At 37.2% G+C, this 71,378-nt stretch overlaps 5 protein-coding genes, 1 non-coding gene and 1 pseudogene across 13 annotated transcripts; 3 read left to right on the top strand and 4 right to left on the bottom strand.

Moving 5' to 3' along the window:
* The first annotated feature begins 6,617 nt into the window (after positions 1 to 6,617).
* LOC112772138 (prefoldin subunit 1) lies at positions 6,618 to 10,925 on the top strand. Its single transcript, XM_072224126.1, has 6 exons — positions 6,618 to 6,860; positions 7,865 to 7,924; positions 8,025 to 8,078; positions 9,904 to 10,013; positions 10,305 to 10,389; positions 10,554 to 10,925. The coding sequence occupies exons 2-6, from the start codon at positions 7,901 to 7,903 to the stop codon at positions 10,662 to 10,664; spliced, it is 384 nt and encodes a 127-aa protein (XP_072080227.1). The 5' UTR covers positions 6,618 to 6,860; positions 7,865 to 7,900; the 3' UTR covers positions 10,665 to 10,925.
* Positions 10,926 to 33,469: 22,544 nt separating this feature from the next.
* Positions 33,470 to 34,327, top strand: LOC140181450 (uncharacterized). The gene is made up of 2 exons (XM_072225027.1): positions 33,470 to 34,078; positions 34,193 to 34,327. The coding sequence occupies exons 1-2, from the start codon at positions 33,470 to 33,472 to the stop codon at positions 34,325 to 34,327; spliced, it is 744 nt and encodes a 247-aa protein (XP_072081128.1).
* A 3,151-nt stretch (positions 34,328 to 37,478) lies between these two features.
* Positions 37,479 to 44,543, bottom strand: LOC112772449 (actin-related protein 3). 4 transcript variants are annotated; one of them, XR_011875902.1, is made up of 12 exons: positions 43,844 to 44,331; positions 43,277 to 43,736; positions 42,738 to 42,884; positions 42,411 to 42,503; positions 42,128 to 42,247; positions 41,750 to 41,860; positions 41,082 to 41,207; positions 40,860 to 40,958; positions 39,264 to 39,796; positions 39,058 to 39,127; positions 38,742 to 38,953; positions 37,479 to 38,021 (listed from the first exon to the last, which is right to left on the bottom strand). XR_011875902.1 is itself a non-coding variant. In XM_025817391.3 (10 exons), exons 2-10 carry the CDS (start codon positions 43,891 to 43,893, stop codon positions 39,716 to 39,718), a joined length of 1,287 nt encoding a protein of 428 aa, XP_025673176.1. In that variant the 5' UTR covers positions 43,894 to 44,013; positions 44,111 to 44,543; the 3' UTR covers positions 39,169 to 39,715. The 4 variants fall into 4 exon arrangements, 3 of the variants coding, with proteins under 3 accessions (XP_025673176.1, XP_072080226.1, XP_025673177.1); XM_025817391.3 differs by lacking the exons at positions 37,479 to 38,021; positions 38,742 to 38,953; positions 39,058 to 39,127 and having other exon boundaries at positions 39,169 to 39,796; positions 43,844 to 44,013; positions 44,111 to 44,543; XM_072224125.1 differs by lacking the exons at positions 37,479 to 38,021; positions 38,742 to 38,953; positions 39,058 to 39,127 and adding an exon at positions 44,334 to 44,532 and having other exon boundaries at positions 39,169 to 39,796; positions 43,844 to 44,013.
* A 366-nt stretch (positions 44,544 to 44,909) lies between these two features.
* On the top strand, positions 44,910 to 46,049 carry LOC112770391 (uridine 5'-monophosphate synthase-like; annotated as a pseudogene).
* Positions 46,050 to 46,730: 681 nt separating this feature from the next.
* LOC112772450 (uncharacterized) lies at positions 46,731 to 47,995 on the bottom strand. Of its 5 annotated transcripts, none has more exons than XM_025817397.3 (3): positions 47,812 to 47,921; positions 47,622 to 47,681; positions 46,731 to 47,288 (listed from the first exon to the last, which is right to left on the bottom strand). In XM_025817397.3, exon 3 carries the CDS (start codon positions 47,252 to 47,254, stop codon positions 46,823 to 46,825), a length of 432 nt encoding a protein of 143 aa, XP_025673182.1. In that variant the 5' UTR covers positions 47,255 to 47,288; positions 47,622 to 47,681; positions 47,812 to 47,921; the 3' UTR covers positions 46,731 to 46,822. The 5 variants fall into 5 exon arrangements, with proteins under 5 accessions (XP_025673182.1, XP_025673179.1, XP_025673181.1 ...); XM_025817394.3 differs by having other exon boundaries at positions 47,378 to 47,681; positions 47,812 to 47,920; XM_025817396.3 differs by having other exon boundaries at positions 47,577 to 47,681; positions 47,812 to 47,920.
* On the bottom strand, positions 47,370 to 47,522 carry LOC112774566 (small nucleolar RNA snoR137). Its single transcript, XR_003189049.1, has one exon. It is a non-coding gene; the product is annotated as a small nucleolar RNA snoR137 (small nucleolar RNA).
* Positions 47,996 to 53,001: 5,006 nt separating the features above from the next.
* On the bottom strand, positions 53,002 to 53,319 carry LOC140181449 (uncharacterized). The gene has a single exon (XM_072225026.1). The coding sequence runs from the start codon at positions 53,317 to 53,319 to the stop codon at positions 53,002 to 53,004; it is 318 nt and encodes a 105-aa protein (XP_072081127.1).
* Between the last annotated feature and the right edge of the window lie 18,059 nt (positions 53,320 to 71,378).

Below are 71,378 nucleotides of genomic sequence, written 5' to 3'. Positions count from 1 at the left end.
CTCTTTGGCATCTTAAGTGGATTTAGCATTTATTAGTTTTTTTTTTTTTTGTAATTTTTATTTACAAACAATATCTTTTAGTTTTAGGACTTAATATTTTATTTTATTTTCGAATCAAATTAGGTTAGATATAAAAGGGAAAAGATTCTCCCTTTAGGGAGGGTCGAACATTATTCTCTTCCGCACTTTTCAGAACCCTAGTTTTTTTTTCTGTAAGTCATGAGCCACTAAACCTCTTCGGTTAAGGTTAGGAGCCCTATTTATTTCTATGATTAAAACTATTACTTTTCTATTTTAATTAATGTATTGATTCATTTTCAAGGATTATTTTCATTCTTAATCTTATGAATCTGGGTGGAACGAGAGTATGACCCTTATTTTACATGAGTTCTTGTAATTCTCGAGAGAGCTATCTCGCTTGAACAACAGCTTGAAAATAAATTCTTCCTAAATTGCTAATTACATGAACTAATTGGGATATGTGACATATAATCCTGTTAACTTAAGGTAATTAGGGTTTTTGTGGCCATAAAATAGTTTTTGAACTTAACCCTCTAATCGAAATTAAATGATCACGAGAGTGGTAGTTAATGAAGGTTAGAGGAGGCTAAATCACTAAGAGATTAGGGTTTAGACATTTACAGTTTGCCATGGAATGAATCATGCATTGTTAAAATAGTTAGTAAGAACTTTTAATCCGAAAAAGTAAACATCTCCGAAACCTTAACGGTTTTCTCTCACTATTTTCACACCAAACCCTTTATTTGCTTTCTTTATTTTATTGTTTATTGCTTTATGCGAATTTCAACCATCAAAACCATTTTTTTATTCGCCTAACTAAGCCAATCAGATAACCATTGTTGCTCAACCCTCTATTTCAACCTCTTGAATTTTCCTTTGCAAACAGAAGTAGCATTGCTGTCATTTTGGTTCTCTATAAAATACTTTTGCTATTAGTAGCAAGTTGGTAGAAACTTTGTGGCCTCTATTGTATATGATCTGCACATGTAACTATGATACTCTCTATTTCACCTTCATTTTCTTTCCCATCATGATGCCTTTCTCTTCTCCATGTTCCCCTTTCTTCCTTATTCCTCCGGGGCTTGTCATTAACATTCAAATTTGAAAAACGCTCTATTAGACCATTTGACTGTGGCTCTTTCTTATGAAGAGGCTGGCTGAATTGAGATGCTTTCTCTCTTTTTGATGCACATTGTTCTCCTTAGTCTTCACCCGCATCCCAATTCGGTTTGCCCAAATCCACTCTCCTATTTTGTCCTCCTTCATTTTGTTCTCCTTTGAGTCTTCCATGAAAGCAATACATGATTTATAATCATGCCCTATTTTTGCACAATATGTACACACCGTCCCTAGCCTTTCATATTGTACCCCTACATCAATTTTGAATTTGTCTAGCCCTGTAACCCTTTGTGAGTCTTTAACTTCTCGGTTTCCCTCCATATCTATTCTTGCTTTAATAATCCGAGTTTCTCTCTCTTTAACGTCAAACAATCCTACCTCCATTACCTTACCAATCCTTACCCCAATCTTTCTAGCCACCTCCAAAGTTTTAAACGATTCTAATTGGGATATTAGAGATCAGCTACTCCTCCATACGCACCCCCGTCCTCCAACGGTGAACATGCAACGCATAGTCCATGAAGAGCAAAGGAAAACCCTTCTCAATTTTCATAATATCCCATTCCCTGTCAAAGAAAAATTGGAATTGATTGTGGCCAACCTCCATGACTCGAAAACCTTCCGGCCTCCCTCAAGTAGCTCAAAGTACACCATCCATAGTTCATGTCGAAAAAAATTTGTTCGCAAACAGCTTTTTAACAAGACTATTGATGCATTTGTCAATCCCATTCTTTATGTCCTCCTCCTCCAATTGTATAAGATCATCCCTCTCCTCATCACTTTCATGCCTTCCACCATGTGAGATCCCGCTGTGACCCTCCATACCCTAAAAAAACAGTGAGCGTAACAATGTATCTTGACAATGGCATAACATCACGTGAAAAATTAGAATAAACGTTGACCTATATAATACAAATACTTTATTACGGCAGAAATTCTAGCAGAACAAGTTGATCAAGACGATACACTAAAAAAAAATATTTTTATTGAACATTAACTATTATCATGCATTGTTTGGACTTGTTTTCTAAAGCGTCAGGTTTAAAGGTAAATCTTCATAAGTCAAAGGCCCAGTGTTCCAAGAGGGTGTCGGAGAAGAGAAAAGGGGTTCTCTCAGGGGTCTCTAACATCCGGTTCCTGCAATGATTTGGGTAAATACCTGGGAATTAACATCGGTCATGCCAGAGCTTCCAGGAAGACGGCTCAAGAGATTATTGAAAAAATTTCGAGGAAGCTCTCCAGTTGGAAAGGATGCCTACTGAATAAGGCAGGAAGGCTTTGTCTTGTTAAATCGGTTATGGCCTCTATCCCAGTTTATGAAATGCAAATTTCTCTTCTCCCGAAGTATGCATGTAATAAAATTGATTCCTTGATGAGACAATTCTTGTGGAAAGGCTAAGCGACTGGAAAAGGGCTGCCTCTGGTCAGGTGGGAGGTCGCCATAACTCCTAAAAAGGCAAGAGGATTGGGTATTAGGGATACTTCCTGTGCTAACATGGCGCTTCTGGGAAAGTTGGTATGGGATTGTCTAAATAATAGTGAGAAGTTATGGGTGCAGGTTCTGAAGCATAAATATCTCAGGAATCAATCTGGTATGAACGGAAACAGTATAAATTCTTCATCGGCTACCTGGAAGAACATTGTTAGTGCCTATGAGCATCTCAAGGAAGGGCTTCATTGGAATATTGGAGATGTCCACAAATCAGTTTGGTATGATGAGTGGACTCCTTTTGGTAAGCTTTGCAACCTTGTTCCTTATGTACATATTTCTGAGTCAGATTTCATGGTGGCTGACTTGTGGAAAGGGGTGTCTTGGGAGGTTGATAGTCTTACCACGCCTATTCCGCATGAGATTAAGCAGTTTATTTGTGGTCTGAGATATCCTAGTTTGACTGAGTTGGAGCCTCAGTGGGAGTGGTGGCCTGCAGCAACAAAAAAGTATAGTGCAAGGGAGGGTTACAGATGGTTATTAAAGAAAACATTAAATTGGAATGCCAACAATAATTGGAACTGGTTGTAGAACACAAACATTCCAGAGAAGTTCAAATTTACTATGTGGCTTAGCTTACATGATGCTCTACCAACTGAGACCTTTCGATTCAAGCGGCATTTAGCTTCTTCAGATATGTGTAAGAGATGTAACAAGGCGCAGGAGACTATGGAGCATTGCCTTAGAGACTGTGAACGATCAAAGGCAATCTGGTATATGTTGGATCCTAGTATCCTGGACTCGACGGCTGGTACTGCTCTTGAAGAGTGGTTTCGGAAGGCCTTGGCTAACAATGAGGCATCCTTTGGTGCAGGGCTTTGGTCGGTATGGAGACATAGGTGCAATGACATATTCAACACTGACAACCCTTGGACAGACCATAAGGTTGTTGCCTTGGCCAGAATTACCGCCAAGGACTTACAGGTTTACAGGAATCGAAGCAATGCCTTTAGGTCTCTCCGAAATTGCCTGTGTTGGGAACCACCGGTAGGCAATAGTTTTAAAGTTAATTGTGATGCAAGCTTGCATATGGATTCAAATTTAGCGGGATTTGGGTGTATTATTAGAGATTCTAAGGGAGATTGGATCTCGGGCTGCTCTGGAAGCATTCCCCCTTGGTCTATAATCAGATGTGAATTATTTGCTGCTTGGAGGGGGCTGGTTTTAGCTTGGGATTGCGGTTTAAGGGATATTATATGTGAAACGGATTGCCTTGACATTCTGTCCATCATGCATGAGCTTACAAGTGGGTATTCATCTGAAATAACAGATTTGGTTCACAAGATTCAGGAGCTTTTATCTCGTCCTTGGCTTGTTCACGTTGAATGGGTGTCCCGAGAAGCAAATAGAGCTGCGGATTGGATGGCTAAATATGGTGCTAAGAGTAACTCTAATCATGTTATTTGGTCTGAGCCTGGTGTTGATCTCCAACGAATCATCCGCTCGGATTTAGGATAGTTTTTGCTTTGTTTCTTTCCTTGTTTAGACACAAAAAAAAAATTCATTCATTTCATAATTTTAAGGTTAGTTATTACTATCATTTATTTGTTATCTTTTATCTTTCAATTTTAATTAATTTATCCAAATAAAAATATCATTGTATATAAATATCAACGTTTATCCAATAGCAATTTTTTTAGAGTAAAACGAAATTTCTTTGTTTAATTGATATTCTTGCAATCTAATCCATTCACAATATTATTTTTAGTCGATGAAATAACTTATGAATTAAATATATATTTATAATAGCAATGCTATGTAATCAATAAATATTATTATTTTAGGTTAGTATTTAGTCAGTAATAATTTCCACTCATATTTATAAATATTTATACACAAAAAATATATAATTTACACATATATTTATCAAGAGTTTACACACATGAGTCAATACAATCTGTACCTATATTTTTTAAAATTTACATTCATGAATTAATAAAATTTATTTATTAAAAATAATTTAAAATTTATACTGGTCAAATAATGACTAAAATTACTAAAAACTACTAGTCTCCTAGTATTTTTATATTTATAATTTTATTGTTTTGTAAGAATATAACTTTTAATTTTGATAATGAAAATACAATTTGAAAATAGATCAACTAAATATATTTTGAATTATTTTATCTATTTAAAAATAAAATTCATTTTAACAAACCAATCACTCTTTTTAAAATATGATAATCTAAAGATAAAGAATTTAGACATCTAAAATAAAAAATAGGTAAAGTAATAAAGTGAGAAATTAATTATTATTAAATTTTATAACTTCCATCATATATGAATTCAATACTTTAATTTAAAGGGATAAGTATTGTTTTAGTTCCTAACGTTGAGAGCCAGAATCGAAACCATTCTGATGTAATTTTTTATTTAGAATCATCCTTAATATTACATTTCATTTTAAAATCGTCCTTTCTAATAAATTTTTTTATAAATGACAAAACTACCCTTTTTTATAAATAGTTCTTTTAAATAAAAAATATATAAAATTAAAAAAAAAAGAAAAGACAGGGGGGAGGGGAGACACAAGGGGGAAAGGGGAAAGGACGCGGGAGAGGGGGGAGGAAAAAGGGAAGGGGAAGGGGGAGGGGGACGGCGGCGCCGGCGAAGCTTGGAGCTGTCGTCGCCGTCGTCGTCGCGAGCCAGGGAGAGAGCCTCGGCTTCTGCACCGCTGTTCCTCACCGCCGCGTTCTCGCCACTGCTTCTCGCCGCCTCGCCGCTGCTCCTCGTCACTTCGCCGCTTTTGCTTCTTGCTTCGATCTCTGTTTTTGCTTCGTCTTCTGCTTCGTCTTCTACTTCTTCTAGGTCTGCTTGAGTGCTTCTGCTTTTGCATCTTCTGCTTCGTCTTCTACTTTCTGCTTCTGCATCTTCTGCTTGAGTGCTTCTGCTTCTGCATCGTTTGCTTCTGCATCTTCTGCTTCGTCTTCTACTTTCTGCTTCTATTTGAGTGCTTCTGCTTCTTCATCTTCTGGGTCTGCTTCTGCTTCTACTTCTAATCTGATTTTAATTTGTTACTTTCTGATTTTATCATTGTTGTATGTTGATTTTTTGAATCTAAATTTAATTTGTTGAATCTGATTTTGATTTGTTGAATCTGGATTTGAATAATAGATTTGTTCATTATAATCCCTAATTTCCTAATTTTTATTGTTGATTTTGTTCTTGTTTTGATTTCTGAATTACTGTTGCTTTTTTTGTTTTTGGATTTATTGTTGATTTGTTTTTGGATTTCTTGAATTTCTGATTTTGAGTTGTGTGTTCCTTTTTTTGTTGAATTTGTATTTTTAATTTGTTAATGGAAGAAGAATTTGTTCTTCTGGAAAAAGAAGAACAAGAAGAATGAAATGATGAAAAAATGGTATTTTTGTCATTTAAAAAAAATTATTAGAAAGGACAATTTTAAAATGAAATGCAACATTAAGGACGATTCTAAATAAAAAATTACATCGGGGACGGTTTCGATTCTGACCCTCAACGTTAGGGACCAAAACAATATTTAGCCCTAATTTAAAAGTGATTAACTTCTTATTTTATTATTTTAGGATAAAATATATTTTTTATCTTTAAAATTTATTAAAAATTTTAAAAATATTCCTAAGTTTAAGTTTATCTCAAAAATATTCAATTTACATCAAATATATATCACTAACAGTTAATTTTTTTAAAAAATTAAGACTAATTCAGTATCAATTTTAAAAAAAATAACCTTTAACACAAGTAAGCCAAATATAGTTCTCATGCATTATTAAAAATTGATTATAAATTTAAAAAAAATTCAATTGTCACGAATATATTTAATACAAATTAAAAATTTTTAAAATAAAATTAAAACAAAATAAAGTTTATAAATATTTTTAAAATTTTTAACAAATAAGAATAAAAATATACTTTATTTATTATTTTATTAATTCTCGAAGGATTTTAATCCAAAAATTAAAATGATTTTCAAAAAAAAATTTAAAAATAAAAGTTTTAAACCCATCTCAACCTCTCTTTCACAATCCCTTTTCTCTCCCTCTCAAACTTTTACATTACTGCAGCTGGACCATCAGAAGGAATCGCCGCGGTGAGCGTCCTGCATCCGCCTTCTAGACCATCAAGAAGGCCATCGACGTCACTCTCGTCAACGACACTCCCTCTTCTTCCTCCATCCTACCTACTCTCTCTCTCTCTCTCTCTCTCTCTCTCTCTCTCTCTCTCTGCAGACGTGCACCCCTCGTCATTTCAGGTATTCCTTTCTTCATTTCTGTTTTCCCGTTTCTAGGTTTTACTGTTTCCTCTTTATATTCTCTATTATTTTCTGTTGTTAGGGTGTTCCTGTTGACACGATTCTAATTAATGGGTTGGTTAAGGTTAGGGATCTTTGAACTTGGTTTTCGCTTGATTCCTGTTGTTCTTGTCGGGGTTCTTTATAAGTGTTTGTTGCAGATTGTGGAAGATTTTGCCTTGAATCGATTATGCTTTTATTTATTGTTTCAAGGTTTAGGGTTTTAGTTCTGTGGCTTATAAGAATGTATGGAACAGTTTTTTTTTCTGTTGGAGGTTCTCTGTTTTTTTAACAACAAAGCCTTCTTCTTCTAACAAGGTGTGATTGCTTAAATGGATTAAACTATGTGATAATGCCTCATAATAAATCAATTTTTTTAATTAAGAACACTGGTAGTGTTTGATCCATGCATCTGTCCCTAATATCTCTCTGAGGAATCCCTTTTGGCCAGAACCGAGATTAAGGCCTTAACTTTTTAGTTTTTGAAATGTCGAATGAATAATAATCTACGTGGCCTTTTTATGGTCAAAAGTGTCCTTATCTCTCATTATATGTTGATTAGCTTTTGTTGGATAAGAGCTAAGCAGTCCCAATAGGTCCATATAAAATTGGATTTGAGAATGAAATTGTTGAAATTTATAGTGAATGACAAATGCTCATGCTTTTGGATGTTTGTTGCAATTTGTTTTCTTTCATAAACTCAGCTAACAAACATTTATAATTTGTTACGTGTACCAAGAATTTGTACTTTGTGCTGTGTAAGTTTGTGTTAAAATCAAATCAGATGAACACTGTGCTTATTTGATACTATCAATGTAGGAACACCATGAGAATGTGATATATTTGCCATATAAAAGAAGAATTCATGCTTTGACTAGAGTTTAAATAAGTGTTTATAATTGAAGAAATGTGCATAGGGTATGGATCTAATATGTAATTGATTATGTTTCTCTGTGCTGAAAAAGGGAGAATAAAGGATTATCTTTTCAAGACTGATAGAGATGGCAGATGAAGCCAACAGAACTGTGAGTAAAATTAAATACACTTGAAATTTCATATATGACACTTTTTTTCTTTGATGTAACATGTTTCCAATTTTAACATTTTTTTAATCCATAAATGCAGGCATTCCTTGAAATTCAAGGTCGCATGATTGAGAGTACTGGAAAAATGAAACAGGTTTGTTGAAATCTGCATTCTTTTTTTCAAATTATTATTATCATCATTGGTTATTATTATTTTGAATTGGAGTTCTGTTATTATGATGATGAATAATTTGAATTTAATTGAGCCTATCAAGATCTGCATAACTGAATTTTGTATCCCGTTTTCTTGAAATATAAATTGCGGCACGTGATTGAAACCTAATCACTAGTTAGGATAACATTAAGGAATTTCTTTAGTAAGACATTGATAAAGGCAATGTGTTCATGATAGTAATGGAATCAGATCCTAGTAGTTTTGAAAAAATAATTGTTGGGCTTTTTTTAAGTAGGGATGGCAATGTGTATCTATGAGGGCAGGTACCCTCCCCCACCCTTCGTCCCCGTTTAGGAAAATGGCCCCATCCCGTCTCATCCCCGTCACGGGTCCCAATTTAGTTCTCCCTGGAGGGGAGTCTATGGATATTAATCTTTGAAAAATTAAAAAGAATTAACATAGCCATAATATGATCCAATACAATTCAACCAAATTTATCATATTAAAACATAATCTAAACCCAAATTTAACATATCCATACACTCATACACAAAATCTCCAATATACACACTAAAGGAAAATGAAATAGAAATAGTTTCCAAAAAAATAATATAACATAACTTTTATATATAAGTGAGGGTGTTCTAGTAATTTCACCCTTCGCGGGGATTTGGCAGGTCCCCATGGGGGTCTCCATTTATTCGCAGGGGCGGATCTTTGTTCCCATGGGGATTTTGTGGGTCCCCGTTAAACTCCCGTCGCGGTTTTTTTGCCATCAACTTTTGGCATGTCTTTTGATTTATTCTTGGTGTTCGGGAGGGTTCAGTTTCTTTGGAATAGAGTGGGATGGCAAAATTATTAAACCCATGGAAGCGGGTACCCGCGGAGATTACCCGCGACGGTGGGTTAAATGGGAATCCGCGAAATCCCCACGGGACTGTACTGGCCCCGCGAATAAGTGGAAACGGGGACTTGCGAAATCCCTTCAAAGGGGAAATTTACTAAAATATCTTCACTTATATATAAAAGTTATAAGTTGCATGTTGGATATTTAATGTTTGTATTGGATTATGTTAAAATGTGTTAGAAACTTTGGATTGTGTTACCTTATGTTAAACTATTGAATTTTGAAGGATTGTGTTTTGTTAAAATTTTTTTAAAAAAAATTTAAAAGCAATACCTATGGATATCCGTGGGTATCCACCATCGTGGGGACAATTAAATGGGGACCCGTGACGAGGATGAGGTTTGGACAGGGGGCATTTTCGTAAACGGGGATGGGGAACAGGGGAGGGGTACCCGCCCCCACGGATGCCCACTGCCATCTTGTGAAGAAGCTTTTGTATTGAGAAGGGTGATCCTCGTCCGAACGATTTCCATGTCCCACATATAACCAACTCTAGTTCATGCAATTGAGTTGAAAGCTAAACTATAGTTAAATAGGATGTGAATGCTTATGCATTGCTAACAAATCTGATATAAAAAATAAAGAATATTTGTATGACTCATTTCTGAAAAGAATGCGAAGCTTATTTTTATTTATTTTTTATTTAGAGGTGCTATTGAGTTGAAAGCAGAACTATTGGTAGGATGTGAATGCTTTTGCATAATGTCAAATCTTATATAAAGAACATTTATATCAAATCTTAGTTTTTAAAGAGAATGCAGTTTTGTTTTTGTTGAGAAGGCCATAAAAGGAAAAGGAAATGAAAACCTTGATTATTTAATTTTGCATCTGGGAGTTGTACGTATATTAGGGGGCTTTTTGAGAAACTTGAAGTTTATGTTAGTTACTGGGCTGTAGGTGCAAAACCAGATGCGTTCCAAAGAAGCAGAAAAGAAACGGGCTTATTTGACCTTGGAGGAGCTGAAGCAGTTACCTGATGATACTAATGTTTACAAATCCATTGGTATGTGATAAAACTTAGTTGAAATGTGTTACTGCCATTAATAAAGCAGTGTTTATCACTGTCTTGGATACAACCATACTAATTTGAAATACTGTGTTGCAGTTTGTGTTTATTAGATGCCCCAGTTTTCAAAAGACATTTGATGAATCTTTAATTTTTCCTTTTTTTTTTTTCTGCAGGGAGAACGTGAGTTGTTGATACCTGTTTGAGCTTGCGTCTAAAGAGTACATATAAGTTTGTTTCATGGGGTGTTATAATATGCATGACATACTATAATACTGTCATATTGTGACAGGTTTGTGCTAGAGTCGAAGGCAGCGTTAATGAATGAACAGGAGAACAAGTTCAAGGACAGTGAAGCTTCAATTATCTCATTACAGGTACATGTCCTTCCTTTGTTTGCACGAAAGCTTCTATTCATGCACTGGTTTCCTATTTGAAAGGCAGAAAATTAAATCTCACATTTGCGGCAATATAACTGGTTTTAGTTAGGTTTCCAAAACAGTATGAATGATTTCGGAAAACGTTCTATTGCTTTTGTCAGAGCTCGAAAGAATATTTGGAGAAGCAGATAGCAGAGGTTGAAAACAATTTGAGAGAGCTGTTACAACAAGATCCTGGTCTTGCACGTCAAATTATGTCGATGAATGTATGATGTAAACTTCCTATGATTGAGATTAACAACCATTGTCCCGTAAGTCCTTATTTAGGGCATTCGAGCAAATAGAAAATTCACGACATGAGAATGCAAAGGAATGAGTTGCCTGCTTTAGTGAATGATTTGCTACCCTCTTTGAAATGTTTAGTTTGACTTTGTAGGATTGTTGTATGTTATCTTAATTTGTAGATGATCATGTTACATGTTTGCAATTTCATATAAAATTGTGAGACTTAGGTGTGCTTATCCAAGCAGAAACGTTCCGAATTTTGTCTCTGCTCTCCCCTTTCTAGTGTGAGAAATGAGAAAGCCTTGCTTAACTTGGATAAGCAGTTTGGTGATTATCACTTACAGGTTATGGATATAATAAGTATTCTTGGTGTAGGTAGTGTTTAGATTGTGTATGGAGAGGAAGGTAGTTAGTTCAATAAAGACTTCTTCATGTGAATATGATATTGTGAATCAATAGATGGTTTAATATGTTTGACCGAACCATTTAGCAGTTTACAATATCATTTTCACATGAAGATATTTTTTTTGTCAGAATATTTAATTTGATTTGGATTCTAATGAAAATTTGAAAATTATGCAAACCCATGTTTAGTAAGAAGGGAAAAAAAATGAAATCCATGATATTTATGTTCCTAAAACAAAATTAGAAGCATAAACAAATGGCTCAAAAAAAAAGTACCTTTTAAAAAAAATTAGAAGTATTTATTTTTTTTTCAAAAACTTAACAAACCAGCTCAAAATGAGAATCTATCATGCAAATTAAACATATTTATGATGTATTATTATTAGATTAAATTTTAATTTTTTTAAATTTAATTTTGAGGGATATATTTGATGTAAATTAAAAATCTTTGAAATAAAATTAAAACAAATAAAATTTGAAGATATTTTTAAAATTTTTGATAAACTTCAGAAATGAAAAATATATTTTACTCTAAATATTTTTATGTAACTCAAAATTAACTAGTATATATGAAAAAAAAAAACCTCCACAAAAATGAGTATTAGTCAGAACTCGAATTATAAACTACTTTTATAATTTTATATGTGGTTTATAATAATATTAAATAATATTTATAATTTAAATTAAATTTAAAAAAATTATTTTGCAATAATTTGAATAATAATTCTATTAGGAAGACAATAGAAAATCTAAACAATGTGAATAATAAGCTGCAGATTTAGTTCAATATATGCCGCGTGCACTGTAACGACCTAGCTTTTGGCAAAACGGATTTTTCAAAAAAACGGATTTTTCAAAAGATTAGTAAAGGAAACACCTCTGTTATATTATTAAGCTCCTCGATATTCAACATTATTATGTCATCACTAAACAAGAACCTCTTTTGAAATAAGTTTGATGACACAGTCACGAAAAACTTAATTTTGAACTGTATCGATTAAGAGTTTTGATTCTGGTTTTCGTAATTAGTCTCAGTTTGACGAGACGGATTCGATTTATGAGAGAAGAGAAATAGTAATATAATATTAATATTATATTAATATTAGAGATGCTTGAATAATATTATAATATTATTTGATTTGTTTTAGTTAAAGTCAGGAGACCGGTTTAATCGGGTTCACAGTCTTCTGGTGCAGTTTAATACCAGCACTCTCTGATGACTTTAGCAATGTAAATACCTCATCATATATCTTCTATTCTCATATTAAATATGTTACTATTGTAATTTATGTTAGTAGTTCAGAAAAGAATTTTTGGATACGTTTTTATGTGTATTTCGATACATCTAGTTTTAGTAATTATACACTTGAGATATTTTAATATTATTTTAACTACCTCCCAAGCCAACGAATCACAGCTCTCCCCTCACCCCCAAGACACTTCAGCTGGTTATTTGATGCTTCCTTGGCCGAAATTGAAGAGAGAGAAAAGAGAGAAAACTTCATGAACACTTAATCTTCAAAACTTGATTTCTTCTGAACTAAAACTCAAATCAAAATTCCAGTCCGATTAAAATGATCATCTCTTCTTTCTCTTCACAACCATATGTAGGACTAGTTCCTAAGTAATGTCGGGTTGTAGGGTGTAAACCGACACGTGAGCTCATGGTCTGCATAGGACAGACATGCATCATATTTGGTTGTGCATTTTTTCTGTTATGATTGTTGTATGAATGTATGCTTTCTTTGTTTGTATTCTATTCTCTATGTCTGTGTTTTATTTTCTAGTATTCTTCTGTTTGTGTTCTGCTTTCTGTTTTCTCTATTTTCTCTAATTATCTATTTCTTCTGTTTACTGCTTCTATGTATTTTGCTATTTGTCTGCTAATCAACACAGAATTAATGAACTTAACTAATAACTCCGGTCCTACTAAGAACTCCCCAGTTCTTACTCCTTCTCTCTCCCTTTTCTCTCCAGATGGAAGCAAGAGTATCCTTCCATAGTCCATTAATGATCATTCTGCAAAAAGATTCTGCTCTGGATACTCTTCTGAGTCTAGAGCGAGATTCATTTTCTGTTTATACGTATATATCGTGAGACCAGCCGATATCTACACCCCGTTTATCTACGAATTTTAGCATAAGTCCTCTGCACGATGTTGCTGTTATGTGGCCACTCAATGAAGTACTAGAGATATGCTCTACGACAACGTATGATCGTGCAGAGGAGTATGAGAAGATGTTCCACCTTTTGATGATATTTGACTTGACTCGAGTTTTGAAGACCTAGATCACACTTTTTCTCGCTTTAGTAGTTTAGAGGGATTAGGTGAGTATAGAGTCTAGGCTAGCCTAGGCACCAGCTTAGGAACTTCTTGAACATGTCAGGGCCTGAGATATTGTATGTATATGTATATATCTATATAGTTATCATCTAGATATATCTAGGGATGTTTTAACTCAGGTTTATAATCCATACTCTAATAAAGGTTGGATAACTAAATGTTGTTAACTGCTTGAGATGTATATAAGTATAGTTGTTTATAACTGTTTTATCTGCTATTCTTTGTGAATTGACTATGAATGATTCTGTTTATTAATCCAAACATTTTTAAAAAAAAATTACCCCGCAAATTAACAACGTTCTAATGACGGATCAGGTTCATATGAAAAATAATAGATAATAACTAGGAAGACAAATTGGTAGCGCTCAGTTTCTGGTATGATCTAGACATACTGAAAATTGGGTCGTTACAATTTGGAATCAGAGTAGTTCGTTTCCAGCAGATCTTGGGGAGTAGACTGACTATGCTTTACTGCATACTCTGCTTGTGTGTCTCATGTTATTAGGGTATCTTTAAGATACATTTGGCATGAATTTCTATGAGCGTTTATTTTGGAAATGTTCGTGCTTAACTTGAGATATTAAGACTGATCACCTTAATGTTGATTGTTTGGTGCGGATAAGACCTCAATGACTGCTAATAGGCATAGTTTAATCGAGCTCTGAATGACGAATCGATGTGAGACACAGCTATCTTCATAACTGTTATGATCTCTATTGCTAAGGCTATGTGAGATTTGGATGCTGTACGGAATGGACTGATCTCTTCGTCAGGATGTCTAGAAGGAAATAGATCGCTTGAAGATGGATTCTTGCACATGGCTGAAATTTTAAGGGCAAATTTTTCTTTAAGGAGGGTAGAATGTATCGACCTAGTTTTTGGCAAAACGGATTTTCCAGAAGATTAGTAAAAGAAGAACCTCTGCTATATTATCAAGCATCTTGATATTCAATATCATTATGTTATCACTAAGCAAGAACCTCTTTTGAGATAAGTTTGACGACACAATCACGAAGAACCTAGTTTTGAGCTATATTGGTTAAGAGTTTTGATTCTGGTTTCCGTAATTAGTCTCAGTTTGACGAGTCGGACTCGATTTATGAGAGAATAGAAATAGTAATATAATAATATTATTATAATAATATTAGAGATGCTTGAGTAATATTATAATATTATTTGATATGTTTTAGTTAAAGTCAGAAGATCAGTTTAACTGGGTTCACAGTCTTCTGGTGCAATTTAATACTAGCACTCTCTGATGACTTTAGCAATGCTAATGCCTCATCATATATCTTATATTCTCATATTAAATATGTTACTAGTGTCATTTATGCTAGTAGCTCAGAAAAAATTTCCGGATACTTTTTTTACGTGTGTTCCGATACATCTAGTTTTAGTAATTATACACCTGAGATATTTTAATATTATTTTAACCACCTCCCAAGCCAACCAATCATAGCTCTCCCCTCAACTTCAGCTGGTCATTTGATGCTTCCTTGGCCGAAATTGAAGAGAGAGAAAAGAGAGAAAACTTCATGAATACTTAATCTTCAAAGCTTGATTTCTTCTGAATTAAAAGTCAAATCAAATTCCAGTCCGATCAAAATGATCTTCTCTTCTTTCTCTTCACAACCATATCTAGGACTAGTTCCTAAGTAATGTCGGGCTACAAGGTGTAAACCGACACGTGAACTCATGGTCTACATAGGACAAACATGCATCATACTTGGTTGTGAATTTCCTCTGTTATGATTGTTGTATGAATGTATGCTTTCTTTGTTTGTATTCTATTCTCTGTGTCTGTGTTTTATTTTCTAGTATTCTTCTGTTTGTGTTCTGCTTTCTATTTTCTCTAGTTATCTATTTTTTCTGTTTACTGCTTCTATGTATTTTGCTATTTGTCTGCTAAACAACACAGAATTAATGAACTTAACTAATAACTCCATTCCTACTAAAAACTTCCCAGTTCTTACCCCTTCTCTCTCCCTTCCCCCTCCAGATGGAAGCAAGAGTATCCTTCCATAGTTCATTGATGATCGTTCTATAAAAGGATTCTGCTTTGGGTAGTCTTTTAAGTCTAGAGCGATATTCATTTTCTGTTTATACGTATATACCGTGAGACCAGCCGACATCTAGACCCCGTTTATCTACGAACTTTAGCCTAAGTCCTTCGCACGATGTTGCTGTTATGTGGCCACTCAATGAAGTACTAGAGAGATGCTCTACAACGACGTATGATCATGCAAAGGAGTAGGAGAAGATGTTCAACCTTTTGATGATATTTGACTTGACTCGAATTTTGAAGACCTAGATCACACTTTTTCTCGCTTTAGTAGTTTAGAGGGATTAGGTGAGTATAGAGTCTAGGCTAGCCTAGGCACTAGCTTAGGGACTTCTTGAACATGTCAGGGTCTGAAATATTGTATGTATATGTATATATCTATATAGTTATCATCTAGCTATATCTAGGGATGTTTTAACTCAGATCTATAATCTATACTCTAATAAAGGCTGGATAATTAAATATTATTAACTGATTGAGATGTATATAAGTACGGTTGTTTATAACCGTTTTGTCTGCTATTCTTTCTGAATTGACTATGAATGATTCTGTTTATTAATTCAAATATTTTTAAAAAAATTACCCTACAAATTAACAATGTTCTAATGACGAATCAAGCTCATATAATAAATAATAGATAATAACTATGAGGACAAATTGGTAGCGCTCAATTTTTAGTATGATCTAGATATACTGAAAATTAGGTCTTTACATGCACGGTCTATCGGGGGTTGCAACAGCGCCGGAGGAGACGCGCTGGGAAGAGGGGGACCGGAGATCACAGTGATACGGAGGATAAGGGGGACAATTTGAGGTGGCGTGTAAACCCCGTTAAAATTAGCGAATAATTAGTCAAAAAATTAAATTTTTAATAAAGAAAATTAGAAATATGAATATTATATTAAAATAGGATAGAGCTCTTTAAAACGAGAATTTTGACACTAATTTCAAAGAATTTGGCCCAAGATTTGGCCGAACAGGCCGAACCGGTTGAACCGGGCCCAAAATGGGCCCAATCCCAACAAGTCAGCCCATTCACTAAGAGAAGAAGACACTCTTCTTCTTCACTCAGCACAATGCTGAAATAGCCAAGAGGAGGAAAGGAAGAGCTTCCAAGCCCTAACCCCACATACAAACCACCGTATCTCTTCCAACCGAGTTCCGATCACCGCACCGTTTGCAGCCACGCGACCACCGCGTCGAGCTCTACGAATCTACCGGAACAATTTCATAGGTAAGCTTCATTCTCACTCCATTTGCTCTACCCCTTTGATTTTCGAAAACCTTGAGCATACATGTTGAGAATTTGTTGGCTTTGATGCTATAGGTTCAATTTAGCTTGCGGAATTTGTTGGACTTAGTCCGTTTGGTCCGTGGGTATGGTAAGAATCCTCAACCCTAGTTAAACTCTTGAATTATTATTTTGGGTATTGAATTTGGGTGTATATGTGTTGTATATATGTATTAGGTGTGTATATGTATATGTTGGAGCTTGAATCGTAAGCTTTGGAGCTTGGTGGAGGTTGAGTGCTTTTATTTGGGTGACTTTAGACCTTTTGAGTGCCTTGGTGGTGTCTTAGAAATACGTGGAAATCGGCCAAGATATGGTTTAGGTTTTGCGTATTTAATATATAATGTCGTGTGAAAACTTAGGCTAGAGGATCATAGGATAAGTTGGAATGATTATGTGTATTGGATGTCTAGTAATTATGATATTGATTGATGATGGAAGTTAATCATGCATGTGTTGGTGATTATGGTTATGATGGGGATATAATGCCTCTTTGGTATTTTGATATTGTCGATGAATTGGTGATATATATATATATATATATATATATATATATATATATATATATATATATATATATATATATAACATGTTGGTGATTTTGTTGATGGAAGTAAGAAGTTTAAGGTGTAAATGGGGTAAAAATGGAAGTATGATGGTTTGTGATATGATGAGTGGTTAGTGATGTTGTATTGGAATGTTATGAAGTGTGTTTGTGCTGGATATGTGTATAAGTAGTGGGAATTTGGTTTTGTTTAATGAAAATTGAGGTTTTGTGAAAAATTAGTTTTTGGCCAAATTTCGGCGAGCCATAACTTGGTTTTCGGACTCCCAAATGGTTTCAAACTTATTTTATATGAAAATTGGGTCCGTGAAGTTTACGCCGTTCAAAGAACGGAAGGAAAATGAGTTAAAACGGAAAAGTTATGCACGTTGGAAGTTTGGGATTGAAATTGAAAATTCTGGAGCTTTTTCAAACTTAGCAAATTTTTTGGAAAAATGTACATTCACGCATATGCGTGGCCCACGCGTACGCGTGACCGGTATTTGCGTATGTGTCTTGCTGCTCGCGACGCGACCAACCCTTTCAGGTTGGGATTCACGCGTACGCCAGTAAAGACTTTTCATGCCCATGCATACGTGTGGCTCACGCGTACGCATGACCGGGAATTTGCGTACGCGTCCGGCCGCTCGCAACGCGACCAACCCTTTCGAGCTGGGATTCACGCGTACGCGAGTAAGCCTTTTCGCACGCCCACGCGTACGCGTGGCCCCTATTTTAGCAAAAATAGATTTTGTGTTTTTAAGTCAAATTTCAAACTTCTAAACCTTTATTTTCACTCTTTTAGTCCCAAATTATAGTAGTAACTCTAGTAGTAAGTTGAAGCTAGGAAATAGAGGTAACTTGGGGATGAAGTAAAGGTTAAAAGAGAAGAGTTGTATGAGAAGAATGTGTATGCATGAGGGATATATGATGCCATGGCTACGATAAATGATTATGTAATGAATATGAATGGTTATGAACATCATGTGGCTTACAAATTTAATGTTATCTGAGATACGAGTTTTTCTGGGTAAAGAACCGTGGTTTGCCACCACGTATTCCAGGTTGAGACTCGATACTCTGTTGACCCTACGTCGTAAGGGTGACCGGACATGTATAAATTCCTGGGAATGGTTATCCCCCATTGAGTAAAGTTATATATGAATGTATGAATTATGAATGAAATGAGAAAAAGCTATGCATAGACTCATGGGGATGCACAACGGGGGACAGTCCAAGGGTTTCAGACTTGTCGAGTTGGCTTGATAACCGACAGATGAGCCTCATCAGCCATAGGATAGGTATATATCAGGTGCATTTTGTTTGTTTATTTGCTATGCATTACTTGGTAATGCCTAACTGAATATATTATGTTAATTGCTATATTTGCTACTTGCACTATTTGTCTCCAACCTGTGCTTACAATTGTCTGTTTGTCTGTTTTTGCAAACTCACCAGAGATGGAGAAACGGAAGAATGGTGGACAAGTTTAGTGTTAAGGTTAAGTTTAAGCTGAGTTTAGAATTGCCTAGACACCTACCCCTTTTATGGTTTCTGTTTAGTAATTTAAGCTTTATAATCTGAGTGTCGGCATTCTAGGATTGCCTCTAGCATTCCCAAGACCTTATATATTATATGCATGGCACTTTTACTATGCTGAGAACCTCTGGTTCTCACCCCATACTGTGTTGTTGTTTTTCAGATGCAGGTCGAGAGGCTCCTCGATAGGCGTCTGGACTTCTGAAGTGGAGCGGCTTCTGGGTTCCTTTTTGCTGTATAATTTATATGTATATATACTTAGCTTACTCTCCGAATAACTTGTTTATTTTGTTCCTCTTAGAGGTTTAAGGAGAGTTAGGGTTTCATCTATGTATTTTGGGTTTTTGGGATATGTATATATATGTATGTAAATATTCTCTGACCAGCCTTGGTTTCGTAGGCTGAGTTAGGAGCTAGTCATTCTGTATCATTGACTCTCTATTCTCACTTTTTGTTTATTTATGCCTATGATCATTAGGTTTCTTCGCAAGCAAGTAATCCCGTTTCCTAAGCGTTGTGCTTTTATTTTCGTGATTTTTGTTTCACCTGTTTTTCAAGGCTCCTACTTATTATATTCTTTCTGAAAATATATATGTATATATTTTATTTTAGATGCCGTAATACCACACCACAAAGTTTTGTGTGGTAGGGTATTACATGGCGGAGATGTGTGCGGTGGTGGACCGCAACGATGGCGGTTGGAGAAAATTGTTAGTGTTGCAAGTGTGAGGAGTGTTGAAGTTAGTCCCACATCAAAGAAAGCATGGAAGAGTGAGGAGTTTATAAGATGAGAGACCCATTAACTTGACACCTTAAGGTTTTGAGTTGGATGTGGTGTCTTCTCATCTTATGTTTTCTCGTTTGATTCCTCTCCGAAGTCTCCCCGGTGGTTGAGAGCTCCCCACGGCGGCCCAACAAGTGGTATCAGAGCCGATGGTTTAATCGGTCTGGTTTAAGGAGTATTCAAGGTGAAGCATCGAAAGTCTTCCCGGCAAAGGTGGTCCGGGCGGCGTGTCCCGCGGTGTTTTGCGGCGGTGTGATGGACGAATACTCGTGGTGGTGGAGGAGCTAGAAAGAGGGGGAGTTGGTGCTTGATGTGGAGGCTCACACTTGAGGGGGAGATTGTTAGTGTTGCAAGTGTGAGGAATGTTGAAGTTAGTCCCACATCAAAGAAAGCATGGAAGAGTGAGGGGTTTATAAGATGAGAGACCCATTAACTTGACACCTTAAGGTTTTGAGTTGGATGTGGTGTCTTCTCATCTTATAATCTCTCACTTGATTCCTCCCCGAAGTCTCCCCGTTTGTAGAGAGCTCTCCATCGGTTGGCCCCAACAAGTGGTATCAGAGCCGATGGTTTAATCGGTCTGGTTTAAGGAGTATTCAAGGTGAAGCATCGAAAGTCTTCCCGGCAAAGGTGGTCCGGGCGGCGTGTCCCGCAGGTGTTTTGCGGCGGTGTGATGGACGAATACTCGTGGTGGTGGAGGAGCTAGAAAGAGGGGGAGTTGGTGCTTGATGTGGAGGCTCACACTTGAGGGGGAGATTGTTAGTGTTGCAAGTGTGAGGAGTGTTGAAGTTAGTCCCACATCAAAGAAAGCATGGAAGAGTGAGGAGTTTATAAGATGAGAGACCCATTAACTTGACGCCTTAAGGTTTTGAGTTGGATGTGGTGTCTTCTCATCTTATAATCTCTCACTTGATTCCTCCCCGAAGTCTCCCCGTTTGTAGAGAGCTCTCCATCGGTTGGCCCCAACAAGTGGTATCAGAGCCGATGGTTTAATCGGTCTGGTTTAAGGAGTATTCAAGGTGAAGCATCGAAAGTCTTCCCGGCAAAGGTGGTCCGGGCGGCGTGTCCCGCGGTGTTTTGCGGCGGTGTGATGGACGAATACTCGTGGTGGTGGAGGAGCTAGAAAGAGGGGGAGTTGGTGCTTGATGTGGAGGCTCACACTTGAGGGGGAGATTGTTAGTGTTGCAAGTGTGAGGAATGTTGAAGTTAGTCCCACATCAAAGAAAGCATGGAAGAGTGAGGGGTTTATAAGATGAGAGACCCATTAACTTGACACCTTAAGGTTTTGAGTTGGATGTGGTGTCTTCTTATCTTATGTTCTCTCACTTGATTCCTCCCCGAATTCTCCCCGGTTGTCGAGAGCTCCCCACGGTTGGCCCAACAAGTGGTATCAGAGCCGATGGTTTAATCGGTCTGGTTTAAGGAGTATTCAAGGTGAAGCATCGAAAGTCTTCCCGGCAAAGGTGGTCCGGGCGGCGTGTCCCGCGGTGTTTTGCGGCGGTGTGATGGACGAATACTCGTGGTGGTGGAGGAGCTAGAAAGAGGGGGAGTTGATGCTTGATGTGAGGCTCACACTTGAGGGGGAGATTGTTAGTGTTGCAAGTGTGAGGAGTGTTGAAGTTAGTCCCACATCAAAGAAAGCATGGAAGAGTGAGGAGTTTATAAGATGAGAGACCCATTAACTTGACACCTTAAGGTTTTGAGTTGGATGTGGTGTCTTCTCATCTTATGTTTTCTCGTTTGATTCCTCTCCGAAGTCTCCCCGGTGGTTGAGAGCTCCCCACGGCGGCCCAACAAAAATGACGGTGTCGGAACTTTGGAACGGGGGGCCGTCATTTCAACGGATCAAGTGAGGTTACCGCGGTGAGAGGGGATACCAAGAAGACTCGGAGAAAACGATGATATTAGGAGTAACAGTCTAAAATGAGAATGGATTTAACTGTAAATCCTAATTTTTTAAAATTCAAAATTTAAAAATTAGATAATTAATTAAAAAATCTGAATTTTAATTATAATTCATCTTCTAATTTTAAATTATTATTCACATTGTTCATACATGACATTATTTTCCCATACTTTTTGTTTGACTAAATAAACCTTACGGAGATATAAAGAGGGTTACAACCATTTTAATTTTCTGTCATTTTGAATGCTACTCTTAGTCTCTCATTCCTTTATTCTCCTCATTTTAACTTTGTATTTTTATGCAATCCAATCTCTAAGAATTTATTCGCACCTTCAAAGTCAACACCTTTAAATCTGCAAATGTCTGAGTTTAATATTAAAAGGGGTTAGAGTTTGAAACATGACGGCGCTAGTAAGAGCCAGAGTGGAGCTTGTGCATGCTCGACTTTGCATTCGCGTGAACATATAATTCAAATGGAGAGTACAATGTCAAAATGTCAGAGACTAATGAAGCATATTTGTCAAGAACTGAACTGAGTTGTTAGTGTAATTTTGAGATGATGTGACATGTGTTCTTTGTGAAAAAGGTGATAAAACAATAAACCATTTATTTTTGTAATATCCATTTTGGTAGGTGTCCTTAAATTGGAAAGATGTACAATGGGTGAGGGAGTGGATGTTAGGGCTTAGTTTGAGTGTTGGATGCAACAAAAGGTTAAATAGTTGAAAAAAAAAATAAATGGTACATGTGTAATTAATGTTTTGAAAAAAAATTTTTTAGATTGTATGTAGTTTTCAAAACATAATTAAAATAAAATATTAAAAATAAGACACAAAAAATAATGATAAGAAAATTAGTATTTTTATATTTTATTTAATAATAAATTAAAATAAATTATAAAAAATTAACAAAAATAATAAAAAATAAATTGTGCTCCAATTTATTGAACTTCGCTTTGATTTTCTTTAAAGGCACAGAATTTCAGCTAGTGGGATTAAGTGACCAAAATCAGGAAAAAAGGCTTCATCGGCTCTGATCGATACCATCTAAAAGTGCTTGCTTCATCCATTCGTGACATTACATTATAGGTTGTCGAAGTGTGGTCTTTATTCTGAAAGAACGGAATAGATTGTTTGGTCTTTTATTTTACTTATTAGTAGCCATAATAAGACTTTTGTTAGTGTCAACGTCCTTTTTGTGGACACAAAATACTAATTTAGCATCTTTCGACACAATATTTTTGTTTATGTGTTTCATTTGTCAAACACAATTTTATGTTTCTGTATTTTTGTCTCAATGTCCTACAAATAAACTGAGTCTTATATACTATCAATGTTATTAGTTATTACAGTGGCATGAAGCTAAGATGAGGAACAAGGATGGAGTAGAACCGTGTAAAAGAGTAGGTATAAAATAGGAAAAAAAATCCTCTAAAGTAACAAGTTAGCAAAGTAGCAAAGGAATGTCACTTTTAAATTTGTAACATTTATTATTTGTGAGTTCTACTATCTTAATCCAAGAGTGATTAATGGTGTACTTTTTTTTCTCTAAAGTGACAATATAACTTTAGTAAATTCAGATGGTTGCGTGGTGCTGTATTTGAAGGGGGAATTCATGGCAGTAAAATCAAAGAATGAGGCTGTGCTAGCAGTATTAAAGTTTTAGTTGAGGATGCTGATGCAAAAAAAGAGGATTAGTGGTGGTTTTATATAATAGGATGAACGGAAACAAGCTGAGAATCAGCAATGTTGAGAAACAAAACATATAAAATAAAGCAATTGATAAGAATTGCCGCGTGAAGTTCAAGGTCAGAAATGACTTTAAGGAACGAAAGAAACGTGAGTGCCTAGCGTTGAACAATAGCATGCCACAATTGGTTGCAATGGGAAGGAATGGATCATGACAATACAAGAGGGCATACGTAGAGGCTAAAAATGGAGATTATATATATAGAGTACTTTGTGGAGCAGGAAGATTGGATGTGGGTAATGGGAATGCAAGAATCATTTTGGCCAACTTTGGAAGGTGACAATAAGTGCAAGGTGACTCTAAAGTTGGACATGCAGCGTATGTTTTTGCATGAGCACAAAATAATATATATGTGAATGTTAGTGCTATTTGTGTGACAAAGTGCGCTACCCGACCCGTCCCACCAAGGTACCCTAGAAAGTAGGGTAGAGCAGCGTAGCTTGTCAATGAATAATTTACCAGATAATTTTCAAATAATTTCAAAATTAAAGACTAAATCTATTATCTATTATATATATCTAATTTTACAATCAAAATGTGTCACATATCACTTTCTCATTATAATTCGAATCAAATCTTTCCCTCCAAAATTAAGAAATACTCCTCTCCTCTTTATTAATTTTATAATCAAAATATGCCACATGCCACTCTTTCATTGTAATTAAAATTAAATCTTTTCCTCCAAAATTAAAGAATTATTTCCTCCTCTTTACTAATTTTACAACCAAAATGTGTCACATGTATCAATAATTAATTACTAATTTGACAATCAAAATATGCAACATGACATTCTTTAATTGAATTAAATTAAAATTAAAATATTAAAATTAAAATTGAAATATACCTATATTATGTATCATATATTACTATCTAATTTAATAATCAAATGTGTCACATGACACTCTCTTATTAAAATTGAGAGAATATTTTTTTTTCAAAATTAATAAACTCGTTTCCTAAATTCTCTCATCTACCTCTCTATTTTTTTATTTCTCTGTACCATTTTTACTCTATATATAATTTATATTTTATATTAGTAATTTGACAAATCAAAATATGTCATCTGATATTTTTTTTACAATTAAAATAAATTTTTATTTTAAAATTAAAAACTCTCACTCTCACTCTCATTCTTTATATTTATCTTTTTCTCTCTTTTCTCTTATTCTCTATTTTTTCATCTTTCTGTTCTACAAAAAATAAAATTAACAAAATATTATAATTAAAATAAAAAATATTATTATTATATACATATTTTTTTTAGTTTTCTATTTAGTTTTAAATTTTCACCGCTTATCTTTCTAATCTATATTTTTATTTTTCTTCTTTCAAATATTTATTACATATAATTTAGAGAGAATACTAATGTTATAATTAAAAGTTAGAATTAAGATTCAATTGTTTTAAAAAAATTAATTTTGAATTTTATAACTATCAGTATAATTTTTTTTATGCTAATATCTAATTCTATTTTTATATACATAGAGAGAAAAAATATTATTTTTAAATAGCAAGTATAAAAATTAATTATTTCTATTTGTGCAACAGACTTAACACCTAATTAAATATAAAAGTATACACGTTAAATTGTTTTAAATTTTAGATAACGAATGTTAAAATTAATTATTAATGAAAAGTTAGACTTTTTCATATAAAAATAATAACTAAAAATTTTATTATTTGATTTTTTATCTACATTGGTCTTCTTAGTCAGAAATTTTTGTCAACCTACGATTTTTTTTATTTTACAAAAGTAGTTTGATTTTATAAATATTTTGTGCCATACATAATCTATACTACATAATCTATACTGTTAGAACAAAGTAGACCATAATTTTAAAAAAATTATATTTTCGTAATATTATTACGAGTAAAAATACTAATAAATAATAAAGTTGACAGATCTAGAAACAAAGCTGCTGTCTCTTGAAGAAAGAATGGAGAAGGAAGAGCTTGCCATTGTTGACATCTTGAGCACACCATTATGGTTGTTGTGATGATGCAGAGAAGATGGGCTAAGAATCTACAATTTGGGGGCTGTGTTACTTATAACCACCAGTTCAATCTAATAAACAAATTAGTTAGTTAAAGAACCGAATGGAGGTGCAGTGAGGATGAGGTTGAGGTTGAGGTTGAGGGTAATGAAGACTGAAGTGGAGGTTTCAGTCATTAAGAAGACTATGTTCTCAGCTCCATAGCTCTAATTAATTTTTTATTATATATATTTTTTAAATAAATAGACAAAAGTATACATAAAAGTGTTTGGGATGGATAAAAGTATACATCAAAATTTATAAATATCAAACAATTATTAACAGGTCAATAGTATAAAGAATTAGTATATATGGTTGTGGAGTTGGTTTTGATTATAGAATGAGACAGGATAGAAAATTGGACAGAAGAATAACACAAAAATTAATATTTTTATATTTTATTTGGTGATAACTAAAAAATAAGATAGAACAAATAATAAAAAAAATTCAATTTACTTTTTTTTATACAATATTCAAAAAGAAAAATTAAAAAATAAAAAATATAATTATAAAAAATTAATAATGATAATAAAAGAAAAAAAAAAGATACAAGTTTATATCTTTGTCTAATATCTGTGTTCTTCCTTCTTCTTACCAAAAAAAATACAAAATACACTAATTTAGTATTTCAATTCTCATGACATAATATTTTTATCTATGTCTCATCTCACAAATACGATTTTATATCTCTGTATCTATATCTTAATATCTTATACTTGTAAATAAATACAGCCTAAGTTAAAAAAACTTGTTAATATCCTTTCTCATTTTATATTTTTTTACTTGATTTTTTTTTTCGAAAGTTTGTCCGGTGTTTCAAACTATTAAAACAAGTGGCTTTGAAGTACATTAAATTTCAAAAATGTGAATTAAAATTAACTTTACTTCCATACATGAAACCAAAGCAGTTCAATATTTGTTGCTCAGCTCTTTAGTTTTTTTTAAGGAAGAAGCTCAACACAAATATGTGGATTATAGTTCAAACGAAAGAAAATTAAAACAAGCTATATCCAACAAATACAAACACTATTTTAGCAAACACAAATACAAATCAACTGAAACAAATCCCACAAGCTATATCTCTACATCAGCACCGCACTCTCATAAAGGTTTTCAAATTTCAACTCTACTGTCAGCATTAGACAAAGGATTTGTGGAGTACATAGACAAATAATACACAAATTAAAATACCCAGAATACACCCACATTATTTTTAATTTCAAGAATACACAGTTTATCAATTGGTCCATTATTTCGTCTCAAAAAATACCTCTATTTTTAGTAAATCTCTAATTAGCATCTTAATGTACGGGGGACAAAAATAAGTTTGATGGCAAAGTATTGCAATAGTGATCCACTTAATATTTTTAATGCTTTACTAATTTAAGAACACGATGATAGTTTAGGGTTAAACTATTACCGAGTTGGTATATTAATATTATGAACTAATTTTAGCGAAAATGTAAATTTGGAAGGGGAAAAAATTCAGCTAAGGGTTTAATTTAATTGATAATTTTAAAATACACAATGTAATTTTCAATTGTCTAAAATACAAACAACTTATAACTAAAATTGATAGATGCTTCGATGTAACAACTAATTTAACTGTAAATAGCATGATTTCAAACTGAACCCTTCTTCATTGAAACCCTACTTTAACCCTTCCCTTCTCTGCTTTCATTTCATTGCAAAGATTCTCCATCTGCGCGGGTCAGATACTCGTTATTCTGATTCACGTACAAAACAAAAACAAACTTAGAAAATTCAAGAATGACACGTGCATTTCACGTGGTGATTGTTGCCATGGTGGTGTTCGCCATCATTGGCGTGGCATACGGTGCATCACCATCATCATCATCATCATCATCTGCATCCTCCTCCGCCGATGACTATGATTATGACTATTCAGACGGTATCGCTCCTTCACCAAACGCCAAGAACCACCACGTTCCTACCCCTTCTAATGCTACTAAGAACAAGAACGACGATTCTTCACCAAGTGCTGCCTCTAGGCATGTCTCATTCTCTGCCGCAATCGGAGCTGCCACTCCGGCTCTCATTGCCGCCGCCTTCTATTTCTGATCGTCATTCTTGGCTTCAATATTTTTTTTCTCTATTAACAATGTGTAATGTAAAGAAAGAGCGTCTATTGCTCTTGTATTTTCCAGAAATGCACGCCTGTTGTTTTGTGTTTTGGATCTTGTTCTTTAAGACTTCTTAATTATATCAATTAACACATTCTATTTAAACTAATTTGAAATACTAGGGAAAGTTTTATACAAATTTGAAATGAACTTTTTTTAAAAGAAAAATAAATTAATATCACTGTTATTAAAATAATAAAATCTGCTTGCGTTTATTTTAATTTGTTGTTTCTTCCTCCATCACACGATTATCAATTAGTGCATCTCATCTTTACAAACTAATGAAACTATTCCTTGAAATTTTATTCATTTAAGTTCCTTCTAAAATCAATTTCTGGTCCACCATAAGAACACGATTAAAATTTTAAAATCGCGATAACTGTTTAACTAATTGATTTGCTATGATCCTTTTTTTTTATGGGGAGAAGGAGAAATGTTCGTAATCGAATTTAACTGTTCGGATAATTGGATGATACACATCCAATTTTTAATGTAAACATCATATCCATATTTGATAAGAAATAAATATATTCAATATTATGAACTAATAAATAATTTATATTTATCCTCCTTGTCTAAAGACTATTTGCCACATTACCACATTTTAAAGCACTGTATTTAACCAAGAACCACAATGTGATCAATTATTATTATTCTCATTTTGGTGACTAATCATGAAGAGGAAAAAAAGAAAAAGAAGATAGCCTAAGACTTGACAGGCATTTGCTGCTTGATTACATCTCCTGGCTCATTCCAAGGGTGTAATATAATGCGACCCCCCGATAACGCATGTGGAACTCCGAGGTTATTGTCTCTCTAATCATAATAGTGCATCACCCCGGAGTAAGTAATGACATAATAGATGACATGTGAACGACTGTTGTGACATGGCACAAATGGACACGTGACCAAATAACATTGTGACACATGACACAACTATCCATATCAGTATGTCACGTGTTACTGATCACCACATCATCATACCATTAGACGTAGCCAAACCATGAAGTGACACATGGCACAAACAGCCCACGTCATCAAGCTATGTTATCACGTCGTTAATGGAAAATGGGTCGTGGTGCACTTTTGTCAATCTCAGGAACGTAATTGGTACAATTGGAATCTCAAGAACGATTAGTTTATGACGCCAATCTCAGAGACTATTTTAGGGTTTAACTCCCTTGTGTGTGAGAGTCGAAAAAAGAGTGCGAACAAATCAATATGAGCAAACAAATGAGGATATGAAGGAAAGGGAGACGTGGAGGAGAGAGGTTGATGGCCTCAATGAAGTCAAGGTCATGTTGGTGAGAGTGAAGATGATATTATAGTATTGGAGGAGAATGACATTAGAGCTGGGTTGGAAAAGTGCTCCGGAGTCTAGCAGGAAGGATTATGGCGGATAAGAGCTTCACCATTGGAACCATAGAAGCTGCCTTCAACGATATATGGAATCAACCGGAAGGATTGAGAATTAAGGCCCATGGAGAGAATGTGTATCAGTTTTTCTATGCAAAGGAGGCTGATGTAGTAAGGGTGGAATGAGGATCGCTATGGTTGTTTAAGCAATTTATGATTCATCTGAAAAGATTGGAGTTTGAAATGTAGATCGAAGAAAAAGACTACACTCTAATCCTGATGTGATTTCAACTTTGGAACATGCCCGAATATTGCAAGACTTATGAGACAGCAAAGAAAATTAGTAAAAAGTTGGGTGAGATTTTGGAGGTGGACAAGTTTGCGATGAAGAGAAAAGATGAGAGAATTATGAAGGTGAGGATCAATCTCAATGTTACCAAGCCCTTGAGAGAAACCATCAAAATTGCCAGTCCAAATAAGACTCTTTTTGAGATCAAACTCAGGTACGAGAGGCTTGGTCTATGATTTCAAGAATTGTAGCAATTATAATGAAGATTCAGCAAGATTACAACAACAACCAGAATTGGGTTGGAATGCATCATTAAAGGGTGACTAGTTTGGGAGGAAATTTGAAGAGAATAAGGAGAATTACAACCCCAATAGTAGACAAGCAAATGGAGAGAACACGTAAACCATGAAAAAACCTGCACTAATTAGTTTACTAAAGAGCTTCTCTAACCTATCCCTGAAAGAACAAAACCACTCCCTTCCCTCACAACCATGCTACAACCCATCATATAAACCAAAGGAACACAAATCTTTTAGTATAGCCACCAGCAAACCAAACAATTATAACCAGGTCTTATCACGAGATCTTAACCCCAATCACAAAGCCAGCAAGCATAACAACCACAATCCACACACCAACCACATAATCAATCTAGAATCCATTAGCTATCCATTAACCCCAAACACTCATCTAAATCCACAAACAAACATCCAACAAAGCCTTACTAAAATAAACTGAACCTGAAACCTATCAATTATCCAAAACTAAACTATTTCAACAATCTTTTGGTGTTATGGAGGTTGGGAGGGCCGAAGAACTGGGAACTTTTAATATAGGCAGCGATAAAGGTCAAATTAAGGAAGGTGTGAAGAGAAGGAAGCTAAAACAGATAGTAAGAAGGAATTCTGGGGAAGGAACAATACCCCATGTGACTGGCTTAAAGAGGAGATCATGAGTAATGGAGATAGGAGGGGAAGGAGAGCAGATTGTTTTGCAGAAAGAAACTATTGTTGAACGGGGAGAGGGTGCTAACTCGCAAAAGGCACCCCCACGAGCCATGAAGATGGTCATATGGGACTGCCGTGGTTTGAAAAAACTCCTGATAGTTCACAACGTGATAAGGATCATGAAATCTTATTCTCCCAAGGTGGTTTTTATTCGTGAAACTAAAAACCAAATCTCGCTTGTGGAGAGAAGATTGAAAGAGTGAGGATGGAAAGGAGGAACGAATGTGCACGTGATACGAGGAGAAGCATTTGTTGTGTGGTTTTCTATTAAGGACCACGAAAGGTAGATTGTTTGGAATATCCTTGCTGTCCATTTATACAGTGCAGAGCAACAGCAACAAAGGTAGTTGGAAGAGTTGCTGGAAATTATTAGATGACTTGGGGACAGGTATGTGTTCATAGGGGATTTTAATGCAATCTTGACAGCAGGGGAGAAAGAAGGAAGTAGGGATAAATCACCGCAATATATTCAGCAGTTTCAAGATTTTATCAACCAGGGTAAGCTAGTCGATATGCGCTACATAGGAGGAAGGTTTACATGGTGGAACAAAAGCTACCAAGAAAGATCGATAAGAGAACGCCTTGACAGAGCTCTCATCTCTAGCTCATTACGACTTGACTAACCAATGGCTACTATAACACATTTAGAAGAAACTGGGTCTGACCATAAATTGATACTGATGAGTACAAACCCGCTGCAAGTGAAAGCAAATAGGAGATTCCGGTTCCAAGAGTGCTGGTATGGTAAAGAAGAGACTGACCAGATCATAGAAGAAGCTTGGAAAAAAGAAGTGATTGGCTCCCCAATGTTCTACTTATTTCAAAAACTTAAGGGATGCCGACATGAATTAGTGAAATGGCAAGCATCGGAGCCGAGCAACTCAAAAAAGGAGATTATGAGACTGGAAGGGTTGCTTTCTGCAGCCAAGAAGAACCTAACTTCGGCAAATAAAAAACATATTATGGAGTTGGAAAAAACCTATCCAAAGCATATATTTTGGAGGAGATGTTTTGGAAAGAGACGTCTCGAGTAAGGTGGCTGAGATAGGGAGACCAAAACACAAAATTCTTCCATGCACAGCATCAAGCAAGACATAAAAGGAACAAAATATGGAAATTAGAGAGGATCATAATGGAGAATGGTGTACTTCCTCTGAAGAAATTGGCACTCGAACTAGGAGATTCTTTAAAGATCTATTTAAGAGTGGCTGCCCACAAGACCCTCAGAACCTCTTGCAAGAGTTTAGGAAAAGAGTGTCAACAGAGATGAACAAAAATATGTGCAAGCCAATTACCGATGATGAGATCAAAATGACTGTATTTTCAATCAATGCAAAGGCAGCACTAGGTGAGGCTCAATAATTTGGATATGGAAAGCATTGTGGTGTATTGGCTGGAAATGGGGATACTGTGTGTATTACACATAGGTGGACGTGTCAGATGGAAGCACAACACGCAGGGGGGCGTGTTACCTGAACCACGTGGGGGGCGTGGAAGCTAGGTGGCATTATGTGGTTGAGCCAACAAGGCAGCACGTAGGGGCGTGCTTAGTCATCATGTAGGGGGCGTGCTGATGTGGCAAAGGCTGATTGGCTTGGGAGGCACAGCACGTAGGGGCGTGCTGAGTCAGCACGCTGGGGGCGTGCTGACATGGCGAACGTTGATTGGTCCACGTACGCAGCACGTGGGGGGCGTGCTGAGTCAGCACGCGGGGGTGTTCTGACACGTGTCAAAGCGTGATTGGCTGAAGCAGGCAGCACGTGGGGGGCGTGTTAAATGCACCCCTCTATATAAGGCAGAGCTCGATAGTGTTTTGCATACTGAATAAGATTTGAGTGTGTTTTGAGTGTTCTTTGAGGCTGTTGTTAGTGTAATGGAGGGCACCGCAAACTTGTTGGTGTATCGCAACGGTGAGATAATATATAATACTCATGAGGGAGTGAGGTTTGTGTGCCAAAATCCATTTTCGTTTGTGGTTCCATGCATGATGACGATAACGGAGCTGTAGAACGACCTCTGTCAAAGCATGGAGAACGGTACGTTAATGAGAGTGAGCAGAATTCTGTACCAAAATCCGGTTGTAGTTTTTGGTGGTCTAATACAGTTTGATACCATGCCGATCACTGATGAAGTGAGTATGCAGAATATGTTTCAAATTCACCGGCAAACTCAGATGCGACACCTACAGATTGAGTTGTACGTTGAGTTTGAAACTGTAGAGGCAGTATCGGTTCAAAATGATATAGATATAGATGATGATAGAGCTGCAGTGTACGAAGGAATGAGTAGTGACAACGTAGAGGACTTCGAAGCCACTTATGAAGTCGGCGACGAAGATGAGGATGGTGATGTGGGAGTTGAGGCAGCAACAGAGAATGTAGTGGTTCATCCCTCGAGCAGTCAACCGATGTACATTCCACCTTTTATGCGTGAGTTGGATCTCGACGCCATGCATGCCCCCGAGTTTCCGGAATATGCAAACATAGGTACGTGTTGACTAAATAATAAGTTTTTGTTAGTTTATACTTTGGATTGATCAATAAACGATGATTTCAGATTTCTGTAAGCGTTGCTGATCCTGAGGAAGGAGAGTTCCAGATTGAAATGGAATATAGTTCTAGAAAGTCGGTCGTCGCAGCAATTAGAAGTTTCACTATATCTAGAAGAGTTGACTATGATGTGTATGAGTCTGAGTCACAGACGTTCTATGCAAAATGCAAGATGTACGGGCGTGGATGTGACTGGCTTATTCGAGCCAGCTTGATACGGAAAAAAGGTTGTTGGGAGATATGCAGATATAACGGTAGGCACACGTGCACGATCGGAACAATTTCACTAGATTATTCCAAGTTGGACTCGGATACAGTTGCTGAGGCTATAAGGCCATTGGTCGAGACGGACCCGTCCATCAAGGTGAAATCTATAATTGCGAAAGTCCAGTCAAGGTTCAACTATACCATCAGTTACCGAAAGGCTTGGTTGGCAAAGCAGAAGTCAATAGCCAAAGTTTTCGGTGGTTGGGAGGATTCTTACCAAGCCTTGCCATGGTGGCTCTCGGTCATGGTGCAGAAGATGCCTGGTTCAGTTGTCCAAATAGAAACACGACCACTGTACAACGAGAATGAGGAGGCGCAAGGTGTAAAAATACTTCATCGTGTATTTTGGAGTTTTAATCCATGCATTAGGGCATTCAGGCATTGCAAGCCCCTGGTTCAGGTTGACAGCACACACCTAGTCGCTGTTGCACAAGATGGGAACCAGAACATTATGCCTATCGCCTTTGCCTTGGTGGTAGGGGAGACAGCTGATGCGTGGCACTTCTTTCTCAGGAATCTATGAATGTATGTTGTTAGAAAAGACGATGTGGGTATGATCTCAGACCGGCATGAATCAATACGGACAGCAGTAAATCGTTCCGGAGGTGACTGGCAACCTCTAAGAACATGGTGGATGTTTTGTATAAGGCACATCGGCAGTAACTTCTTAAGAGCATTCAAAGTCCCTCACTTGCAAAAGCTTGTTGTCAACATAGGGTATTCAAGAACGATGGAGGAGTACAATATCAACTATAAGAGGTTGGAAGAGCGAGGCGAGGCATATGCCAGGTGGTGCGATGCCATTGGACTCAGACATTGGGTATTGGCATTCGACGAGGGACATCGATGGGGCCATATGACAACGAACCTTGTCGAGTGCATTAACTCAGTGTTGAAGGGTGCCCGTAATCTACCTGTGTTAGCGTTGGTCCGAGCAACCTATTATAGGTTAAATGAACTTTTTACACGGAAGAGTGCCGAGACTCACGAACGCAAGCGTGCAGGATTTACTTACTCCGTATTTGCACAACAGCGGATAGAAGCAAGTATGCAACAAGCTGGGAATATAGTTGTGCACCGCTTTGATAGACGAAATGAGGTGTTTGAGGTGTGCGAAATGACTACCGGAAAGGTGTTAGTTGTTGATCTTGCGCGACGGACGTGTGACTGTGGGAACTTTCAGGTTGAACGAATACCATGTCGCCATGTTATTTCTTGTTGTGCTAAATAGCGTCTCGATTGGTAGTTGTATGTGCATGATGTGTACAAGATGACGGAGATTCGTAAGTTATATAGATTTGAGTTCACACCATTAGGTGATCCCGAGACATGGCCTGCTTATGAGGGATCCACATTGGTCGCCAATCCCGCCCTGAGGTGAACGTCGAAAGGCCGGCCCAAATTGACCCGATACTTGAATGAAATGGACTCACGCGACATGCGTGGTCCTCGGATATGTCGTCTTTGTGGTGCTCAGGGTCATAGTCGGAGTATGTGTCCTTAGCGTGCTGGACCGAGTGGTGCTGGTTCGTAGGTCTTTGTTTGTCTTTGTATTTTCCAGTGAATGATATTTAATACGGTCATGTTTGTATTTTTTAATTTGCATTTTGTCAGTTGATGCTTTTGAAATTAGACGTGTTTGTATTTTTCTATTGGAGTCTATCTGTTGATATTTAATGTTCGCTTAATATTGTCATTAACTGATTTCCTGAAGTAAATATACAAAAAAGGACTACGGATTACATAAGTTAACAAACCAAACGTTAAACACGATTTACATTAACTTAATTCTGAACATAAAATCTAAAACCTAAACCCAAGCTCACTTCTTCCCAACGAAGTAGTTCAGTCCCTTACCCATAATGCCCTGACCAAACCGTGATGGAGTATACCTATCAGGTGGATTTTGCTCCGTCCGTAGGTCATACAAGTGACCTCGAACTGAGTCATCCACCCCCAGAGCTGCCGAACCACCTGCCTCTGTCGGATCGGCCGACCCACCTGTATTTGTCGGAGCAGTCGACCCGCCTACCTCTGCTGAAGCGAATGGACCGGGGTTGAACATCTCAACAACTGTGTATGCCCGTTGACGCTGGATAAAACCACTATCACATGACGCACTCCCTGACGTGTGGTCGGAAGTACGACCCCGCAAACCATGGTCCATATCTACTGATGCCCTATGTGGATCAGCCGACGGTGAAGGAATACCACTAAAATCTGACCAGCCACCCAAACTAGCGTTGGTCCAATGCTGTAGTTGCTGATCTCCGTGTCCGTCGCTGGAAAATTCAAACCAATCATGACCGGAAGGAATGGTAAGTATGGGCTCATGATGCTGAGAATGGTGGTTGCCCTGAGAGTGGTGGTTGTGCTGAGAGTGTTGAGAGTGGTGACTGCCCTGAGAATGGTGGCTGTGCTGAGAGTGGTGACTGCTCTGAGTGTGATGGCTACCATGACTGTAGGCCGGTGGCTGTGGTATATAATAAGGAAACGGCTCAAACACTGCATGCTGAGGTAGACCCTGCGTGCGGGTGGCTGAGGGGCAGGTGGCTGTGGATGATGAGGAACGTACCCCGACAATCTCAGCAGATGTCCGTAGGAGCCTATGTACCAATCCTGATACTCCACCATCGGTAAAAAGTCCCAGGTCGGAAGGGGTGCAGATTCCGCAATCGACTGTGTCGCCTGTTGGCCCACTCCGCTATCCATGGCCCATGCAAAACTGTCCAGTCATGAAGCTGCACTCTACGTAGAACGATGCAATGCTGGTCAAGTGGAATATCTCTTGCTGCCCGTGGAGGAGGTTGTACATATCCAAAATGACGCATCACTCGATCCGCAGGGTGCCACTCGACACACTCGAACGATAACAACGGAGCAACGATGTCACACACCTCAGGATGTCTATGCAACTCGTCAGGAACGATCAATCCATCGTACGGCCGCCACTCAAACTGCCACGTATTATTGGTATATTAGAACCCTAACAATAATGGTTGGAAAAACAGATCAGAAGAACCATAACTATTCACCTCCTGCATGTAGTCTATATCATGCCTGAATGTTTCTACGGTCTTCGATAACCACGCTGTGGTCCGTTCCGAATGACTCCACTTGAAACATTATTAATTGAAAAAATTTAAATAAGTCACCATATGTCAAACATGCATCATGAATATAACACATGACTAAAATAAGACTTATTACCTCCTAGCAACTGGTATCTCGGCCGGTGGAAGGGTTTGTCTCGGTACGGAAGCAATACACGGCATTTGCTCCCATTCCCAAACAAACAACAGATTCAGAGGGCCATCCATCTCCTTTGTATCATATCGTGATGCACGGCATAGTGCTCTGTAAAGATGTGCAAGACATGCTAACCCCCAACTATAAATATGGATCCGCTCGAAATCGCGAAGCAATAGTAGATATTTCGCATGGGCATATGCGGTCGACTTATCCGTGAATAGGGTCGACCCTAACAAACAGAAGATCTGACATCTGACGTATCTCCTGATGGACTCCTCAATGTCCAACGGCTCTGCGTCTCTAATACGTCGAACCCAACCCAACTTTATATAGGACTTCGAAGAATGACTGACTGATGGCTCACGACCGTATATCGCTATACTCTGACTTTGAAGGAAGTCGCCACTACTATCTGTCCATCCACTGATAGGCTCTCCATCAATGGGTAGGCCGAATATATGAGCGACATCCTCTAATGTCACTGTAACCTCACCGACCGGCAATACAAAGGTGTGTGTTTCTGGCCTCTACCTTTCAACCAGAACAGCTAATATGGGGTGAAATCCTCTTATGACTCCAATCCTAGAGACGTGGTAGAATCCCATGGCGCTTAAGTAGTTCTCCACCATCGGATTCCACGTCTGTGGCGAATCCAGTTTACGCACCAACAAATTCCTGTTAGGCTGCATCAACAAAGATATATGTTACATTAATTAAATAATAATTCTTATAAATATTTTAATAAATATTCACATATTTATTTTAATATCTTATTTATTAAAATATTTAACATAGTTTATCTATTTATTTATTTATCGAATAAAATATTTAATCCTTACCAAAAAAAATTTATGCGATAACAATATTGAGCCACATTTATCACGTATTAGTTAATAATCTTTATTTATCAAATTATTTATTTTTCCAATTTTTTATAACAATATATTTTATACATTTTACATATTTAATTTACTATAATATTTATTTATTAATATCCGCAACATATTTATGTTTAAAAAGTCAAAATATTTTTTTATTCTTGAATATATTCATAATAACAAAAATTATAAAAGATTATTAAAAAATTACATATTATTATTATTACTAACGATTATTTTATAAAAACTATTGCTATATTCTTTAAATATTTATAAAATATACAAAATAATATTCTCATTACAAAATATATATACATAAAAAAATATAAATACATAAAAAATAAACTTTAAATATATAAAAAAATTGAAATTTGCCAACTTACATAAATAAGATAATCCAAATAGTTGATAATATGTTTTTCGGGCGCCGTATAATTACGTACTATCTTTTTTAATCCCTTAAACTAATAATTTTTTTCACTGTGTAAACTTTTAACTCACTACTAGTGACTACTCACTACTACTTACTACACTCTCCTCACTACAACCTATACACCGAGACACTTCTTTCCTTCCCTCTAATTTCTTTGCTTCAGCAGCTATGTGAACTATGTGATGTTAACAATGGGAGAAGAGTGCATATATATACATGAAGGAGAGAATTTGCTGGTTTCCGGAGGGGGGGCTGTCCTTGCATGCAGGCAGCCTACAACACGGCCCCCGCGTGGTGCTGCAGCAGCATTGGAACTCCACAAAAATCTGCTGCGCTTCACGGGTCTACAGGTACCACGCTCCCCGCGTGGTGAGTCAGCACACCCCTGGCGTATTGAAGGAGTTCCGCCACGTCGTCCACCTGCTCAGGCACCACGCCCCCGGCGTGTTGGTTGTGAGCTCCATACTTCAGCAATACCCCTTCTTGGCCAATATCCAGCCAATACACCACCCCTACATCCATAAGAAAAATAATTTTTGACTAGGTGATGATGGATTTACAGCTAAGTTTTTTCAGTTTTATTGGTATACTATCAAATATGATGTTCTTAAATCAGTGAAAAATTTTTTTAGAGTAGGACGGATGCTTAGAAGCTCTAATCACATGCAAATATGTCTTATCCTAAAGTTACAAAACACGACTACCATGAATCATGTCAGACCCATTAGTCTTAGCATTGTTTTTTATAAAATAATATCAAAAGTGTTAGTGCATAGACTACAGCTCTACATGGACAACATCATAGGCAGTCAACAGAGTGCTTTTATCTGTGGGAGACTCATCAGTGACAATATTTTAGTGGCACATGAATGCATGCATTACTTAAAGAATAAATTAGGGGGCAGCAATTATATGGCATTAAAGATTGATATGAGTAAGGCCTATGATCAAGCGGAATGGAATTTTGCGTGGTTTTTAATGGAGAAGATGGAATTTTGATCAAGATGAATAGGACGGATAAGGCGTGTGTAACTACGACATATTCTGTTATTGTGGATGGCTTTCCTACTGGTTTTTTCAAACCCAACAGAGGGCTCTAGCAAGGGGATCCCCTCTCACCATATCTCTTTATCATTTGTGCAGAAAATTTATCTTATCTGCTCCACAAGAAAGAACATAATAACAAAATACAGAGACTAAAGCTGAATAGTAGATGCCCTTCTATAACCCACCTCCTATTCGCAGATGACATCTTTCTTTTCTGTAAAGCTACTAGAGCTAATTGTGAAAACCTACTCCAGACACTATAGCGGTACTGTGACATCAGTGGGCAGGCTATGAATTTGAGCAAATCAGCAGTGTACTTTAGTAAAAATACACCCCAACAAACAAGAGGTGAGTTGGCAGCAGAACTCCAGGTCCCGAATGTTGGATCCCAAGATTCCTGGCAGATCAAAAAAGGAAACTTTTCCTGTGTTAAAGAAAAAGTCATGAAAAAACTTCAACATTGGAAGCGGTCTTTCCTATCAGCAAGCGGCAGGGAAGTACTTATTAAGGCGATTGGGACAGCATTTATTCGCTGGGTTGTTTCAAGCTCCCTGAGACCTTATTAGATAAACTGCATAAAATGATGATGCAATTTTGGTGGGGGCAAAAACATAATGAAAGCAAAATGCTTGTACGTATAATATCACTGATTTTACATTATGTGACTGAAACATAAAAAAAATGTGATTCACATAACCGATTCTAACCTGCAATAGTGCTTATTTGTATTACAATTCCATCCCAATGAATTAAGCTTCCTACCTAGTAAAGTGCTCAGCGGAATGATCAGTCCAAGCAACAAATGAAAAAATACAGATCTTCATCAAACTCTAAGCTGAACACCAAAAATTGCAATTCAGCTCAGCCAGCTATTTGGTGAAGATTGATTTCTATAAAAGCATTAAGTAACATCTAGACCTACTGGCAACCATATCAAACATCTGATGAAAGCAACTCCAAAGAGAGAACAGCAGGAAGAAAAAGTGGAAATATATTTTCTCACTGAATATACATATTCTACACCAACTTCTGCCACCTTGAAGGACAAAGGTGGGAAGAAAGAACAGGAGGTGAATTGCGGATCAATATAAGCAGAGGCATTCATTCAAGCTTTTAATCAAGAAACTCCATTTGCATGATCAGCTAATTTGTCTTTACTTCAGTACATCCCTTTGAAAACAGGATTTGTCCGACAAATGCTTGCTCCATATTCCTCATATTCTGCTTTTGTATGACAAGCCTGCACATTTTATCAGGAAATTTCAAAATAAGCAGGAAGCAAAGATTAGGGAAGTTAGCTTCAATTTGAAAAGAGGTGATATATCTATCATAGGGAGGCAAGTCATCGAGAGAATAACATTGTCACAAGAAAACACATTGCAAGCAAACTAGTTTCTTAGGCACCAAACTATTTCATATTCCCAAATCTAGCAAGCCATACCATATGCATATACTATGTTAGCATGATTGATATCACAAATTCATTTAGCAACATGACCAAGCACATTAGATTTTTAGAACTAAAATCAAAACAAAAAACAGGAAGAACAGAACCCAAACCAACAAATTTTGACCCAACAGTCTGTGTTATGTATCCTATATGGGGTTTAGGGAAGAGAAATAGAAAGTAAGGGTATTTTTTTGGGAAAAAAAGCTTGCAACTAACTTTGACAGTTTGTCAGAGTAGTGTATGGCCATTTTTGTTAGAGGAGAGACAAATGAGATTGCGAATGAGAGGAGGAGAGTTAGAGGGATTCATCTTAGAAATTAGGCTGAACAAAACCCATAGTAGAGTAATAGCCTCTCAAATGCTACTTGTATCTTCCCTTTTTCTGCATATTTCTTACTACATTCCCTATACATTCAGGTCAAGAATGATATCTCAATGATATTATTGAGCCCCTCTGCTTCAATGCTAAGTACCCAAAGAAAGTGGGAAACCACACCTTAAAAACTAGGTATTAAGGGGACAAACTACTCTCCTTAAATACAACATCAAGTATCCCATAGTACTTGATGTCGGACTTTGGGCACCCCATAATACCCATGTCTCTAACATTCTATTCCACCTTCTTCTATTTTCCACTCTATTATCTGTTTTATCCTTTAGTTGGGTTGCCATGGTAATAGGATCCTACAGTCTCCAATCAAAATTGATCATGTAAAAGGGAGAATTTGGACACAGTTCTCAGTCTCACAAGCCAGTGTCAGTAAATTAGTGGGACAGAAAAGTAGTGACTAGGAGATGCAAAGCATGTTGCTTCCAGACCCAATCAGGGAAAAGGCTGTCATAAATTAAATACCGCAAAAAATTCAGGGGTTGATGCAAGCACCGAGCCTCCAAACCAGACTGCAAATCTCTGGACAGAATGGCTGACTACATTGACTTCCACTGGTTGTGACTGAGATCCAAATAAAAAAATTAATTAAAAAAAATGATAATATGGCCACATTGTTCGTGCAATTGTGTGCAAGAGAATGAGAAGAAACACAGAATAAATAAGTTGAAAAGTGTTAACTCTTACTTTAATCTCCCCATTTAGACGTGCATCAGATGCATGTACACGAGCATCCACTATTTTCTTCAGATCGCGTTGCAACCTCCTGTGAAAATCTTTGAACATGGTTGATCCTCCAGATAACACTATATTCTGAAATAAAAAAGAATGAGAAAATAGTATAGAGCTCACTATTAATATCATCATCTCTTATCTCTTACTATTACAAAGGCATCTGGGTGTTTTGACTGCCACTTGGTCACATTTTAGTAACAGAATTCTTTAAAAATATAAATATATAACTGCACAATTATATTAAAAACGTGACTTAATAGGCATGATACTGCTTGTTCAGATGCTATTCACAAGCCCTGATAAAAGATGAGGGTGGTATTAGTCCTTCAGCAACTAACACAAAACTTTGTCAAATTTCTATGACATGGATAGAGGGCTTGAACTTATAAAATCGGAAATTAAATTTCTTGGCCAGGCCAGCAGACTAATAACACATGACAATAGCATCATACAACTTGGACACTGGGTCAACAACAGAGTAAAACCCCAAGCTTAAATTTGTTTTAAACCCTAACTAGTTTCAAGGTAAAAGTTGACTATTCACTATTCACTGTCATGTTAAAGCAACTCTTGGGAGGCCTTTATGGTTCACCAAGTAAATCAATGGCGTGGTACTTCACCTTGTATAATGCTCTTCTTGTGTCAATCGGTGCAGACTGAATGCACTTGTCTATTACAACTGGCAAAGGAGTGGAAAAGTCACTGCTATATATCTCAGGATTAAAGAAAACCTGCAGAAAAGGGAAGCCATACAGATCTCTAATGAATATAATGACCCAAACCTATATAATAGTTTCACAGCAGAAAAGTTTGAGTCCCCCAATTCAGACATCAAGGATATATATCTAAACTTTGGGAGATAGGTTCAGTTAGCCTTATTGAAAATACCATGTGACATAAAAGGTACAAAGAAACAAGTAAATACATCCAACCAACGGCCTTGACGGCAGATATATGTATGCTTATTTGAGAAAATCTAATGAATCCATAAAACAAACCTCGGGGCCAAGAAACCGTTCATAGCCAATGTCACATGAATATGGAGCCCCCGTCTTTGGTTTGATACCTCTCCATTGCCTTATATACTTTGATGGTTCTTTGTCATGTTTATTGAATTCCTAAATAAGTGAGAAAGTTTTAACTCTTGTTAGAAAGGAAAATCAATAATCTCAAAGATTATCTTTATGTCCCTTAATTTGCAAAGAAGCTGGGTAAAACTGTTGGCTTAAGTAACCCCTCAAATGATAATAAATCAGTAATGAACTCAGAAGTCAGGACAACCTTAACAATGTCGGAGCATGTGTAGCAATACATTTCCTTCACTTTCCGAGCCACTTCAAAAGAGTCTTCTGGTGGTATATTCTCTCCTCTTTCCTACATGAAATAATGTTGATGTGAGGCAATTCATGAACCTCGATTAGCAAAACGCAGATCCACAAATACCTAGATTTCTATTTTCTACAACCTAAGTAAGTATGAAACATACTCAGCAGGTCGGATTCAACATAAGAAAGAAGAGGATTCAAACAACCCACAGATACTCACATTTGATTATTAGCCAAAAACATGCAGCACTACTAATTCTCTATATCCAACATGATTACCTACCCGCATAAGCTGCTGGACAAAAAGTGTAACATCCTTTCCAGCAATAGGAACTGATTTGATGCTACTCCCAATGACATAGCCGTCTGCAACAGGTACAACATGTGTAGCCCCATCTCCAACATCCACCACAACTCCTGTCATCTCACACTAAGAAGAATTCTAGATCAGCTTAAAAAGAACAAAAGGATAAAGTAGATGTTTTAAAAATCAAGTAATTTCTTGACAACTCTGAATGAACTGTTATCAAGTTTAAATGTAAACATGTGGTAGCAATATCACGAGAAAATCCCCCTGGCTTGCACTATATAGTCATTTTTTATTCAAGAAAAGACATGGTGAGCCTAAAATTGAAGGGTCTCATCAGTCATAAAATAACCTATGAACATGTTCAGATATTTAGCAAAGTGGTTGTGCTAGTGCAGCCCGTAAGAGATTTTGCAGAAGCTTATATAATTAACACCCTAAGAATTAATCACTCAATTCAAAGTCTATCAACTCACACAATATATCATCATGATTCATGAGTGAAACCAACCAACCTTAGATGTTGTGTAGCCAGCTGCAAGAGCTAAAACCGAATTTACGGCAATGTATAATCCAGGTACGTTAAAGGTCTCAAACATGATTTCACCGGTATATTCGCGACTCTCGGGCGCAGTCAAAGGACTCTCAGTCAAAAGAAAATAGTGATCCTCCGGATCACACCTCAGGTAGTTAAATATGCACTGCTGCCAGAACCTCTCCATGGAGTCCCAATTTTCAACCTGGCCATGCTGAATCGGGTAGCTTAGACTATACGTGCTGCTAGATCGAGACTTAGCAAGGGCCTCATCCCCAATGAAGAAATCAAGATCCGCCATGACCCCAGCATTGTGCTGGGCGATCCAATTGGCCTTAGAAGAGGTCCTTGATTGATTGAGGAACGACTCGTTAAGTGCAACCACCGTTGGAACAATAAAGCACGGCTCAACGTTGCCGGCAAAACCCATCTTCGTATACCTGCAGCACAACAACCACAAAATTAAGAAAAACAAATACCGGGGCATTTCAGCAAACACCTGGTGTCCCTCTTTTGATAAACAGGGAAAACATGATAAAAAGAGTACCCGGAGCCATTATCAATAACTACAGCAGGACGAGAAGCAGCAGGGTCCATAAGTGGTGAGGAAGATGACAATTAGGGTGGATCTGCGAGCGAGATCCAAGATTGTGAGGGAGGGAGAGGATCAACGTTGAAAATTGATATACGCTTCCGTTGACAGGGAATGGGGAAAAACTGAAAAAGTGAATAAGAAAAACATATAAAGTAAGGAACACATTAGAAGATTTAGTGTGTAAAAGACATATGTATATTGGAGTGAGCAATGGTTCACCAACTCAAACAGAGCATCCGCATGAATTTTCTCTCACTAGAAACCCTCTTGAATAAGGTTTTTCTTCTAATATTCGTTTCTTTCTTTGTGTAATCCCTTAACTTTCAATTTACTTCAGATAGTGTTGAATTAAGTACAGGTTGTTTATGAGCTAATTTTATTGCAGTTTATCCAAAAAAGAAAAAAGAAAAGAAAAGAAGAGAACTTGTTTCACTGGTCGAACCTCGTGATCATTTTGCATTTCATTTATTGTGATTTTCTTTTTCGATATTGATTAATATTTTTTATTTCATCTTCATAGGTTTTCTGGATTGCTCCATTCTGGCTGAAATTTGTTTCTGATGATGAAACAGCCAATTATTTTTTTTCTCAAATATTATCGGAACTGCACTTGGTATGGTTTGAATCTATGTAATTTGGGTGCTTATTTTGTAACTTTAATTTCTATTTGTTAGCTCTTTTATGCCCTTTTCTATGCTTTTGTAAATTTCACTGTAATTTAAAGGTTGTTTACCATTGTACCAAAAACGGTAGTTTAAATTTCTGAGTTGAAAATCTTTCAAAGCACCTTTTATAAATTGCATAGGGCTACAAATCTTGGTTTTGTTTTGTCTTCTTAAAATATGGTTCGGACTTTCTGTTTAGCAATTTGTAAATTTGTGTGTCCACTATGTTCAATAACAACTAAATCTTACCCCCGCTATGTTAGGACATCTAATTGTGATAATTTTGAAAGCCTTTGTTTATAGTTCTAATGATTTTTATATAAGAAATTATATCTATCCATTTCTAACTCGTCATGAGGCAAGAATATTGTGATACATTTTGTGCCAGTTTTTGCATCCTTATTTCTATAACTTCCATTTCAATTGATTATGTCGCTTACATCGTCACAGGTTCTCCCTAGGGTCTTACACGATTGTTGAAGAACACGCTAAAAGGTAAATTATCTGTTAAGGAATATTATTGCCAACCCTGCTATTATTGGAGTCTTTGGTTCTTCGACTCCATGAAATCTCAGCTGTAAAATTTGGCAACTTCAAACTCAAATCTGGCATCTCGTCACCAATCTACATTACCCTTCTGTCCTCCGGCAAATTTCTCAGACCTTGGTTTCCGCAGTCTCTTCTACTTCATTTGACTTTGTCTCTGATGTTCCTTACACTGCTGTGCCTATTGCCACTTGTGTATCAGTAACTCAAAATATCCCTATGGTCATGTGCCGCAAGGAAATCAAAGACTATGGAACTTCTAAAGCCATCGAAGGTGATTTTACATCCGGCCATAGTTGCTTGATAGTTGAGGATTTAGTTACTAGTGGCACTTCGATTTTGGAAACTGCTGCGCCACTGCGTGCTGCAGGGTTGAAGGTCAGTGAGGCTGTTGTATTGATTGATAGAGAGCAAGGTGGGTGAGAGAATTTGGAAAGCAATGGAATCAAGCTGCATTCAATTATTAAATTGACAGAAATGGTGAAGATTTTGTGCGAAAAGGGGAAGCTTGACAAAGAAATGGTAAGGATTGTTATGAGGTTCTTAGAGGAGAATCAAAATGTTGCTAATTTGACAACTAAAGCTAAGCTAAAGTTGTCATTTTTGGAGAGGGCTAAGTTGTTGAAAAATCCAACAGGAAAGAGGTTGTTCGAGATAATGGCTGAGAAAGGGAGTAATCTGTGTTTAGCTGCTGATGTTGGAAGTGCAGCTGAATTGCTTGAAATTGCTGAAAAGGTGAAAACTTCTTTCATCTGCAAAAGCCACCCCACCAATTTTTACATTATGGAAAGTTTCATTTGCTTAGGTAATTAGCTTTCAAATTCCTTTGCACTGATCCCACAACTTTTTATAATACTATCACATGCTTTCTCAAGAACCCAGAGAACAACAATAAAACATCACAAATACATATACAACCTGAGGATTGGAGGGTACATCGCATTCAAGCATACAGGACACTCTAAAAGCTCACGAACACTGCTTTGAAACAGTCTCATTAGGTTTGAGAGCAGTTAGGGCAGGATCATTTACTAATTCACTAACATCTGTTGCCTCCTCATTTTGAGGGGGAATAAATTCAGTTTTGGTCCTTATATCGTCAAAGATGGATTACTTGATGCAATGCTATTAAAAGCAATCTGCAACAGCCCTGTGAGTAGGAATTCAAAAAGAGAACAATTTTAGAATCAACCAGGAAGGGAGTAACCAAATTCAATAGTACATAACTGGTTTCCCTTTTTTCACCACAGTTGAACATAATTAATTAGGTATTACATGCACACCTTATGCACATCTCCTCAAACACAACCCCCCCCCCCCTTTTCTTTCTTTTCTTTTCTTTTTATGTTAATTTAAAACCAAACACCATACAAAATAAAAGCCTACTCTCCAAACAAAAAGTGAGTCGAGAAATATTTTCCAATTTAGCATGTTCAAATTTAAACTCCAAGATTTACTTCCATTTAGTCCTACTGTTTTGTAAAGTCTAAACTCCAAACACTGATCAATCTATTGTTGTTTAAGCTTGATTCCATATGCATCTATGGCTCCATGCTCCATTTTTTTTGGTTTGTGTGTTTTTTTTGGGGGGGGGGGGGGGGGTGTGTGTGGGTTTTCAAGACAATAGATTATGGAAGAGAGTTTTATTTTTACTTTGACATTAAGGAACAATGTGCTAAGTTCTAACAAGTAATTAAGAATGGTACAATAAGATAAATGGTCATTGTGGAGTAGATTTAGTGGCAGTGGTAACAGAATTCCATATCTGTGCAAGAGGGGCAATGATATGAGGCATGATAGCACCAATTCCTCTAAGTGTGGCAGCAGAGGTAACCCCAATTGCAAAAGTCTCAACATAACCAGGCTTTGAATCAAGCTTCATGTCAAGAACTGCTAGTCTGCCATTAACTGCATCCATCTTCCTCGAAGAATCAACCAACAGCTTGTCCTTTTTCCCTCTGCCGGACGATATCACTCCGAACAGCGCCCTCTGCAGATCCTCTATCACCTTGATGGATGCTTCCTGTGCATCCATCCCTTGGGATTCATAATGTGATATCAGCTCCTTCGGCGACGGAATCTTCCTTTTTGGGTTTGATTTTGGCGCTGGTTTCGACGAGGGTGATGCATTTGGAATTGGTGGCTTCTCCATTTCTAAGACCTCTTCACAGTTAAGTCACCAGAACCTGCGGATCCAATATCATATCAAATCATTAGAAAGATATAATTTTTGCTACAAATACTAAAAGTAACATTTTCCACACTTTCATTGTACCAGTAGACAGGTAGCGCAATGTAGCTTAAAAAAGATTACAGCACGCTGTTTAAAACTGGCTAAATAAGAAAATTTGATATATGCTTCGGAAACAAGAACATCCCCAACTTCAATATAAAAAAGGATGTTCACCAGAAGAAGCAACCACACAAAAGAAAGATAAAAATACGAATAAATGAATGTGTGTAAACAACACGACCGCAAAAGAAACTACGATAGTAAGAATCTGTAGTTTGGTGGAGACATGAAAGACTCAAAGAGGTCGACGTTGAAAATTGATATACGCTTTCGTTGACACGTCCTTCTGCAAAAGCAATTTAGACGAAGAACGTAACGCCTATCAAAAGCGACGATAACAGGGAATGGGGGGAAGCTGAAAAAGTGAGTAAGAAAAACTGAAAAAGTAGCACTGGTAAAGAAGAAAATGGAACAACCTAAATAGAGTTTGGAGCGCCTTCTAGTTCGCATGCCATAAACCTTAGTTTGCGCCGCTAGGGTTTATAGCGTATCTTCTTATCGGTGAAGGAGAATAGGATATTTCTGTGCCCTACTTGCTCTTTTTGTGGGCTTAGACCCATCTCCTAATTGAGCCTAAGGCACTCGAAACTAAACATATCCAATAGCATTGTTCTTAGGGAAAACAATAAAAATACTCCAAGCCCAATATTCCCTTGGGTAGTAAGAGAATAGAATTAGTCTTTGTGATATTTTATATTTAAACAAAAAAAAAAAGAACAAATATAAAAAATTAATTTTAGTTAATATTAGCCATTTTTTATTTATAAAATTATTTTTTTTATAAATAGAAATGAGAGAAAAATAGAAAGGTAATGTCTTTCTTGGAAAAAACTGGCATGGACACTTATTAAGAATTTGATTATATTGTTTAATTAAAAAAAAAAAGAACAATAAAAGTTATGAAATGTCCAGGGCCTACATAGGTTCAACCTCATGTAATATTATCTTGGCCCAATCTATTAACCAAAAAAATAATGTAATTAAAATTTTAATAGCATTGTTAATCTAAGGGCAATTTATCCAAATAAATAAATTAAGTGAATCCTTTATCTAAATACAAATTTGTTAGCGCATGTGCATTTTTACTATTATGTAAACCGTGGTAGCCAACCACGGTTTCTAATTTCTACGTAAACCGTTGCTACTAGGGACGGATTATAATTGGAACACATTAGGCATAAACCGTGTAGCCTTCCACGGTTTATGAAGAGAATTCGTTGAACATAAACCCCCTAGCTTCCCAAGGTTTACATGTTAGGTAGTATAAATACATAAACAAACATATAAAATAAATGGACTTACTCAGATGAATTTAGTACACTAAACAAACATGTCGACATTCATTGACTTAACCAACCTTACATTACTCAAATTAAGAGTGCCTAATACAACTTAAACAACAACGACGACCCAATAAAACAGTGGCGGAGCTTAGTTCAGAAAGGGGGGCCATGGCCCCCCAAACTTTTTATAAAAAACTTAGTAGTACTTTTTCGAAAGATAAAAAATAATTCAATTAATTTAAATACTTTACTATGACTTAAAGTATCTAATAAGTTCAATAAACAACACTCTCTCTATCTTTAAGTTCAAATATAAAAAATTAGATATTTTTTATTTATTTAATTTAATATTATTTTATATTTTACTATTTATTTAATTTAATTTTTTATATGATAAAAAAATAATAGAATATTCAATAAGTATTAATATTATTGTATTTGTATAAATTGATAAAAAAATTTAATAAATATTATAAATTTTAAATGTGTACTAAATTTAATAAATTTAGTACACTAAACAAACATATTAAATTTTTTAGTACACTTTTAAAATTTAAATACTTTACTATGACTTAAAGTATCTAATAAGTTCAATAAACAACACTCTCTTTATCTTTAAGTTCAAATATAAAAAATTAGATATTTTTTATTTATTTAATTTAATATTATTTTATATTTTACTATTTATTTAATTTAATTTTTTATATGATAAAAAATAATAGAATATTCAATAAGTATTAATATTATTGTTCAATAAAAAATTTAATATGTTTGTTTAGTGTACTTTATTCATCTGAGTAAGTCCATTTATTTTATATGTTTAATTGAATCACTTTTATATGTTTGTTTATGTATTTATACTACCTACCATGTAAACCTTGAGAACTTAGGGGGGTTTACGTTGAAGCCATTCTCTTCATATACCGTGGGAAGCTAGGAGGGTTTATGTTCAACGAATTCTCTTCATAAACTGTGGGAGGCTACCACGGTTTATGCCTAATGTGTTCCAACCATAATCCGTCCCTGGTAGCAACGGTTTACGTAGAAATTAGAAACCGTGATTGGCTACCACGGTTTACATAATAGTAAAAATGCACATGCACGTAATAAGTTTTTATTTTGTGTATTTAGGTAAAGGATTTACTCAATTTATTTATTTGGGTAAATTGTCCTTAATCTAATATATGAGTGAGAACATATACCAAAATATATAGTGTCTTTAAAATAGTAATAGCCATATCACAGTAAAGAGTGACAAAAAAAATAATAAAAATAAGAATTTGGATTCTCTAAATTTTGGATTTTTATTTTAGAGGATAAAATGTAATCTCTCATCTTTAAATATTTTCTTTTTCATGTTCTCTCTTAATCCCACCTATGAAATAAATTGTGAAAGATCACACTTTATCCTCTAAAATAAAATCTAAGATTTAGAAGATCTAAATCCTAAAAATAGATGTTAATCAAATATGTATGGATGTTTTTTTCTATCCATAGTTCCATACTATAGAAGCTCCCTGTTTTGTCGTTTTATCAATAAGTTTTAGTTTGACCAAAGTACGAGGATTGTTGCCTTTGACCAATATCAATTGAGTTAATATTTTTTTTTTCTCAAAGATATATGTTATTTATTAAAGCTTAAAAAATAATAGGGGATCCAAAATTGGAAACAACATAAGAAATAGGGGCCTCCCAATTGACATTAATACAGGTGCCAAAACAAAAGAAAATAAAGATAAGGAGAAACGAAAGAGTAAAAGTATGTGATGAAGCACTCAAACACGGAAACCAAAAAAATCAAGCAAGACTTGCTTCTAGAATTCCGTTGGTTAGCTTATGAGAATCTTTGAGCCAATTTATCTGCAGAACACATTTTCTTGTTAAAGACGTACCGATTCCTTGCCTTCCAACAATTCCAGCAAAGCACTACCAGAAGTGTATTTAGTCGGCGTCCATCAGGATTCCCAGCCCCACGCATGCAACCAATGGGAGAAGGACTCTAGGCGATCGCTCCACACACTTTCATTAATCAACGCTGATCTCCAAATTGCTACAGAAAGGGAGAATTGGAAGTGACAGTGGCAGATGATTTCTTCTTGGACAAGGCAGCAAGGGCAAGTGCCAGGAGTGCCTAAGAATTTGCTATGCAATAAGCTCATTACTGGGAGTTTTCATGTAAGCATTTCCATAGAAAAATCTTTATCTTGTGCGGCAACTTCATTTTTCATAGACTTTCCCAAACTTTGTGATTTTGGAAAGATTGGGGGCATTGAAAAAGTGGTGGATGGTAGAAAGAATAAGCAATTTTATAACCTGAATTTACCTTATATGTTCCTGATTTGGACCAGATCCAACTAATTTCATCTTCCCCTTCTGCTGGTGTTATTGACAAAATTCTCGAGCTAATAGCCGCAGTAAAGGTGGACTCTATTAGCGTTTGGTTCCATCTTTGTTCAAGAGTCATTAGATCACTGACATAGAATAGAGTGTGGGTAGGTTGCTGCTGGAAGCCTGATAAAGGAACAGTGAACGGCACCGGAGGAGGCAACCAAGGATCTTGGGTAATTCTGACTGACGTTCCAGAGCCTATTTTCTATGACAAGCCATTTTCAACCACTTTTTGGCCGTCCAAGATGCTGCGCCAGCCCCAAGAAGGTACATTACCTAACTCAGCTCTTAGTATATCACTATATCTGAAGTATTCACCAGCACTGTTTTCCGAGTAGAGCTAGGTTACGCGCTCGTAAATCTTTTATCCCGAGCCCACCTTTCTATTTAGGTCTTGTCATAGTATCCCACTTAATCCATACGATCCTCCTTTCTGAGCCTCGTTATCCCCACCAAAATTGAGACAGCATTCTATGAATCTCATCTACCAAAGTATCCGGGAGTCTAAAACAAGACAACGAGTAGATGGGAATTACTTCACCAATTGCCCTTAATAGAGTATGCCTCTCACCAGATGATAAAAAAAACTTCTTTTCCAGCCTGTATCTTCTTTTGAATTTATCTTTAATGTCTCCGAACGTGGCTTTCTTCAATTTCTGAACAACAGAGGGGAGTCCCAAATATTTATCTTGGGCTCCGATATAATTAATATTAAGATTGTGGGCAATGTTAAGTCTAGTTTCTTAGCATCCACGAATTCTCTTTGCACTTGTCTTCAATTCTTAGCTCCTCCTTGTGCTTTTGCTTCTCTTTTCCTCAAATTTTCCTACAAGAATCATGAAATAAAAAGGATCAAAGCAATATCCAATTTAAGTACCAAAACTCTCAATAATTAAGCATTATGTGTTTATTTCGTATATGAAAAAGCATAGAAAAGCACAACATGATGCGCACGCATCATCCCTCCATTCCAAAACTAAGCCACCAGCCACCCCAACTGGGTCCACAATGTTCCAATTACTATAGTCACATGAACGAAGTTTTGCTTCCACTTATCGAGATTGATTCTTTGTCTCACTAAGAAAAATAATCTCGGGGGAGTGGGACTTACTCATCCCTTTAAGGTTATGGATAGTCAAGGGTCTCTCCAAACCCTGACAATTCCACACTAAAACTTTCATGGTGCCTTAGGTACCATTTGAAGGCTGGCACCCTCTACTGTTAAAGATGTTAACTGTTTTTCTTCGAATCTGGCCCTTTTTGGAGACTCATCTGTCCCCCCATTCTTCAGTCATCTCTTTATTCCTAACTGGGCTTCTGTTGAGTATGGTCCTTGTCTGGCGAGGCTCTTTCACTTCTTACCATTTCCAATCTTCGGTCTCTGTTTAGGGTCACTTTGCGGGTACTTGTCCTGGGCAACCATAGGAGATGGTTCCTCAATTACAACAACCTCCATCTTCTCAGTCTCATCCTCACGGTTTTAGGGCAAGAAAATTGCTGGTAATGCAAAATGTACCTTTGCTTTCTCTTCTTCCACTTTCTCCTTCATGTTCATCCCAGCAAACTCCTCTAAAAGACAACTTAGAACGGGCTTTTTCTTCCTCTGTGTGCTGCTGTTCTGCGTCTGATTGGAATGGTTATGGTTGTTTTTCCCTTCCATTAATATATGCAACCAACTTGGCTGGCTTTTACCTATTCTCCTATTCTGTCTCGTATAACTTTATCAGCCTCTATGTCTCTTATCAGGTCGTTACAGTATTTTGTATCATGTCCCATGCGAGCACAATAAGGACAACATATCCCAAGTCTCTCATATCGAATGCTAATCACCATCTCCCTCCTATTCGGCCTAGCAATTTTTAAGCTGTCTTTAACTCCCCAGTTTTCCTTCATACTGACTTTCGCTTTGAGAATCCTTGTCTCTCTACCCCGCATCTAGAAGAGTCCGACCTCTAGCATTGGGCCAATCCATTCCCCCAACTTCCTGACAACTTCTAGCGTTTTATAAGGCTCTGGCATTCCCCAAAATTGCATCCAAATTGGAAAGCTAGTTATAATCTCCACATTAGGTCTATACTCTTCATTCCACCGTTTGACATGAAGCACATAATCTTTGAACAGCCACGGTGCTCCACGTTCAATATGGATTACATCCACTTCATTCAAGAAGAAAAATTGGAATTTGTTATCGCCCATGTCGCAGACTTTGAATCCCTCTAGTTTACCCCAGATTGCCTTTAGTGCATTCTCCATAGTTCTAATTGAGAATGTTTTGGAAGCGAAAATTCTACCATAGAGACTGTTAGTGCAAGCATTCACACCTTTTGATATATCTTCTTCCTCCAAAAAGACAATCTCCTCTAATTCCTCTTCACTAGATTTCCCAAGTCGGTCTTTATTTTCCCTTGTTTCTGTCATACAGAATTACATGGAAAATACTTGGTCAACCAGGTGCTCACAAGGAAAGAGTGAAAAGTTAATCACCTTGATTACTATAAGCCTTGATGGCAGAGAGGCTCCGTTTGAAAAAATCCTAACAGAGCACTTTTAACCCTAACAGAGCACCGAATCCAATTGAGTTAATACTTAATTTGGTTTTTAGTCTCAATTTAATTTATGAAGTTTTAATTGTTTTTATTTAATTTCTAAATTTTGTAAATGTGTTTTATATTAGTCTTTAGGACGATTTTCAGTGCAAAATATTAATGGAATGGTAATATAGACAATCAACTGTCACACTTAAATCTGTAAAATGATGTAGTTTTAATTTTGACATTTAAATAGTTTAAAATGATGTCATATCACTTGTTTTGTTAAATAAAGCTTCAATAAACACTACTTACGATATTATTTTTGGTTATTTAATGTCAAAATCAAAACGACATTATTTTACAGAATTTAGTGTGGCATTCGACTGTTCACGACAACGTTCCGTTAACGTTTGTACGTTGAAAATTATTTTAAAGACTAACACAAGTCATGTTCGCAAAATTTAAAAATTAAATAAAAATAATTAAAATTTTAAAGACTAAATTGAGTCTTACATATCAATTTAAAAACTAAATTAAATATTATCTCAATAGCAATTAATTCATTGGACCATAAAATTTGATATAGTGTTTCCACTATTACTTTGAGAAAAGTTCAAACAAATTACAAAAGATGAAGCAACATTTTCTTTTTTTTTTTCCCTTTATAAGGTCGTCTTGCCATTGATCATTGTCTTCTTTCAATATTGCCAAGAATATGAATATGGGAACAGTCATTAACTCACTACCCCATTTCTTTATGCCGGTATTCCATATTCAATAAAAGAGTTAGACCTAAATGATTGTCTTACACCCTAGTTTATACCACTCAACTCGTGGTGTGCGATGAGAGTTGAGTGATTGCTTTTTTTTCTAAATAAAAAAATTCAATACAATAAGTGGAGTAAAAGAAAAGAAACAAAAATTTATAACGTTAAAAATAATAATTTTTAACTATCTTTAATATTGTCATCAACAACTACAGGATTTACCATCAATCCACTCATCGTAACTTGTAAAGAATCTATTAATAATGTTTACCACACTTGAACATTGATTTTTGAATATTCTATCATTTCTTTTTAGTCAAATTATTCAGATAACCGCAAAAAAGCCAACCAACCACCGCTTCCGTTCCATCTTTTTTGCTGATATCTCCGTCCAACTTTCATAGTGTTGCCTGAGCGTACCTGGAATAATTCATATCATTCCAAGAGCAAACAACCAAACACATCATACCTGCCAAGTGAGCTCACAACCAATAAACAAGTGAAAAGCAGTTTCAACAGACTTATGACATAAAAAACACACATGTTATCATTCTGGTCAATAACACCTAATTTACACAGTCTTTTCTTTGTATTCACCCTACCAACCAATACAAACCAAGTAAACAACTCAACTCTTAGTGGGACGAATCCTCTTCAAATAGTACTAGTGAAGTTATAACTTGTGATATCCATTGGAAGTATCTCTGTCTGCAATACCTGCACAAAAAAGCTAGTAGAATAAATATTTTTTTATCAAATTTTTAGATCACTATGTCCTTTCTCTCAGTTGTCAGTTTCACTGATTGTAGAATCACATGAATGATAGCTATTAAAGTATATTCTTGAGATAAAAGAGTACCAATAATCTACATCATTCAAAAAATTACTTAGATATTCATTTAATATATTTAATGAATGCTACAAATCAATAATTACTAGATATCTTTATATCGAATTTAAAATCATTTAAGCATTAATTTTTACTAACAATAACAATAAAACTTTGCTTACTAGGTGTATAATTTTTACAAAATATAATTTTAATTTAAAGATAGAGAAACAAAAATAAAAAATAGTAATAAAATAAATGAAACAATAATTAAGAGATAAAAGTAGAGCCGTTAAAATGGGCTAAACCCATCGAACCAGCCCGTTTATACATTTAAATGGGTAGGTTTTGTCTCTAAACTTAAACCCATTTAAATTTCGGACTAAACGGACTAGTTCATGGGCTAAACGGGTGATTCGTTTATTTTTTTACATTTTTTTAAAAAAAAAATAACATTTTAGTCGATATTTCTCCTAATCCGATTCGAAAATACAATCCATCAACTAAAAAATACTGTTTGTTCAAGGGTTTTAACCTAAAAATGATATTTTTTATTAAAATATTTTTTTAAAAAGTAACATAAAAGAGTAAATAGGCCAACTCGTTTAATTCATCAGGCTGACCATAAATAATCCAAACTAAAAAATTATGGCCTATAAATAAAACGAGTTTAAACTGATCTAATCTAAATGGGCCGTGTTTAGCTGGGTCGACTCAGCCTATTTGACAAACCTAAAAAAAAAGCTATTACTAGTAATATTAGTAGGCAAATAAGTTATATATATATATATATATGAAAGATTTACGACAAATAAAATTATCACAAATTTAATAATTCAAGTATACACGTAAAAAATGTTGTGAAATAAAAGATATATATAATAAAGTTGTATAAATAGAAGACTCTAGTATTAAAATAATTAGCCCAATAATAATTTATATATATATATAATAATATTATATGTTGTAATGTGTATATATATACAAAGATAGAAAGAAGTATTAAAAATAAAGAGAGAGAGAATCGCATCTGTTTATTGTTGCAATCTCAATATAATAAAGATGGTTAATATTGCTATTAATATTATATGTAAAGAGTAATAGAAAATAGAATTTAAAATACTTATAAAATAAAAGAAGAGAAAGAATTGTAGTAGAAATATAAGAAGAAGAGTATTTGATTGCAGCATAAAATAAGATTGATTTGTATGAAAAGGAAGGGAGAATAGTATTTTGTTATTGCTTGTAGTGTATTTCTATTCAGAGGCTTAAGCCTCTATTTATACACGTACATGAGAAAGCTTTTCAAGTTCATATTAAATGTGGTCTTCTAAGTCATCCTTGAGAAACTACACCTCATGGAAAATGGGCATCCACGTAAGGTGTGATAGAATCCTTATCACAACACTCCCCCTTGGATGACCATTTAGAATTATTGCCTCGTTAAAACCTTACTAAAGAAAAACCCAGTGGGAAAAAAACCTTAGTGAAGGAAAAAGAGTACAATATCCTTTAATGATGGGGCTGCCTCATTAAAAACCTTGTCAAGAAAAATCCAATGGAAAAAAAAACTTGACCAAGGAAAAAAGAGTACAGTCTCCCCCTCTTGCCGACATCATTTAATGTCTCAAAATCGGCGCATGCCAATCTTATGTACCAATCTTTTAAAGGAGGATTTTGGGAGTGACTTTGTAAATAAATCTGCCAGATTGTCACTTGAACGGATCTGTTGGACATCAATTGTCCCTTGATTTTGAAGATCATGAGTGAAGAAGAATTTGGGAGAAATATGCTTTGTTCTATCACCTTTGATGTATCCACCCTTAAGTTGAGCAATGCATGCTGTATTATCTTCAAACAGGACAGTTGGAGCTATCTTATGATCAATTAGTCCACATGATGACAGAATATATTGAATCAGACTCCTCAGCCAAAAACACTCGCGACTAGCTTCATGAATCGCCAGTATTTCAGCATGATTAGAGGAGGTTGCTGCTATCGTCTGTTTCGTGGACCTCCATGATATAGCTGTACCACCATATGTGAATAGGTATCCTGTTTGAGACCTCCCTTTATGTGGATCAGACAGGTATCCGGCATCTGCATAGCCAACTAGTTGTGACTTGGATCCATAGGGATAAAACAATCCCATATCAACCGTTCCATGAAGATATCGAAAAATTTGTTTGATTCCACTCCAATGTCTTCTGGTTGGAGAGGAACTATGCCTTGCTAGTAAATTCACCGCGAATGATATGTCAGGTCGCGTATTATTAGCAAGATACATTAGCGCTCCAATGGCACTAAGATATGGTACTTCAGGACCAAGGATATCTTCATTTTCTTCTTTAGGACGGAATTGATCCTTTTTCACATCTAAAGATCTTACAATCATTGGGGTACTTAATGGATGTGACTTATCCATGTAAAATCTTTTCAAGATCTTTTCTGTGTATGTTGTTTGATGAATAAAGATCCCACTTTTTATATGCTCGATCTGTAGGCCGAGACAAAACTTAGTCTTTCCAAGATCTTTCATCTCAAACTCTTCTTTTAGAGTTTTTATAATTGTTGGAATCTCTTCAGGAGTCCCAATGATATTTAAATCATCAACGTACACAGCAATTATAATGAATCCGGATGCAGATTTCTTTATGAAAACACACGGGCAGATATCATCATTCTTGAATCCGTTTTTGGCCAGATACTCAGTAAGACGATTATACCACATTCGTCCAGATTGCTTTAGACCATATAAAGATCTTTGCAATTTGACTGAGTATAACCCTTGCGAATATTCATTGGATGGTTTAGATATCTTTAGTCCTTCAGGGACTTTCATATAGATATCCCGATCTAATGAGCCGTACAAATAGGCTGTTACCACATCCATTAAATGCATATGCAGTTTATGATATGCAGATAAACTGACCAAATAACGCAATGTTATCGCATCCACTACAGGGGAATACGTTTCTTCATAATCTATACCGGGCCTTTGTGAAAAACCTTGTGCCACAAGTCGGGCTTTGTAGCGCACAACTTCATTTTTCTCATTTCGTTTTCTCACAAATACCCATTTGTATCCAACAGGTTTTACATCTGCAGGTGTACGGACTACAGGTCCAAAGACTTCACGTTTTGCAAGTGAGTCTAATTCAGCCTTCATGGCTGCTTCCCATTTTGGCCAATCATTTCTTTGTCGACATTCTTCGACTGATCTTGGCTCAAGATCCTTACTTTCATGCATGATATCTAATGCCACATTATATGCAAATATTTCATTGACAATTGTCTTATTTCGGTCCCATTTCTCTCCTGTAAAGACATAATTTATCGAGATCTCGTCATTTTCACAATTTTCAGGTACCTGAACGTCTTCTGGCGTTATATCAGAATTTTGGACAACTGCGGGTGTCTCTACTATGTCTTTTTCAACAGGAATAGTATTTACCTCTTTTCTCTTTCGAGGATTTCTATCTTTAGAACCGACAGGCCTGCCACGCTTCTGGCGTGTATTTGCTTCAGTGGCTATTTTTCCTACTGGGACATCAATTCGAATTGGGACATTTTCCGCCCTGCCACGCTTCTGGCGTGAATTCACTTCAGTAGCTACTTGTCCTACTGGGACATCAATTCGAATTGGGGCATTTTCCGCTGGTATATAAGATTTGGTTATCCTCTTTGTATCGGAAAATGCATCAGGCAATTCATTTGCTATTCTTTGCAAATGTACAATCTTTTGAACTTCTAGTTCACATTGCGCTGATCGAGGATCTAAATGCATCAACGATGATGCATTCCAATTAAGTTCCTTTTCAGGAAACTTATTCTCTCCCCCTAATGTTGGAAATTTTGATTCATCAAAATGACAATCGGCAAACCGGGCTTTAAACACATCACCAGTTTGTATCTCAAGATACCTCACTATAGAGGGAGAATCATATCCAACATATATCCCCAATTTTCTTTGGGGTCCCATTTTGGTGCGATTAGGTGGTGCAATGGGAACATATATCGCACACCCAAATATTCTTAAATGGGAAACATTTGGCTGCTGGCCAAAAGCTAATTGTATAGGAGAGAATTGATGATAACTCGTTGGCCTCAAACGAATAAGTGCTGCGGCATGTAAAATAGCATGCCCCCAAACCGAAGTTGGGAGATTTGTTCTCATAAGCAGGGGTCTAGCAATTAATTGGAGGCGCTTAATAAGTGATTCTGCTAACCCATTTTGTGTGTGAACATAAGCTACTGGATGTTCAACACTTATTCCATTAGCCATAATATAAGCATCAAAAGCTTGGGAAGTAAATTCACCAGCATTATCAAGACGAATTGCTTTAATTGGATTTTCTGGAAATTGTGCTTTTAATCGAATAATTTGAGCCAGTAATCTCGCAAACGCCAGGTTGCGAGAAGATAATAAGCACACATGTGACCATCTCGAAGATGCGTCTATCAGGACCATAAAATATCTAAAAGATCCACATGGTGGATGAATAGGTCCACATATATCACCTTGAATCCTTTCTAGGAATTCAGGGGACTCAAATCCAATCTTTACTGGTGATGGCCTTAAAATTAATTTCCCTTGAGAACATGCAGCACAACAAAATTCACTAGATTTAAGAATCTTCTGGTTCTTTAGTGAATGTCCATGAGAGTTTTCAATAATTCTTCTCATCATGGTTGTTCCCGGATGACCCAATCGGTCGTGCCAAGTTATGAACTCATTTGAGTTAGTAAACTTCTGGTTTACAGTGGCATGTGATTCAATTGCACTAATCTTGGTATAATACAACCCAGATGAAAGTGAGGGTAATTTTTCTAATATAACTTTCTTATTTGAATCATGAGTTGTTATACATAAATACTCATGATTTCCCTCATTCATCGTCTCAACATGATATCCATTTCGGCGAATATCTTTGAAACTCAACAAGTTTCTCAGAGACTTGGTAGATAATAGTGCATTATTTATTATAAATTTTGTTCCTCCAGGAAACAAAATTATAGCTCTTCCGGAGCCTTCTATCACATTGCCTGAGCCAATAATAGTGTTAACATATTCCTCTTTTGGCACAAGATGGGTAAAATATATATCACTTTTGAGAATAGTGTGCGAACTTGCACTATCCGCAAGGCATACATCTTCATTACATATCCTTGCCATTCTCTTCAAAAACAAATAATAATAAAATGAGTAGTATGCACAGTTAAATTGAATACTTGATCAGAATTATTTTCTAAGAAACACTGTACATAAAATAATGTCATATACCAAAATTTTATTTTAAAATTTGACACAATTAATAATTTCAAAATTCATAAATATTAATATTTCATTATTTATGTACATCACATTTGAAACTTAAATACATAGAAAATAAAACTTTAACAATAAATTTTTTTACATTATTTATTTACATAGATACTTCACAATTTTACATATTAAACTATTCCATCATTGATCAAATGGCCAATATTTCCTTCAGGGTCCTCAAAGAAATCAGATACATCATAATGAGTGGTGGAGTTCTCAGCATCATTTGAAACAAAATTTGTTTCCTTTCCTTTGTCGTTCTTTTTCAAAGATGCCTGGTAAAGATCGACTAGGTGCCTTGGGGTACGACAGGTACGTGACCAATGGCCCTTTCCACCACAGCGGAAACACTTCTCCTCGGTTGATTTATTCTGCCCGATATTCTTTTCTTTGTCCCACTTCTGGTGAGATCCTCTCTTTTGAACATAATTCTTTTTCCTTCCATAATTTTTCTTGTTATTAAAAGCTTGCCATTTACCTCTTCTGGGGTAATGATTTGCCGCATTTACTTCAGGAAATGGGGCGGCGCCAGCTGGGCGCGCTTCATGATTTTTCAATAACAACTCATTGTTGCGTTCGGCAACAAGAAGGCAAGAAATTAACTCAGAATATTTCTTAAACCCTTTCTCTCGATACTGCTGCTGCAGGAGCACATTCGAGGCATGGAAGGTTGAGAAAGTTTTCTCCAACATATCATGATCAGTTATTTTTTCCCCACACAATTTCATTCGTGAGGTGATCCGAAACATTGCAGAATTATATTCATTTATAGATTTAAAATCTTGTAAACGCAAATGCGTCCATTCATACCGGGCTTGAGGAAGTATCACCGTTTTCTGATGATTGTACCTTTCTTCAAGGTCTTTCCAAAGATCTGCAGGATCTTTTAATGTAAGATATTCATTTTTCAATCCTTCGTCAAGATGACGACGGAGAAAAATCATGGCTTTGGCTTTATCCTTCTGGGATGCATTATTTTCAGCCTTAATGGTATCTCCAAGATCCATTGAATCTAGATGGATTTCAGCATCTAGTATCCATGATAAATAATTGTTTCCAGATATGTCAAGAGCATTGAATTCAAGATGAGAGAGTTTTGACATAATGAAAATTTGTTACCTGAGTCTTCCTAAAAATTTGATCAGAGTCTCGTGCTGATAACGTGTTGTGAAATAAAAGATATATATAATAAAGTTGTATAAATAGAAGACTCTAGTATTAAAATAATTAGCCCAATAATAATTTATATATATATAATAATATTATATGTTGTAATGTGTATATATATACAAAGATAGAAAGAAGTATTAAAAATAAAGAGAGAGAGAATCGCATCTGTTTATTGTTGCAATCTCAATATAATAAAGATGGTTAATATTGCTATTAATATTATATGTAAAGAGTAATAGAAAATAGAATTTAAAATACTTATAAAATAAAAGAAGAGAAAGAATTGTAGTAGAAATATAAGAAGAAGAGTATTTGATTGCAGCATAAAATAAGATTGATTTGTATGAAAAGGAAGGGAGAATAGTATTTTGTTATTGCTTGTAGTGTATTTCCATTCAGAGGCTTAAGCCTCTATTTATACACGTACATGAGAAAGCTTTTCAAGCTCATATTAAATGTAGTCTTCTAAGTCATCCTTGAGAAACTACACCTCATGAAAAATGGGCATCCACGTAAGGTGTGATAGAATCCTTATCACAACAAAAAATAAATTTTGTTGTTTATATTTACTCATCCGTCCAGAGAACTTTGTTACTTTCAAAGAAAATTAACACGTGGCACATTCTCTTCTTAATTGGTACAATATATCGATGATGTGACAATTCAGGCGACAAGGTAAAAATCAGATTGAAAAGAATAGGGATAGAGTTTTTAGCTTCCCAATAAGTTTTTTTTTTTAAAGGATAGAGTTTTTTTTTTTTTAGTGTAATGGGTTAATTATTTAATCACATCTCATTGAGAAAATTTTTGTTCATAAACTTTGTTAACAGATGTCAAACTTTATAATTATTTTTGTATCATCATAAAAAAAACTTTGAGAGAAATGCAATGGAGTTCTGGTATATATGGGATGAGAGATGTCAAAAATTAAAAGAGCCAAATAAAGGAATACTGAATATCTTTTTCATGGGAGGAGGGGAATCATTTAAGGATGATTTAAGGTACATTACTTTCAAGAATTTTTATAGGGCTGAAAATGATTTAGGACTTGATAATGGTTTATATTTGTACGGTAGGTTGGGTACCGGATGTTTTGGGTTGATACTTCGATTGATGAGAGGGGGCCTCGCCTGATTTCGGGTTACTGGGTTGGAGTAGCCGATGTTCTGAGCTCTTCGTGTGAGAAGGGGGTGTCACCTGCAAAGACACTCCGACGCTCTAGTCAGTCAAGTGTGCAGGCGAAATATGTGAGAATGGTATGTGATGTACCTTGGGGGAGGGGTAGGACCCTCCCCATTTATACCGTGTCAGAGGCGGGTCCCACAAGGGCAGAACCCACCTTTCTCGAAGCTTCCATACACAGCTGTAATAGTGAGTTGTCCAGGACGCGTGTCCGGGTCGGTGTTTGAACGTCTCGCACCTGACCGTTCGGGTCGGTGGTTCGCAGGTCGGGTCGGCCCATGTTCTATTTGGGCCGGGCCGTAACAGTGCCCCAACGCGCCAGTGATGATCGTGAGGGTCGTGAGTGGCATGTTATCTCTTCTTTTGTGCATTGTCGCCAAGTCGGCCGCTCGTGGAGAGGACGTGCCTCTTGAGCGCGTGTCTGTTCGTTTCTGGAGATAACCGTTCGTCGCCTCGTTACTCGCGCTGAGCATTAAATGCTCATAATGGGTTATTTCAAAATCCCGCGTGTAAAGACTATTTTACCCCTTGGTCTTTCGCGCTTCTCGAGTCTGTCAGTTTTAACCAGTTTTGCTTTTGGTTTTCACCCCATTTCTTCACTCCTTCTATCTCCATCTTCTTCTCCCTTGAATTTCCCAGAGTATCATTTCTGCGTCCCTGTGCTTTCGCTCTTTTCCCTTCTCTTTCGAATCTTTGCGATTATTCCAGGTAAGCGTTCATTTCCTTGCTCTCTTCTTCATGTTCATTTTACCTTCATTATTGGTTCTTCTGTATGTATGCTGCTTGTCTGAATTGTATGCTAGATGACCTTAGTGTTGAGTAGGTGAGTTAGGGGGGTTACCATTCCAGGGTATTAGCTTTTTAGGCTTTTGCTTGGATTCTGCTTTAGCCATGCTTAATTCTAGTTACTGAATGGCTTAATGTAGTTTCTGGGATTTTTCCGAGCTCCCGACCTCGTAGACTAACCGAGTGGTACCCCACTGTAGGTATGCCTCGCATCGTCTCACGAGCTTCCACCTCCATCGCGGGTTATGACCCGTACGCTTGGGTGACTTCCGATGTGAAAGAATCCCCGAACCAGATGGGCGAGGAGGAGCTTACCGAGTTCCGCAAAGTCGAGTACTTGTGCGGTGGAACCGACGAGGAGGCCAACTATGACGTTTTCGTTTCTGCCCCCGGCGAGCGGCTATACGAGCTCAACTTCCACTCCCCCCGGGTTCCCGATTGGATTTGGTTTTATAAGTACATGTTCACCCAAGTAGGGGTCCGTATTCCTTTTTCTGCCTTTCAAATGGCGCTTCTCAACCGGATTTCCGTGGCACCGTCGCAGCTGCATCCGAACAGTTAGGCCTCCATCCGCTGTTTCGAGATGGTGTGTGAATACCTAGAGCTGCCGGTGTCCGTAGACGTTTTTCTTTATTTTTTCAACCTCACGAATCCTTCCAAGGAAGGGAAAGCGAGGAAAGGGTTCATGTTCTTCCGATCTGCCCAGGGTCGAAGGATTTTTGGCTTGTTTGAAGACTCTTATCATGGGTATAAGGATAAATATTTTAAGGTGCGTCCAGTTAAGGGTCGCCATCCCTTCTGGTTGTCGTTAGAAGGGGAACGCCTCATCCCGACGTATTGGAGTTTCAAGGCGGGGTCCAACACTTTTATTAAGGTGACTTACAAGGGGATGTCCGCTGTGGACAAAAAGGTTGTCGACGTGTTGTTGGCCATTTTTGGGAGGAATAATGTGAATCCCCACCTTCTTATGGGTGACCGGAAGGTCGCCAGAAATTATATTTGTGAGCAGCTTTTGACTTATGTTTCTTACTTTACTGTTGCTTTGGTTGGTCATGCCGATTTCACGACTGACTTGTTTATTTTTGTTGCAGTGGAAATGTCTGCCGAGATGACGGGCCTTGAGAATTTGTTCAAGAATTTTTTGGAGGAGAGCGACGAAGAGAAGACTGACGGGAAGTCAGAGGCTCCTCCTGAGAATAAGGAGGATCAGGCGGTGCCCTCGCCCCATGATGCTGAGATGTCGGACAAATATTCTGACGGGGCGCGCGTCTCTCCTATTCACGAGGAGGCGGCCGGTACCGGGCATTCGTCCTCCGCTCAACAAGTCGATGATGATGACGACTTGAAGGTTATCCCTACCCTCAAGAGGCAGAGGTCATTTTCCAGCCCTGAAGGAGCCCTCACCGTGATGGAGAGGAATTTTGACGCAGGAACCTTCATAGACTCTCAGTTGCTTCCCGGCACGGAGGAGCACTTCCATGGTACCGACCTTTCAGGGCAGACAAGGTGGATGTACCGTACCCTCCTCCGTGGTGCTGCTATAGCTCGGAAGGCCGAGTTCAAGTTGTCGGGGATGCAGTCGCTGCGTAGGAAGCTCGAATCTGCTGTCACATCCAATAATCAATTCAAAACTCAAGTTGAGACGCTTCGGGAGCAGCTGTCCAAGGCGGAGGAGAAGCTTAGGGCTGCCGAGGAGAAGGTCGCATCTGCTGAAGAAAAATTAAAGACCTCCGATGCTACCGTATCCCATCTAACCGAGCGGGTGATGACTTTGGAAAGTCATCTCAATGCCGCGCAAGGTCGGGTGGTCGCTTTGGAAAAGGAGCGTGATGTGGCCGTCTCGTCAGCTAAGGCCGCTCAAGTTGAAGCTGAAGAGTTTAAGAAGAAGCATAAAGAGACCGTGAAGCAGGGGAAAGGCGCGATCCTGATGACCGAAGAGGCTCTTAAAGCCCAGGTGAAGATCGTGGCCCCTGACTTCGATACGTCGGCAATTGGGGTTTTTAAGACAATTAAGGATGGCAAAATCGTTGATATGCCCAAGAAATGATCTCTTGTACCTTTTGTATTTTTGTTTGTAGAACTTGTGGAACTAACTTTTTAATAACTTTGGTAGTCGCTTGGTCGGCTTGTGATTATCATCTTTCCCTGCTTATCGGTAGAACGTTTTTGTTTTGTTTTGTTACCGTTTTGTTGGTATAGGCTTGTCGCTTGCGTTCGTTTACCGTTATGCTGGTAGTTTAACGAAGCCAAGTCATGGCTTTACTATTGCTGTAGTCATTTGTTATGGCTTTAGCTTAGTTGGCTCCCGGGGTGATTAGTCCCGGGGCACCGTATCGTGGTCCCGTTTAACATGTATTATAAGGAACTTGTTGTCGTGGGATGTGTAAATAGAGAAGAGCAAATGGGAAAGTAATTTTGACAAGTAAACGTTAATCGATAATTAAACAAGTCTATTGCCATAAGTATTTAACAAAAGTAAATCGCTGAGCTCGTCAGGTCGCCTAATCGGCGTGTTTGAGCTAGGAATAAAATCTTCTCAAGTTACCTGCGTTCCAGGTTCTCGGGACTTCCTTGCCATCAAGCTTCTCTAATTTGTAGGCGCCCTTGCCAATCACCTCTTTGACTCTGTAGGGGCCTTCCCAGTTTGCCGCCAGTTTACCTTCCCCTTGGGTCGGTAGCCCGATATCGTTGCGTCGCAAGACGAGGTCATTTTGCTCAAATTCTCTCTTGAGCACTTTGACATTGTAGCGTAGGGCCATTCTTTGCTTTAGTGCTATTTCTGACAAATGGGCCGTCTCCCTAGCCTCATCTGCTAGGTCCTTTTCCACCGCTTCCTCTACTCCCTTCAGGAGTAGTCGTGGGCTCGGCTCACCAATCTCTACAGGTATCATTGCGTCTACCTCGTACGTCAGGCAGAAAGGGGTTTCTCCTGTGGACGACTACTCAGTTGTTCGGTAAGACCAGAGAACCGAGGTGAGTTCGTCGGCCCATGCACCTTTTTTGTTATCCAGCCGCTTCTTGAGGCCCAACAATACAACCTTATTTGCCGCCTCAACTTGACCGTTCGTTTGGGGATGCTCTACCGAGGAGAATTTCTGCTTTATGCCTAGACCGGTGAGAAACTCCACAAACTTCTTGTCGGTGAACTGTGTCCCATTATCAGAGACAACGACTTCCGGGATGCCGAATCGAGTTATCACCTGCCTCCACATAAACTTTCGACAATTGACTGAGGATATACTGGCCAGTGGTTCAGCCTCTATCCATTTGGTGTAGTAGTCGATAGCGACTATGAGGTATTTAACTTGTCCCGGGCCTACCGGGAAAGGTCCGAGCAGGTTGACTCTCCACTGTGCAAAAGGTCGGGAGGACGTCAATAGGCTTAGCTCGGTTGCCGGCGCTTTGTGGAAGTTGGCGTTCTCTTGGCACTTGACGCATTTCCTCACGAATTCTTTGGAGTCCATCATCATCGATGGACAGTAATATCCAGCTCGGATGAGCTTCCTTGCTAGGGCTTTTCCCCCGATGTGGTGACCACAGCACCCCTCATGGACTTCTCTGAGTACGTAGTCCGTTTGATCGGGATGCAGGCACTTCAGCAAGGGCTGACTGAGTCCCTTTTTAAACAGTTGACCTTGTATAATCGCATATTTGGCTGCCTCCCTTCTCAATGCTTTGGCTGCCTTCTCGTCGTCGGGGAGTTTGCCGTTTTCTAGGAAATCAGTGATGGGGTCCATCCAGGAGGGGCCTACCTTTGTTAGGTGGAGGGCAACTGTTGGTTCTTTTATCATGCCTTGAATGAGGGACCGGTTTCCGACTCCCGGTTTTGTGCTCGCTAGCTTGGATAGGAGGTTTGCCCGTGTGTTCCTTTCCCTTGGAACATGTTGGACTGCGACCTCCTCGAATTGTTTGTTCAGCTCTCTGACCTTCTCCAAGTACTTTTGTAATAGCGAGTCTCTGGCTTGGTAGCTTCCATTTACTGGCAAGGTGACGACCTGTGAGTCACTGCACACTTCTAGCTTCGTAGCTCTGACTTCCCGAGCTAAGATCAAGCCGCCCAGGAGGGCTTCGTACTCTGCTTGGTTGTTCGACACGATAAACTCGGACTTGATTGATTGTTCGTATATGACCCCGGCAGGGCTTTCCAAGATGATCCCGGCACCTCCGGATGTTTGGTTGGAGGCTCCGTCCATGTGGAGCCTCCACCGTATGTCCTCCTCCTCGGTTGAGTCCCCCGTTACTTCTACCAAGAAGTCTGCCATTGCTTGTGCCTTAATCGCATGTCGGGGCTCATATCGCAAATCATACTGAGATAGCTCGATGGCCCAAGTCATCATTCTTCCCGCTAAGTCGGGTTTTTGGAGCACTTGGCGGATTCCTTGGTCCGTTCTCACGACCACTTGGTGACCCTGGAAGTATTGCCGGAGTCTTCGGGAAGAGGTTAGCAGTGCCAGAGCCAGCTTTTCTAACTTGCTGTATCTTAATTCTGCTCCTTGCAGTGCTCTACTCACGAAGTAAATTGGTTGTTGAACTTTCCCTTCTTCCCGTACCAAAACTGCTGCCAGCGCTTCCTCCGTTATGGCCAGGTACAGGTAGAGCGGTTCTCCGACTTTGGGCATCTCGAGCACGGGTGGTGTTGCGAGGATCTCTTTGAAATGGTTAAATGCTTCCTCACACGCCGGGGTCCATTCAAACATTATCCCTTTTTTCATGAGGTTGAAAAATGGCAGCGCCCTAGCCGCCGACGCTCCAAGGAAACGGGATAAGGTGGTGAGTCTACCTGATAGCCTCTGAACATCCTTGACAAAGCCCGGGCTCTTCATTTGGAGTATTGCTTGGCACTTTTCTGGGTTGGCTTCGACCCCTCTTTGGGTTATCATGAACCTTAGGAACTTTCCTGCTTCCACGGCAAAGGCACATTTGAGTGGGTTGAGCCTCATACCGTGTCGTCGGAGGGAGGCGAACACATTTCCCAGGTCGCTAAAGAGGTCCTCAGGCCGGATGGTCTTTGTGAGGATATCATCTACATACACCTCCACCGTTTTGCCTATGAGGTCACTAAATATCTTGTTCATTAGCCTTTGGTACGTCGCCCCAGCATTTTTCAGGCCGAATGGCATTACATTATAGCAGTATATCCCTCCCGGCATTATGAACGCTGTCTTCTTTTCGTCAGGCCGGTGTATCGGTATCTGATTATAGCCTGAATAAGCGTCCATAAAGCTCAGGTACCGATACCCCGCCGCCGCGTCGACGAGTGCAGTCCTTGGGGCATGCTTTGTTGAGATCAGAGTAATCCACACACATCCTCCATTTCCCCATTGTGCTTTTTCACTAGAACTACATTCGACAGCCATGTCGAGTAGTCGAGTTCTCGAATAAATCCTGCTTCGAGTAGGCTAGCCGTCTGCCTGGCCACCTCCTCCGCTCGCTCTTGCGACATTTTCCTTCTCCTTTGAGCCACCGGTCTGACCTCCGCCATCACGGCCAAGTGGTGTGACATGATTTGGGGGTCTATCCCCGTCATGTCGGCTGGCATCCATGCAAATAGGTCGCCATTAGCTCTGATCATTTCTATTAGGGGTCCCTTTAGGTCGTGTGGGAGGTTTCTGTTCATGTAGGTGAACTTCTCCTCAGTGTCCCCGACCCTGAATCTCTCTAAGTTCCCTTCCGGCTCGGGTCACGGCTTGTCGCTGACTCTGGCGTCCAAGTCGGCAAGGAACACCCCCGATGCCTCTTTAGATTTCTTTCTTAAGGAGAGGTTGGCATTGTCGCAAGCGACTACCATTTTCAGGTCTCCTTTTATGGATCCCACGGATCTGTCATCAGCGATGAACTTCATTATCAACATCTTTGTGGTGATCACTGCTTGAAGAGAGAACTTTTGTGTGGTCTAGAAATTCGCAGATAAATCCTCGTTGCAGGTATAGCTTCTAAACCAACAAAAGTCCTTTCATACAAACGTTTTGGTTGTCACAAGTAACAAACCCAATAAAATTTATAAACTGAAGTATTCAAACCTCGGGTCGTCTTCTCAAGGAATTGCAGGGAGGTGTTCTTATTATTAGTTATGGAAAACAATGTTTTTGGGTTTTGAAGGGTTTGAACAGGGAAAATAAATTGCAGGAATTAATAAATTAATATCTAATAAAACTCTTGGCAAGGTATGAAAATTTGGAAGTCCTATCCTAGTTACTCTTATGAGAATTGAGTTTAACCCCACTTAGTTAACCTTTACAAAAGCAAGGGAAAGTCAAGTGGACTAATTAGTTAGATTCCCAAGTCCTAGCCAACTCCTAAGGAAAGACTAGAGTTAGTGGAATTCCAGTCAATTAGAGGAATTAATTAACAATCACGATAAGTTTAATAACTCAAGAGCCTCCAGTTAATCAATTAAAGCCAAGAATATAAAAAAGCTAAATAAGAATCATAAGTCTGAAATACCTCAATTACATTTAATAAAAGGAAATTAATCCAAAAATATAAAGAGTTCATAAACTAATTTGGCAACATAAATAATTAAATGAGAGCATTAAAGTATCTGAAAATAAAAGAGAAATATAAAGTAAAAGAAATATTGAACCCGATGAAGAGTTGAAATCCTAAATCCTTTAAGAGGGATCCTAATCCTAAAACCTCTAAAAACTACATCTAAACTATGAAAAGTGAATAATGATCGACCTCCTCTGAATGGATGCATTTCCCCACTTTATAACCTCTAATATGTGCTTTCTGGACTTGGATCTGGGTCAAAAGGGTTCTAGAAATCGCTGGGAGCGTTTTCTGCAGTTTCTGGTGCGTGGCGTCTGTCACGCGTCTGCGTGGGTCACGTGGTCACGTCATCTGGAGTTTTCCTTATCACGCGTTCGCTTCGGTCACGCGTACGCGTCATTTGTGTTCTGCTCAAGGCACGCGTCCACGTCAGTCACACGTTCGCGTCACTGCCTTTTCGCGCTAGGCATGCGGCCGCGTCGTCCATGCGTTTGCGTCGCTGCCAGTTTCTTCAAAAACTCCATTTTGTGCTTTTCTTCCATTTTTGTCTGTTTCTTTTCCATCCTTTAAATCATTCCTGCCTGAAAATACTTAACACACAAATCACAGCATCGAATGGTAATAAAAGGTAATTAAAAATAAATATTTTTAAAGCATAGGAAACATGTTTTTTCACATATATCACATAATAAGGAAGGGGAAAGTAAAACCATGCAATTTCACATGAATAAGTGGGTGAAGGATTGAATAAATCACTTAAATTGAGCACAAAATATATCATAAAATATGGGTTTATCAACCTCCCCACACTTAAACAATAGCATGTCCTCATGCTAAATCCAAGATAAAGAGTAAGGTAAAGTGGTGGAATTTCATGCAATGCAATCTATTCTAAATGCAAACTACCTAAATGAATCATGCAATTCTAGTTATTATTCACTTGTATGTAAAACTTACATGTAGTTAAATTAATTTATATCCTCAAGGAATCATATATGCATAGCCAAACCTTAGATAATGTTAAAGCACTTTTACAATTGAGATGGGTAAAAATATTTCACAAACTTGCAAGACACTTAACAATTAAACAGAGATATATGGTGATGAGCTATTGAACCCTCACTGAATTTTGTGTTTACTCTCTAGTCACTCAGTGTTTATTAGGTTAATCACTCCATTATTTTTCTATCCTTACTTTTTATAACTTTGTTCTTCATCTAATCAATCAA

This window comes from Arachis hypogaea, chromosome 18 (assembly GCF_003086295.3).
Source record: "Arachis hypogaea cultivar Tifrunner chromosome 18, arahy.Tifrunner.gnm2.J5K5, whole genome shotgun sequence".
In the NCBI taxonomy this organism is placed as follows: domain Eukaryota; kingdom Viridiplantae; phylum Streptophyta; class Magnoliopsida; order Fabales; family Fabaceae; genus Arachis; species Arachis hypogaea.
Note: the sequence above shows the minus strand (reverse complement) of the source record. Positions and strands in the feature narration are given on the sequence as shown.

Excerpts from the sequence above, each read along its gene's own strand:
- LOC140181450 (XM_072225027.1), top strand. The coding sequence starts at position 33,470 with ATGTATGTTGTTAGAAAAGACGATGTGGGTATGATCTCAGACCGGCAT. Across the intron at positions 34,079-34,192 it reads GCGAAATGACTACCGGAAAG|TTGTATGTGCATGATGTGTA; the intron begins GTGTTAGTTGTT and ends CTCGATTGGTAG.
- LOC112772138 (XM_072224126.1), top strand. The coding sequence starts at position 7,901 with ATGGCAGATGAAGCCAACAGAACT. Across the intron at positions 10,014-10,304 it reads GTTTACAAATCCATTGGTAT|GTTTGTGCTAGAGTCGAAGG; the intron begins GTGATAAAACTT and ends ATATTGTGACAG. Across the intron at positions 10,390-10,553 it reads CTTCAATTATCTCATTACAG|AGCTCGAAAGAATATTTGGA; the intron begins GTACATGTCCTT and ends TGCTTTTGTCAG.
- LOC112772450 (XM_025817393.3), bottom strand. The coding sequence starts at position 47,254 with ATGGAGAAGCCACCAATTCCAAATGCATCACCCTCGTCGAAACCAGCG.
- LOC112772449 (XM_025817391.3), bottom strand. The coding sequence starts at position 43,893 with ATGGACCCTGCTGCTTCTCGTCCTGCTGTAGTTATTGATAATGGCTCC. Across the intron at positions 41,861-42,127 it reads AACGGTTTCTTGGCCCCGAG|GTTTTCTTTAATCCTGAGAT; the intron begins GTTTGTTTTATG and ends CCTTTTCTGCAG. Across the intron at positions 39,797-40,859 it reads CAACCCCTGAATTTTTTGCG|GCTTGTCATACAAAAGCAGA; the intron begins GTATTTAATTTA and ends TAAAATGTGCAG.
- LOC140181449 (XM_072225026.1), bottom strand. The coding sequence starts at position 53,319 with ATGGAGAATGCACTAAAGGCAATCTGGGGTAAACTAGAGGGATTCAAA.